The sequence below is a fragment of the Lissotriton helveticus genome, chromosome 10 (assembly GCF_964261635.1).
Source record: "Lissotriton helveticus chromosome 10, aLisHel1.1, whole genome shotgun sequence".
NCBI classification, from domain to species: domain Eukaryota; kingdom Metazoa; phylum Chordata; class Amphibia; order Caudata; family Salamandridae; genus Lissotriton; species Lissotriton helveticus.
This window is the reverse complement of record NC_136071.1, coordinates 329163150-329235238: the sequence shown is the minus strand read 5'-3', so window position 1 is coordinate 329235238 and position 72089 is coordinate 329163150.

Below are 72089 nucleotides of genomic sequence, written 5' to 3'. Positions count from 1 at the left end.
CCAAAACCAAGCTTACCTTCATTTCTTGCCCCAAAACCTCTGAGATGGTCCTACCAATGTCATGCCAGAAGCCCTGGGTCCGGGCACACTGCCGAAACATATGCAGGTCATCCGCATTCACAGAGGCGCACTTCAAGCAGACCTTCATGCCTTCACCTCCCAGCTTTGCAAGCCTTTTAGCAGTCCAGTATGCTCTGTGGAGTGTAAACAGATGGTTCCTCCTAAGAGGGGCAGCTTTAACAACACTGCATAAGGTGTGCATTGATAATTATCATAAAGATGTTATGTTGGTCGAGGGCAGGTTTCTTCTCCAGGGCTCCTCCATTGGCGTTGGTGGGGGCTCCCCTCTTACTAGCAGCCAGTACCATTAAGATACTTCTTTACATTGATAGAGCGGGTCTAGGGGAGTATTCTCACATCCTTCGTTTCCATCCCCATCTTTACCCAGGTTAGCGGACCAGTTGGACAGTTGATAACATTTGAATCTAGACAACCTCTGGTTCGTAATGTTATTTAGAAACTCCCATGTGAATAGCTTGTTGTTTTGCAAAAGTTTACAGCATTTCTCCATGCCTTCTTCCAATAACGGGGCGACAGACTATCCTTAAGGCACGCAGGCATACCTGGGGAGTTCCAAATCGGCACACCAATGCTTTAGTAGATCTCAAGACCTTTAGTTTGACTTTTCTAAAAATAATTAAGATGCCCAAACTTGAAAAGAAAGCTGTTGCCACCCTGGGGGACACTTTTTGACATGGCTTGGAGGAAGGGAGGGAAACAAGCAGATCCAAATAAGAGAGATCTTACATTCTTTAGTTGAAAGGCCCAGCAGTAAAAGCGAAAGTTTGAGCTTGATATACCATTTTCTAACTTTCAGCTTCGTAGCTTTTTCCAGGAAATCCTCACCCAGTTATTAGACCAGATAAAGCTGGATATATCACCTTGCAGAGCTTTTAATGTTTCTGGATTAAATGATGGAGGAATCGCATCAAAGATAAATGTGAATTTTGGCAACATTGACATTTTGACCAGGTTGGAGCGGCCCATAATGGAGAGTGGAAGGCTAACCTAGGATATTAGTAATGTTCCTACCTCTTTCCTTTTTAGTTCAAGGTTTACCTGGGCTAACTTAGTGATGTCATGTGTGATCTGTACTCCTAAGTATCTGATTTGTTCTTTGGTCAGTGAGATAATAGATTGCGTATTCCAGGACATAATTTCATTTTTTTGTGATTATTAGATAGCCAGAAACCCTCCCAAAATCCATTAAAAGTTGTTCCAGCATAGGTAAGATGTTGGTGCTCTCCCTTGTGAAGATCATCAAGTCGTCCGCATAGAGGGCTACTTTTTTTGCCCAACCAGGCCATTCAAACGGTGCAAAGATTTGGCTAGCCCTAATACTACATACCAGAGGCTCAATGTATAAGTCGAAAAGTAATGGGAAGAGGGGACAACCCTGTCTAGTTGTTCGCTCCAACTTGATTGAGTTAGTTAGATTCCCATTAACAACTAAGCTCACTGTAGGGGTCTTGTAGATGCTACTAATAGCCCTGACAAATGTATCCCCTAACCCAAATATGTGAATCATCTATCGTAAAAAGGGCCCACTCACACTATCAAAGGCTTTGGCCTCATCAAACGCAAAGATAGTAAGCAGTAATTTTTTATCTGAGGCAATATAATTTGCGCTAATCAACTCATGGGTTAAATCATGAAGTTGATGACCCCTGATAAATCCCTTATGGTTGGCCTGAACCAGAGAGCCCATCACAAGATTCGACCTCCCCCGCTAAAATTTGCGCGTAGATTTTATAGTCACAATTCAGCAAGGAGATAGGCCTGTAGGACTCATACATTTTAGGGTCTTTATTAGGCTTCAAACTTTAAATCACAGTGGCCTCGTCCCATGACTTAAGAATTGGGAGATCATCGGAGAAGATGCTGTTAAACAATTTCACCAAAACCAGTGAGATTTCCTCTTTGGGAATATCGTCTATTCCCATGGTGCTACCTCTTTTTAGTTTCTTCATTGTGCCTTAAGGTCTTCTACCGAAATGTTTTGGTGCAACCATAGAGCTTGATCATCAGCGAGTGAGGGCAGTGTTATTCTATCAACATAATCTTTAATCTGAGTATTGGACACTTCCGGATCCTCAGTATATAAATCTTGAAAGAAGGACTCAAATGCTTGTTCTATTTTAGTACTCGCTGACCAGACCCCCCTGATTCCCCAACTGGCAATCTCCTTAAATCCTTGTTAAATCGCCTTAAAATCCTTGTTTGGTTGATCCTAGACTTCCAAGCAAGAAGCTTCCCACATCCTTCTCCATATTCATAATTAGCTAATTTACTAGCCTCCCATTTTCTTCTAGTAATGTTGTCCAGATAATCAGATAACACCTGTCTTTTAGTTATAACTTCGTTGTTATCCTCCCTCTGCTCCTGACTGCCTTGTTGTGTGATTCATTCACTCAGAGCTCTGGAGATGTCTTCTTCCAGTTTTTGCATCCTAGCTCTGGTTTCCTTATGCTTTTTTGCGAGAAGACTGATAACTCTGTCTATTATAAATGCCTTATAGGCATCCCATATTACATATAATAGGGCAGAGTAGTAATTAATTTCAAAGAAATACAAGGCATCATTCTTCAGCTGTGTTATTGCTGATGCATCGGAAAGTAGAGATCTATCAAAGGTCCATCTTCCAATCGAGGAACCGTTCTCTATTTGTAACTCCATAAGCACAGCATAGTGATCTGAAAGATGCCCCGGGATATGTGCCAATGCTTTAACATTATTACTCAAACTAGCATCTACCAAGAAAAATTGTATTCTGGAAAAGTGCCCATGTTTTTTATTGTGGAAAGTAAAACTTGGGGGCTACTTAATGCATTGTTTTTTTCTCTACAGATGTCTATAAGGCCTAGATCTTTCATCAAGACTCCAATGAAAGATCCCCTTAGAGTAGGAACTACTCCCACCCCTTTAGATCTATCAATAGTGGGATTCAAAACAATATTAAAATCACCTTCCATGATAACAGGAAAGTTAGATTGTAATAGATGATTGTAAATAGAATTTAAAGGGGCTTCATCGTCTATATTTGGCCCATAGTACCCAATAAAACAAACCATTAATTCTGAATCTTAACATCAGCAATAATCCAACGCCCCTTAACATCCATGTTAAAGGACCCTAGGGTCCCCTATGCATATTTTTTAATGATAAGAGCTACACCTTTTGTGCAACATGTTTGGGTTGCATGAGGAGAGCTTGCAATCCATTTTTGCTTGGCTCGAACTGCCTCCCATTCATCAAGGGTTAAGTGTGTTTCTTGTAAAATGCTGATATCATAATTGGATTGGCTCAAATATTAGAGGATACTCCTTCGTCTACCCGCTACTCTAAGGCCATTAACATTCCATGTTACATTTTTTACTGGGGTGTAAACAAGCATTTATCTTTTACAAATTCCAATCTCTTAACACCAGTTTGGGCAACTTGGTCGTGGCCTGCCCCTCTCTTATTTACAATCTTGTTTACTATACCCAAATGAAGTGGACTTTTTTTCTCTAATATGCTCCCCACCCAGTGAAATACAAAACTAAATTGCTCCTCTTGTGATCTACCCCACCCAAGGGAACCCTCCCTAAAGAAAATCAGGATATGATGAAAAAATTACCCATTATAGCTCACATCACACCACCCTCCTGATTGAGTCAATTGCACCAGAGAACATTTAACCCTGAGCCTTTATTTGGACAATGAAAAACCCTACCTCCTTGGGAGCATTTTATCTTTCCACATGACTTTGAGTAGGGCCTGAAATCTCAGTTAGACTCTTGCACCTAGACATCTTGAAATTGGTATAAATTTCCTCAGCTCCCACTGCCTGTCCTGTGTGATTCTAGAGAGATCCGACCGAATCGGAAACAACCACTCCCCTTTTGTGAATCTACCAGCTTTTAGAGCCTCAGACAACACTCGCTCTTTTAATGTGTATATTTTAAAATTAATCAGAATACTCCTGGGGGTTTTCCTGTTCAGATTTTTTGAGAAGGAACCTCTATGAATTCTCTGAATATCTGCCTCTAAGTCTTGGGGTTCAATGGAGGTGAGAAACTCCTTTAATAAGTTTATAAAGAAACTTTTAATGTTATCTCCCTCCAGGCCTTCCGGGATATTAAGCGCCTTGATATTGTTCTGCCTAGCATTGTTTTCTAGGGACTCTATTTTATCCAGCATGGCTTTCTCACCACTTTTTAGTGTTTGTATCTTTCTTCGGTTAATCTCCACTTCCTTATTGAGAGCCTCTACTGAGGCTTCCATCACACAGTTTCTTTCTGTAATTGATGACATTTTGGCTTCCAGAGTCTCGCAGGAGTCTTGAATTTTAGACTGATTCCTTTCTGAGACAGCAAACTTGTTTCTGATCTCTGAGGAGAGGGCCTCAAACATAACTGCCAATTCCAGGTTTTTCAGACTATTTGAGGTCAGGGGTTCTCCAGGGGCCGACAGGGCAGGCACTCGGTTCGTCTCGGCAGTCGGGTTGACTGGGTCACCATCGCAATCCCCTAGGACTTGAAACCTATTGGAGGTGGCAATTTTTAAATGAACCATTCATTCAGCTGACATTTTAGCATTATTGGGTTCCATGCTTACCACAAAAGCCTTGGCCGCAACTCCCTTATTCTGATAGGATTCCACTGCCTCCGGGGAGGTTGGACCTTCCAGTTGGACTTTAGAGAGTACCTTGAAAAAAGATCTGAGGGACCGGGTTATCCTGACTTGGGGTGCTTCTTTTTTTCGTTGACATGCAATGGTTTTGAAGGACTAAAGACAGATTACGCCCTGTTTTCCTGCCAGGCTTTTTTGGTCAAAGTCTTTTCCATAAATGGAGGCAGGTGGAGTCGTAGTAGGGTTTGCAAGAGACCCCGAAATAAACATTTTTTTCTTCGTAGTGCGTATCTATTAGGGACTTCTACCCCCTTTTCACCAGGTAAAACATCAGTCTGTGGAGGTGAGATAGTAAATTTAGTAATCTCAGAAAAGGCATACACATCAGACACTTCTCTCCGTCTTACTTGCTCCTCCTGCACGGTGTCTAGTTTGGCTGGCTTCGCTTTTCCTTTTCTCCTTGGTGTCTGTTTAGGAGAGCAAGTAGTTCCCTCATATCAAGGCGCTTAGCCCGTCTAATGCTCATGGACATAGAGAAAACCGTGGAGGTGGGTGGAAGCTGAAAGGAACCATGAAGTTGTTGGTGTGACCAAAGCAGCAATCTGCCAGTCGACTCAATCCCCTCAAAACCACTCGTGGTGACGCTTGCAGCACTAAAAGCAAAGACGTATAGGAGCGGAGCCTTCCGGATCGGGAAAAAGCTGTCGCACCACCACTATGGCCACCAACTAGCCGGCCGGAGACAAAGATTCACATAACGCTGGTGAGGAGCAGACCAGCGGGGCAGCGTGGGAGCGGGAATGCAATGGACCACAAGACTTGAAGTGATTTAGGAACGGCTCAGGGTATTTAGCAGAGTCATATCTGGAAGAGATAGGACGGAGCTAGCTGCCGGGCTAACCTGCCGCCATGTTCCCTCGACCTTTATTTTGTCATGTTGAAATGGCAACTTAAAACTGCACACACAGGCTGCAATAACAGCCCTAAGACATTTTTAAAGACCTACTTAAAAAGGTGGCACAATCAGTACTGCAGTAGGCACAGGTAGTGCCCCATTACGGGTAAATTACAAGTACAGTAAATATGGCAATTGGTTATAAACCAATTGTACCAAGTTGAGAGGTGTGAGTATCAGCACTTTAGGACTGATGGTTAACAGTGCACTGATTCCTGAGGCCGACAAAAATGAATTCAGCAAACAAATAGGAGTGAAGGCAAAAAGTTTGGGGATGAATGGGCCAAGTCCAACACAGTCCCTTCACCAATTGAACATGCTGCATAAACAGGTTCTGTCTAAGTACCCGGCGGAGAAAGAATGGGGTGGATGCAATTCTGTTCCTTTCCCTGTGGGGAACTCTACAAGCTTTCCTTGCATTTCCTTTTGTACACAGCTGTCTGTCATAGATGCTCCATAAGAGGGGTTATCTGACCTAAGAGTTGTGTATACCCACACCTGCTAACAGTGGTACTATAGATGTTGCGATGTTCATGCCCTACTGTCTCCAGAGTCCTTTTTTGTTAACTTTTTATGCCGAGGCTGTGACAGTCAGCACAGAGGATAATCACAAAGAGATCAATTTCAAAATGTAACCCATTGAATAGCATAATCTATTGTGGCAGCCCACGGAGCCTTCACTATACTTCTGAAAGACTATAACTGAGTTTCCTTCTCACTCTTACTACAGTGTCAAAGAGTATAGTAGCCTCCTATCTGGACCTTTTTGGACATTTGGGAGGTGGTGGCTACCTCACTATGGGGAGCCAGCTCTTTCTGTTTTTTTCAGTAATGTTTTCAGTGAACCATCCTCTGGCTTTATCTAGGGTCACTCCATAGGGTTAGACATTCCTGCAGCTTCTCCTTATGAGGTACCAAGGAAGTGGACACGTTTGTTTATTATGTCTTTTATTGTTGTAAGCAAAGCAAAACATCCATCATCAATATTAACAGTACAGGGGTGCAGATACACCTACTAATATATTTTCAGATATATGGAGAACATAAGCTAAAGTAGATAGAAATGTTTCACTTTCCATACACATGTTATCATTTATTTTTTCTACTAGTATAGAAATGATCGATAAGACTATGACTTTCATGAATATACTGATAAAATGGCTGTTCAGACAGGAACACCCAGTCAGCAATGATAAACTTGGACATTTTGAAAAAAGGAAAGCAAGGGATTAATAGGAGATAAAGAACCAGCTGCATTCCCAGCTATGCACAATGCACAATTTATTATAACATGGCAATGATAAAGGAAAACCAAGACTGGCCATCTCTGTACCTACATTTGTCTTCGGCCACTTATACATTAGTTGTGACAGATGAATGCAGCATTGTAATGTTTAACACTGGGTAGGCTCATATAGTCAAAGATTCAAAATAAGCTTTATTCGATATTCACGAAGTAATATCATATAAGCATACATAATTATAGCTATTAAAAAAAGAGATAAACTATCAGTTTAAAATCATCAATTACATATTTAAAAATAAATTTAAAATTCAGAAGTAAAAGAGGACAAAGGTTAATATGGAAAAAACTACATGACTTTCACACAGGCCATTCTAAGGATCTCCTAAACTTAATCAATAGTTTTAAAAACTGTTCCATTGTGGATATCACCTCTCTGTCTTCAAGTTCTTGTAACCGCTCAAAAGCACTTTTGCAGGATCTGAGACCCCAACTTTTGAGTAGGGGTTTCAGTAGGGCTTTCCTCAGTGACATGTAATATCTACAAAATAGAATAGTATGGATATTAGATTGTATTGACATGTCGTCACATGGGCATTGACAAAGAATCTGAGTCCAATCATTGCATGTAGGAAATGTTACAAGTCTAAAAAAGGAACCCAGTCTGAATCTGGTAAGTAGCATCCTCGAATAACATGAGAAATCTGTAGTGAGATATAATTGTAGACCCTTATGGGATGTCACCCTTTGGTATGCCTGGATGTTTTTATTTTGTTTTTGCTTATTCCATCTGATTGTTTCCAGGTGGGCCATTAGGGTCTTTCTTAAGAATTTCCTTGGGACATTTTCCAGTGAGACTGGGTCCGAAAACCACTCCGGACGGCCAATTTCCTCAAAAAAGTTCTCAACATAAGCCAACCATTTAGAATGGTTTGCATGGTTGACCCCCTCCAATTTTAAAATATCTAGTATCACTTCTCTATTCAGAGATGTCTCGGGGGTGGACCAGATTTTGTGCCAGAGAAGAAGAGGCTCAGTTTTTATTATGTCCGATATGTACGGGAGGTCCAGTTCAATGTGCATCATATACACAGAGGTTGCTTTTGTGGAGGCCAAAAGGTACCTTAGAAATTGATTTTCCACTGTTTGTATCAATGAAATGTTTTTGTCAATGCCCCAAAGGGCAGCGCCATAAATGGCAGTTGAAACACATTTCGCTTTGTATATAGTTATTAGTTGTTTTACCGGCCTGCCCCCTATTTTTCCCGCAAAGTCTCGAACCCCGCCAATGGCTCGGATAAACGCGAGTTTCCTCTTGTCAACAGCCGATTGCCACGAAACTTTTCTATGTAGGCAAATGCCCAAGTATGTAAAAGCCTCCACAGTCTCCAGTTTTTGGCCCTCGATGAAAACAGGGCATGGGATTTTTTTGTGCTTTTTGTTGCATAACATTGTGTGAGTCTTTCCTATGTTTACTTTCAGGCCCCTGTCATTCATGAAGGCAGAAAATGCGGTAATAGCTTTTTGTAAACCCACTCTTGTCTGGGAGAGAATTGCCGCATCATCTGCATATAGCAGAATTGGGATAGATTGACCGGCTATTTTTGGGAAGTCACATTCGATGTTTTTAAGATGTTCGCCTATGGCATTTATATAGAGCGAGAAAAGCAGGGGAGCTAAGATGCACCCCTGCCTAACCCCTCTGCCAATGCCAAAGCGCGGCGAGCACTCTCCCTTCGGGCCAAATCTAACTCTGGCTCCTGCGTCTCTATACAGGGCCTTGATAAAAAGGAGGATTGATGGATCTATCCCCAATTGTTTTAAAGTATCCCATAGTTGGTCATGCAGGACGCAATCGAATGCTGAGGTTAAATCTATGTACGTTATGTACAGGCTTCGCTTCTTGATGTTGACATATTTGGACATGATCAGGTGTAAATTGAGGGTCTGTTCTGTTGTTCCTCTACCTGACCGGAAACCATATTGTAAGGTCGATAGAATATTCTCGGCTTCCGTCCATTCAGTTATTCGTTTCAAGATGATGCGCCCAACAATCTTCATTAACGTGTCGAGCAGGGATATGGGTCTATAGCATGATGGAGAATGCCTATCTCCTTTTTTGAAAATAGGTATTACTATCGCCTCGGTCCATGTTGGAAGAAGATCCAGAGTATTTAGAGAGTTCAAAACAGAGGTCAGAAGAGGAGCCCAAAATTCTATTTCTGCCTCATACACATCTGCTGGGATGGCATCCGGCCCTGGTGCCTTCCCAGAAGGACTTTCCCTGATTGCCAGTTCTACCTCCTCATACGAAAATACAATTTTGCTATGGCTCTCCCAGGATGTATTTATATATGTTTGAGAAATGAGTTCTGGTGTAAGATTATTTAGGGATGTGGGATTACTGTATAGTTCTTTAAAATGGGTAGCCCACACCTCACCATTAATTGCCATATCCAAACTCCTCGTGGGCATTTTTACCCACGGCAAAGGGGTGTTAATAAGTTTCCAAAAAGCTGACATGTCCCTGTTTTCAGATGTTGTCACCAGATTATGCCATGCTTCCGCTTTGAGAGCCTTTTTTCTATTTTTAATGGCTAAGCGGTACTGGATTCTAGCCTGGCCTATTTCTGTGAGTGATTTGGGTATAGCGTGCAGCAAGTTCTTTAAAGACTTTAATGCCATGGAGCATTTTCTATCAAACCAGCCTTTAGAGGCAATAGGGCCTGATTTAAACTGTCGCGTCAATAATTCTTTTAAAGTAGCCTGTATCTTAATAAAGGCATTGCGAATAGCCTTGGGGTTATCATTATTAGAGAGACAAGTATATATCTCCTCTCTCCTTTTATTGATTAGATTTTTCAAGAGGTTGTTTGGGTTGATTTTATCCCACTTGACAGAGTATCCATTTATAGCCCCCATTTTAATTGGTTGTTCGTAAATTACCTTTCGGCTACTTTGAGTGGTAGATGGAGAAGGTATTTCGATAGTTACAGACAGAGGATAATGATCACTATAAGGGTGGTCGAGGGTGTCCCAGCAAACTATTAACGGGGCATGGTTTTTTGAGCATAGTATAAAGTCTATGAGAGAGTTCATTCCTCTACCATGAAACGTTGATTTGAAAGATCTTGGGATGTAAAGTAACTCATTTGCAAAATATAAATTAAACGAGGACAAAAAACTATTTAGCCGATCCCCTGTTTTTGAGTGTTGGAAATGACTGAAGGTAGGGTCTTCAGAGTACATCTCATTTCTTTCATAAGGATCACAGGCATCTTTCATCGTGTTTTGGCAGATGTGACAGTTGAAATCGCCCATAAACACTATTGCACACTCTCCCCCAGAGATTTCTTTAAAAGTTAGCAGGGCTTGTTGTAAATCGTCCACGGCTTTCTCCATCTGTTCTGAGGTCATATTATTATAAAAATTTACTATTAGCAATAGGAAGGATGGAGCTATGACCATTTCAATTATTTGGAAAGATTCCTTAAGTAACGTTTTTCTGATCCTATTTCCAACTGCAACGCTAATATATGTGCAGAGTCCCCCTTTATGTCTGCCCTGATTGCTCACGGTCGCCGGTGAGTGGAATGTCTGAAAGCCCTGAAGGTGAATAGGGGAAATCACCCAGGTTTCCTGGAAACACAGGATAGAATAATGATTAACCACGTCTAACCAGTCTGGTAATGTAATTTTCGAGGCAAGCCCGGCCAGGTTCCATGAAAGGATCTGCAATTTGGTTGTTTTATCCCTATCTCCCTTTTGGATAACTTGTGTATTTTCAATAGGTTTTGATGCTAATCTTGGTGCCCTTTTAGTTTTACTCCGCTCGTTGATTTTTCCTTTTTTTCTTGACCTGTTCAATAAAGGGTTTGTATCAGGGCCGTCCACCGGATAGTCTTGGCTGGGTGAGATATCGATATTTATACTCACAAGTTTCCTGTTAAGTTGATTTTTTTCTTTGGTTGCAGAGAGTCATTCCACTTCATCAAGACCATAGAGTGGTTCATAATAATTGTGGCAGGCAAGGTTCCAGGACGGGGTTATAGAAGAAGGAGCTTCAGCATATCCCACCAAATTATGTTGTGATGTTGGGAATCGCATATAACCATTATAAGGATGGAATGCCTGATCCCTTACTCCATACGTTGGAGGATATTTGGCGAGGGTTGGTCTTCTTGGGTGTTTTAATAAGAATTTGTCAAAATAAGTTTTGGTTTGGTGTGGCTTTGGGGGCATTAAGGCTTCAGAATAAAAGTACGCCAGGGGTTTTGATGATATTGGTCCCCTGCTGAAACCAGAGAACCAATCTGTTATATGTGTAATAACTCTTGGATCTTTGAAGGTGACAATTACTACGTCACCCTCTATATCTTTAGGGCGAATTCCAACCCATTTTGTTCTTCTTACCATTTTTATATCACCATTTATGTGCGGAGGTAAAGGTCTGTTTTCACTAAGCCAAAAAATCACCTTGTTTTTTAGGCTTTGGTGGTTTTCATAAGCGTCCGTAGCAGATAGTGGTTGGACCCCCGTTAGTACTATAACATTCTGTAATGCAGCAGGGGGTAAATCGACATACCTTTCACGTGGCTGTTTTTTATGTGGGGCGGCAGACTTGATGTTATCTGGGGTGGATGGTGTATTGCCCATTTTTGCAGAAGCTATAAGGGAGTTTATTTGTGCCGTTTGCGCCTGGGTGTTTTGAGGCGCTTTTGTGGGGGGAATTAGATTTTGATTTGCTGCCCTCATCTTTGTTGAATGTGTTTGTTGGATTGTATTTTGTGTTGAAGATCTCCTGTCATTCGTAGTTTTTTGGTCCGGGATCATTTTTTCTTTATTGGATATTTTCTCTCCACCAATAGAAGTTGTAGGATCTATTGTGGCCATAGTAGTTTTTGTTATGTTATTGATTGCATCTCCCTTCTTTAAATTTGACACAACGTCTTGATCCCTTTTACCTGGTTGGTTTTGCGCAAAGGTTCCCAAAAGGGTATCCACCTGACCACCTACTCTCGTCACCCTCTCGAGTATTGGAATTAATAGGGCCTTAATAAGATGTTCCATTGCATCCACAAAATCTTTAATTGAAGGAGGGACACATGAAGTGAATGTTTCCCGAGATGAGGTGCATGTGTCTTCTACTATTTGTAACAACTCCTTGGTAAGTAGGTCCTTGGCAGGTTTTTGAGTTTTACGAGCCGATTTTACTGGGGCTCTTTTCCGGCGTTTTTTGGGAGGTGATCGAATAATAACCTGTTTCTTTTTAGGTTGATTTATGGCATGTGAAGGTTTATCTAACCTTAGTACAAGGGGTGGAGGTTGAAACATCGTTAGCTTTTGGGTCTCCGAAGACGGGGGGACTTCTATTATGTCAGGTGCAACAAACTCCGCAATTTTTGGCAGATTTAGAGTGACAAGATCGATAAGATCCGTAGATGCAGTAATTGTGTTAATAGCTGAATTTAAAGGGGATAGGACAGGGACACAATTTTGGGGGGAAAAATAGGATTGAAACAGTAAAGGAACATTATCCGTATTTAATGGATCATCATCAGAATTTTCCACGGTTGAATTTAATGGATGAGGCTCTAGAGTAAGTGTGAGACCTGGATGGCGTGTGGAGTTTTTAAGTAGCTCTATGGATTGTTGCCGTGCAATACGGCGCTCTACCAGGGCTAGGTCTCTATCTATTTCGGCGGTTGCTTTGAAGAAGAATTTGTCCAGGGGTCCCAGAATAGCGGTGCCATCTGCATTTACTTGGGCATCAGTACCCGATTTCGCCATGATCGTACGTTGATGAGGTGTGTACATCTAGTGCCGAAGCAAATGGGGTGGCCCAGCCCGGCCTGGTATGGCCTTGGAGGGCCGTAGAGGGCCCGCCCTTTGCCCGGGCTTAGCCTGGCGCACTCCCGCGCGCGTCCCGCGTTGCGCGTGGGTAGAGTGACTAAAATACTTGTTAAGTGGAAAGGGGGCGGGCACTGGGAGGGGGCGCGGCTCTCACGGGAAGAGGACCAGCTGCTGATGTTGAATGCTGGTCCTCGCAGTCCCGGGGCCGCGCCTCTCACCTCCGCTGCGGCCTCGCTGTTCAGCTCCTCTGCTCCTCTGTGGGCTGGAAGTCGAGCTGGCAACTCCTGTTGCGTAGGAAAGGACAAGGGCAATATTTCTGCAACACCTCACTGCGAGCGGCCCCCGCGGAGCGGGGGCCGCGAGAGGTTAAGAGCGCTGAGATGGGGGCGGGCACTGGGAGGGGGCGCGGCTCTCACGGGAAGAGGACCAGCTGCTGATGTTGAATGCTGGTCCTCGCAGTCCCGGGGCCGCGCCTCTCACCTCCGCTGCGGCCTCGCTGTTCAGCTCCTCTGCTCCTCCGTGGGCTGGAAGTCGAGCTGGCAACTCCTGTTGCGTAGGAAAGGACAAGGGCAATATTTCTGCAACACCTCACTGCGAGCGGCACCCGCGGAGAGGGGGCCGCGAGAGGTTAAGAGCGCTGAGATGGGGGCGGGCACTGGGAGGGGGCGCGGCTCTCACGGGATGAGGACCAGCTGCTGATGTTGAATGCTGGTCCTCGCAGTCCCGGGGCCGCGCCTCTCACCTCCGCTGCGGCCTCGCTGTTCAGCTCCTCTGCTCCTCCGTGGGCTGGAAGTCGAGCTGGCAACTCCTGTTGCGTAGGAAAGGACAAGGGCAATATTTCTGCAACACCTCACTGCGAGCGGCACCCGCGGAGCAGGGGCCGCGAGAGGTTAAGAGTGCTGAGATGGGGGTGGGCACTGGGAGGGGGCGCGGCTCTCACGGGAAGAGGACCAGCTGCTGATGTTGAATGCTGGTCCTCGCAGTCCCGTGGCCGCGCCTCTCACCTCCGCTGCGGCCTCGCTGTTCAGCTCCTCTGCTCCTCCGTGGGCTGGAAGTCGAGCTGGCAACTCCTGTTGCGTAGGAAAGGACAAGGGCAATATTTCTGCAACACCTCACTGCGAGCGGCCCCCGCGGAGCGGGGGCCGCGAGAGGTTAAGAGCGCTGAGATGGGGGCGGGCACTGGGAGGGGGCGCGGCTCTCACGGGAAGAGGACCAGCTGCTGATGTTGAATGCTGGTCCTCGCAGTCCCGGGGCCGCGCCTCTCACCTCCGCTGCGGCCTCGCTGTTCAGCTCCTCTGCTCCTCCGTGGGCTGGAAGTCGAGCTGGCAACTCCTGTTGCGTAGGAAAGGACAAGGGCAATATTTCTGCAACACCTCACTGCGAGCGGCTCCCGCGGAGCGGGGGCCGCGAGAGGTTAAGAGCGCTGAGATGGGGGCGGGCACTGGGAGGGGGCGCGGCTCTCACGGGAAGAGGACCAGCTGCTGATGTTGAATGCTGGTCCTCGCAGTCCCGGGGCCGCGCCTCTCACCTCCGCTGCGGCCTCGCTGTTCAGCTCCTCTGCTCCTCCGTGGGCTGGAAGTCGAGCTGGCAACTCCTGTTGCGTAGGAAAGGACAAGGGCAATATTTCTGCAACACCTCACTGCGAGCGGCATATAGTCACATTTCCTACAGGCTTACAATGTGGAGACCCTCAGTGTGGGTTTCCTGGTGCTCCATATGAAAGGTATTATTGCACTGGAGGATAAGACTGTGGTCTTGATTGTTAGTGATGCATACCTAGCATTTATTTGAAGCAAAAGGCTAAAGCCATTTTGAAAACTTGAATAACTACCTCCCCATAGTAGTAGTATAATGTGACCATATAGCTTAATGTGAGTGGTTTTTAGCAAATAGTTAGTCTAAATTATTCAAAACTATTCCATCCAAGCCCTTGTTTATATAGATCTCCAGATATATGAGCCCTTCTGCAATCCACTGGAATGTATATTCTGCTGTGGAGTCTTTTGTTGTGACATGGGACTTAGGCCGTGCTTCACTCTTGTCCCAAATACATTTGGATTTTTAAGTTATAACAAGGGAAACCAATGGATACCAAAGGACCATGGGCAGACAATCTATTCTAGAGAACAAAGGTCCTAAGGTCAATATTTTTTACACATACAATGAAATTATAGTCTTGAATCAGTACTATATTTGATTTTCCAGTACCCAGCCGGGACAGGAAGTTTTATTCAATGTATTTAACAATTTTGGTGACCACGTAGAGGGTCAAATACAAACATTTGATAGGGTACAAGCCTGCACCTATCCAAGAGTAAATAGTCAAACAGTAAGGAGGAAAGATAGAGATCAAAGGAAACAAACAATATCAGGCAAGAAAAGACATGGGAGCCAACTGTCTCTTGCTACTTGAGTGAATGATAAAGCAAGTTTAGACGCACAAACTCTGTAAAAAATGGTCACAATGGATATATTACAGGTTTGCTTCGACGGTCGACGTTTCGGTCCCCTGGCTCCTAATGAACCGGGACCATCATCAGGACTTTAAAATTAGTTGCCTGTTTAAATATCAAAGCTCCTGGAGGATTCCAAGATCATGCGGGGAACAGTTCAGAGTAATATCGGGATTTTTACACGTATCACGCCCTTGGTCTGCGGTGGTGATACCTCTCGTTGTCGTGTTAAGACACAAGTGTGTTGCGAGGGCATGAGGTTCCTTATCAAATAGTCCTCGCGGGGTGGATTATTCACGTTGATGGAATTGTCAACGTTGGGCGGTATTGCTTCAGGTAATACTGGAATCGGTTTAAGCGTGACGGTAGTGCTCCACAATCGGGCTCTCTCCTGGGTGTCGATGGACTCAGTGGTCACAGATGACGACAGCGCGGGAGTCCTAACTTTACTACTCCTAAACTGAGAACAATTCTAACTTTAGGACTTTCAGTATTCACAGAAGGCATTTAGGAGTCCTAAAGTTAGGACTCCTAACTTCTCTGAATACGGAAATGAGTAAGTGCCTTCTGTGAATACCAAAATGGTAGTAAGTTTAGGATTTTGTATTAAGTTAGTTCTGTGAATCGGGCCCTGAGCCTTTATAGTATACATTCAAACTTCTCAGTATATAAGTTATTTAGCTCCATATTCAAAACTTCTAGTCTCCTATTCATTTCTGTAGGGACCGCAGTACACTTCTAGAATTGGATATGAACATTGACACACAACTGTCTGTTCTGATCTACACTTTTTGGCAATAGGGGACATTCGCATGACCTGAACTCTTATTGTAGCCTTGGCTGCCACCTATAGTATTTGTGAGGAAACCACCAAGCCCTTATTATTGTTCAAGTACGTTGCAACATGGTATTTCAATTAAGCTTCTCAGGAAGCATTTTGTAGAGAGATATATTAAGAGATAAGGCATTCCTGGTTGGTTTACTCAGACTCCAATCTATGTGCAGGTAGACAGGAACATGATCCATAAGGGGGCCTTCCAAAGTATTATATTTAATATGTAGTGGGGATAGCAGTTGAGAAATCAAATAGTAGTTTAACCCCAATTGTGTACCATGCATGTTAGAGAGGTAGGAATATTCCTTATCAGAAGTATATAAGAGACACCAAATATCTCAGATTCTGTAATCCCCATTAAATGTTTGCCACATCTACTGGGCTAATCATTAAAGAACTGTATCAAGAGTGAAGTTACAGTCCTCCACTCCCAAAGGATCACACAAGTTGTTCCTAATTCAGCAATCTTTCTGTGATTCTGTTGAGTCTGTAGGAAAATGGGATTCCTCCACCCCAAATTTGGAGAGTATATTGAGCAAACAAGGACCACTTGCATACCCAAACATAATTTAGCAAGGATGTACTACCCTCGCCATCCACACAGGTTTGTGGTTGTGAGGGATTTCTCCTCTAGAGATGTTACCCACTTCTCTTTCAGCTGGCCTGAAGTTTGTAAGTCTCATATTCAGTTTAAGGTTGTCTATAGCTAAAGAGTAACTCACTCACCCAATCCCTCTTAGATGGTATTGCTTCAGGCTGTGTCAAATGAGTCTCCTGCAGGGATGTAATGCCCTTCAGTATGAATGCCAGGTAGGAGAGTCTTTTCTTTTATTAGAGTTTGTTAGGCCATTAACATTTAGTAATGCTAGGTAATGGTCAAGGACCTGAATGTCATTTTAGTGTTGTTGAATACGTACAATCACCCTCAAATTAGGTACACATGGTCCTGCTTACTGATGTGTGTCTGGCAGAAGATGTATGGACCTTGTTTGTCTTCCCCTAGTAGCGTTAAAAGTATGTCTTAAAAAGTGCAATATACAAGTGCCTGCCATCATATTGCAACTGTGCCCTCATTGAGCTGGATCTCAACTATGTGGATACCTTCGGTTATTGAGTAATCATACACCTTTTAATGACGGATCTCCTTTCTATTCATGTCTCTGAGAGGAAAGTACCAGTCAATCAGGAGACGATTTTCCAACACCTATTTTGAAAACTGTTGTGTGGCAGGGAGTGCTTTATAGGGGCATGTGCCTTGCAGGCTCTATCCCTGGACTCCACAAAAAAGTTAAGAAAGTGTCTACCAGAGGAAGCAGGAGGCAGTAGTATTGCACAGGACACCTAGAGAGTGCAGAGGGATGTCATAGGAAGAGATGAGAAAAGGGGAGAATGTGATGAAGTGGCTGTGAGGTGGTGCAGTGGATTAGAAGGGATATCAAAGCAGTGGTGGAAAAGTGTGTAACATGGTCAATTAATGAAGACAAGATGTACAAGAGATCATAAGAAATCCTCCTGGGAGCAGAGGCTGACATGGTGTAGGTAGTCAGACACTAGGCCTCAGTGCTTGGCAGCTTAGCGCCTTGGCCAGTCATTTCTCTCCCATTATGTGGGATGTCAAACATACAAGTGTACATGTATGTAACACTTTTAATCAGAAACTTCATTGTAAAAGCTGGCCCATTACATAATAACATAACAAACATCAACTAATTACGTTTTTGCATAGCAACTCAAGCAACACTATGTCCAGGGTATACTCCTTAGGATTGGGAGTATTTTTAATCATTCTGGAGTGATCAGACTTTTTTCAGTAATTCTGCATTACTCTTGCAAGTGGATTTACCCATAATTATGTGATTACATCTGCTACATTAATTAAGAGTAGTTTACGTGGAAAATAAGCGCAGAAAGAATGACTTTAGAGATCTTGCACTGTTGTTCTTGCTGTTTAGCAGTTAGCATTAATTTCTTAGCACAAAATACATGCTAGCATCCATTTTGATTGCAAATGCGCATTTTGGAGTATGTAAATAGCGCTAAATGCTGGGAGTATAGAAAAGGTAAAATTATGCTGCTACTAGTGTTCCGTTGCATTTAGCACTATTTCCCAGCACAAAATGCATCCTTACATTCATTTTGGATGCAAGTGTTCATTTTTTCTCCGAGGAAATAGTGCTTAATGAGGAATACTCTTCTTGCATAATTACATGGAATCTTGCATAATTTGGCAGTAATTCTTCATAACTATGCTACAGAAAATTACACAAGTTACACCCATCCTAATACTCATCAGAGTCTGTCAGTAGAGGACATGCATTGTCTTCTCGCTCTTGCTTCTCCATTGCTTTCCAAGGCAATCTGGATTCATCTTGAGCCTTGTTATGTGTGATCTCCACCACAGCCTTAAACACTTTTTCTCTTAGAGTGTTTTCAGAAAAGGCACTTAGATAGCCTACTGGGTCGGCACAGTTTCATCGCTCCCCATGATGAACTTCTGTCCTCTTTAGGGGTGGGAGTGCTGTCTGCTTTTGAAGATCTTTCAGACCGGCCAAAAGTGTTCCAAACCTCAGGTTCCATACAGTCTCTGGATTTCCATCCACAGTCACTCACATAATAGCCAGTTCCAGTAGAATGTATTTATTGTCCTGTTTCTGGACCTTGGGATACCGAGACAGAAAAGCTTTTCTCTTGTGTTAGTTTCCACAGAGATGTCTGTGGTAATCTAAGCATCATGGCCCTCTAGGTCCGTGATACTCGAAGTGGTCGCTTGCAGCCCTCTTGACCTTTACATGTGGCCCCCTGGTGAACAGCAGCATGAGCTGCTGTTTAGTTGCGGAGCACTAATGTTCAGAAAACAATGTTAAATAAACGGTGAAGCATGTTTTAACCTGCCAATAAATGCTTGCCCGTTTATTTAACATATTTTTAGTGCTCCTTACACAATCTCTGACCCACCCAGATCCCCTACTGCCACTCTGCTGGCATCAGTACGGTCCTCGGTCACACCACAGACCGTACTTTGTGGGCCCTGAGGAAATGTTTGTGAGTACCTATGCTCTAGGTCATAGAGGCCATTCGTGCATACTGGTAACCCAGACCAACCGGGCCTGCTCATGTCTTAGAAAGCAGGCTATGATCAGTCAAGGCCTGCCCATGTCTCTATTAGTGGATGCTTAGGGCCAAATTATATTGGCCCTCTGCAGTACCAGTGGAGTAAAAACCATACCAAGCAAGTGTGGGAGAAGTCCGATCTTGTATCACAATTTTCTAATTTCTCTGAAATCCTACAAAATCTGACAGTCTCACCATGGTCGTTCTTGGACATCAATTCCAACTGCCAAATGTCCAGACCCTATGTGTGAGCCCTGTCTAGTATGCTCCCAGTCTCAATCTCTTTTTTTCTCTACTCACTCCAACTTGTATGAAAGGGTGCAATTTCTGTTCCCATATTCTTTAACTCTGAGCCCACTGCAGAAATCTCTTTAAGAAAAGTTTTTAAGGATACTTCCTGCATCATGATGGCGCCGATACACCAGTCGCCTAGGCACCCCCACCATCACTAATAATAGAAGTTATTGGGAGGGTCGTCCAATGGCCATGAAGAAGAGTCCAATATACAGCAGGCAATGGTCAAATGTGTGGGGTATATCCAGAAAACATACAACTGGAGTGAGCTTTACATTTGTACACCTCAGAAAGACTCACCAAACTGGGAAAGGGGGGATGTGCTGTAGGCAGTGTGATTCCCCTTCAGGATAAAAGACTGTACTGACAGTATGCTAGTTCATCATTGTTCAGAAGAATTGGCGGCTAGGAGAGTATCCAAAGGAGTAAGATATTAGTTCGGAGAGCAACCTAGCAATCCTTGCACACAGAGTGTGCTGTTTCTACAGGAGACTGGTGGGCTATTTCCCCACTCAAGCACCCAGTCAGGACAAACACCAGGGCAGGGTCATCACTCTCTCCTTTGCCAGGATCACAGGAATTTAATTATCTTTTTATCCCCTTAGAGCCTCTGGATCACTCCTCCAGTTACTAATATTAGCAACAATCAGTCATAGCAATACTGCTCATTTCAAGCTACACTAGTCATGGCACATCAGCGATGTCTGCTCCTAAGTAATCAGTGAAGGAAGGTTGAGCACTATTAAAAATGTATATGGTGCTTGTGCAAGATGCTAAAAACCACGGTTTTCTATCAGATAATCAATGACCCTTCTAAGTGAGAGGTGGGGAGGCCTTGCAGCCCTCCCCGGTAGCCTCCTCCCATAGCTCTCTGTGTACTGGCACCAATGGGTCTGGGCTCCCAGCCATCTATAATGCTGAAACAAAAAGAGGTCTAATCCCACAGCAGTATCAGGTGGTGGCTTGGGTTTCTGCATTACGTAATGGCATCTCCTCCATAAGTATTGCTTTCCCAATGCACTCACTGTCCGGACGCCTCCATACACCCCCCAGCTATTGCAGTTGATCAACTGACCTCCTCCATCCTCTGCTGTTAGTCCTTCACTTCAAGTGAAGTCCATCCCCGGAGATCACGTGGGGATGTCACCATCTCCTACATCACCATTTCATGCCAAGGGCCAAAGCATTGCATTCAGCAGCTCAATCTCTGTAGGTTGGGTATCCTCAGCACAAGTTGCAGACTAAGCCCTCCGAAGGCACGTCCGCAACCAGATCACACCACCTGATGTATAATCAGTGACCAGTCACACACATCATCCCTCACTCAACATGGGTACTCCTCTGTGAGTCTACAGAAAGCATTAATATCTTTCTCTCCCATGAGAAGGCGGAGTCAGCTAGAAGTGGTCATTTGCCTCTGTGGCCCGAGGGAGATCACAATCATTTTTGCACTTAAAGTGGAGGCATGGATGGAAACTATCCCTGTGTTTCCAGATTAGCTGATGCTCTGACTGGATCCTGGCTGTTCACCTGAGGTAGGTTTGGCCTTCCACAGGGAACAGTCAATTATTGTACCTATTTTTTCTAGGTCAACAAAAGCAGTTCCAAGACAGGCATTTTGATTTCTTATCACTTTGGCTATTTCTCTACATTTATGTTCCATTACCAACGGGGCATGGACCATAAGGCTGATTTGTTGATTTAGATTAGGATGCTCTTCTCTTTACTTCAGGGTTAAGCTGTGCCTTTATTTTAGTATTCTATAAATTTAGTTTTGTGTGTGTGTGTGAGTGATCTTCCTGTGGTGAATGCTACTGAGACGTGAAACATTTAGAGACAATCCCCTTTTATAAAGGCACAGGGGATAGGGTTCAGCTAACCAATTTTCCCTTCCTCATCTTATTCCTTACCACATTGGGGATGTATCTCAGCAGAATGCCAATTCAAACGTTTTTCCCCTGGATTTGAAAAAACAATATTTCGCTGTGTGTATGCTTAGTTATATCAAGAATCAAAAGAGGGAGGGAGAAGTTAAAGTTCCACTCAACTCCCCATAAATAAACATATAAAATCAAAAGGTGTGGAAGAGTTTTGTTGAGACAGGGGAGGACAAAATCAAAATGGTTGTGAAGCCCTCAACAGTGTTGTTCTGCCAAAGGCATGTCTCCCGTTGGTGTATTTAGCCACTGATGGTTACATCATTGGGTTTTTTCCTTCAACAGGAGGGATTGTCTCTAGAATCTGAGACCATATGGGATCAACCATGTGAGGAAAAAAAGTTTCAAAATACCTCCTACCTTTAGAAAGGATACATTTTATTAAGTAGGTCAAAGGTAGTGATATGATAAAAAAAATTCAGATTTGAAAAGAGAGGTATTAGGTGTCTCTCACATCTATCTCTGGAAGAACCAGGTCAACAGGCTTCAGCCAACTTTGAACCCTTTGGGTCGATGGCTTTTGTCAGGACCAATAGGTTGTTTTATAGGATCCCTTCATGAAGTGAAATTACATCAAATCAAATGGGGCACTTTCCCTCCAACTTTTGAAATTGTATTGTTCTTTTTGGTCACATGGGACTCTTTGTCCAGTCCTAGGAAGAGGCAAACTGACATGAAGAACAAAGTCTTATGTATTAGAGTCTAGTACTTATGTTGTCCCATAGTTCTAATAATGCATTCACCTAATGATTTCTATAAATGTGTATTTTTGCTCCATGAATTGCGAACATCTTCAACTCTTTTGAGGTTGTTCATCTATGTGACAAATGTAATAATTGCTAATGTATTATATACTAGGATGGATCATAATTTGCCAGGCTATATTATCAGAGCCTCCTCTATGCGTATTTTGGACAACTTATGCTGTGTAGGTTTCACTGTATTTCCAGAAATGCACAAGAACAGAGATCCTCCATCAGGAGATCCGATCGTCTAAGGTATTGGCACTAATTTGGAGCCACATTCAGAGTTCATGGACCATTTTCTCAGGTCAATAGTCCAAAAGACACCCACATATCTAAAAGGTACTTCAGATGTCCTGAGGATACTACACGATCTTCCTTTTGACCCAGAGATGAATTTATTCATCGGACTTGACTACAAAAGCTTATATATCAGCCTGTCACAGAGTACCACAGTAGGGCTGTGAGCAAACACTCTTTAAAACAGAATGGCAATACAGAACTCCAAGAAATTTTGTATTGGATTGCTGTAGATTGGCATTAACTGAAAACTACTTTGAGTACGAAAACACACTGTACCATCAGGTCCCCAGGACTTCGATGAGCAGTACCTTTTCCCGAGCCTGATGGAACTCTACATCAATGAATTTGTGACAAACAATGCCCTAACAAACACCAATCCATACCAGCATAGGATAAAACTATGGAAACGTTATATTGATGATGTTTAAATTATCTGAGAAGGAGATGCAACATCTGCACATGATTTTGTCGCCTGGCTGAATACATACAACAGGTTTTTAAAGTTCATTAGCCAGAAAAGCAACACCACTCTTCCGAGAATCACCAGATCGGCACCAGGACATATTGCAATACAACAGTTTCCACCATCAGTTTCTAAAAGAACCCTGGCTTACAGCCAATACCTCCGCCTGAGAAGTAACTGTACTAAGAAGACAGATTTTCAAAGCCAAGCGGAAGCCCTAACTAAAAACTAGAATCTAGAAACCATCCTAAACCAATCTTAACAAAAAGTTATTAAAAGGCCAACATAGAGAGTTACTCCAGTAAAATAAAGAAAACCACAAGAACAGGAAACACTGACACGAGTAACAGCCTTTAATGCAGAATGTAATCTCTTAAAAAACCTAGTATGTAAGAACTGGAGAATAGTATACTCGGGCAGTTTGAATGGTCCTATACCACACTTTGCCCATAAAAGACATAAAAACGTTAGGGATCCTCTAATTCACACCCAACCAAAGAAGAACTTTATAAGGCAGGAAACAATTTCAACAATGCCAGGACTTCCTCCCATTACAGGACACTATCCATGTCACACCTGCTCAGTTTGCCCTCTAACAACAACCACTAAAGTACTACACCTCACACCAAATTTCATATGGACTTTGAAGAGACACTCAAATTGTAATACATCCCACGCTATCCACATGATCACCTGCCCTTGCGTCTTAAGATATATAGACATGGCATATAGAAAAGTGAAGATACGCATTTCTGAGCACAGAAGCAACATAAGATGCAACAGAGCAACAACCAAAAATGAGCAACCATTTCATCACTGCAAAACACTTAACTGACGATTTGAGGTGGGTGATTTTGGAAACCCTAGATTATATAGACACAAATGCCAAAAGGCACTTACTACAAAAAGAAGAGCATTGGGTCTACCATCTAGGCACAACTCTCAAAGGACTCAATGACAATATTCCTTGGGCATTAGTAATTTGAAATGGGTGTTCATCTAGATTACATACTTCACTGGAAAGTTATAAGTGAATAGACAACAAGAGACTTGAAAAATGTATCTCTCTCCCAAGAAAACACTGTTTTACAACCTTAAGAACACATTGCATATATTATGATTAGTGACACCTACATTCAACCACCATTTAATTTGTGATCACTCTTTAAGATGAAAAGATTCCATGACACCTTTAGAACTGAATGGTTACACGGAAGTACAATCTTATGAACTTTAAAATAGTACATGAGTTAGTCGCTATTACTGATACTCCAGAGGTACCAGTGAACATCAACATAAGTTATTAGATTGGTTGCCATCATTCTAAGTCCCTGGGGGCATGACAAAACTGCTCTATGCCCCCCAGGGTCATGAATAAAAAGAACTCTTATTTTTCAGATTTTTTGTTTTTGTACGATACATGCATTCAACCCCAATTGAATTCATCACTATTCTAAAAGATAAAAAGGTTAAATTACACCTGTAGAACCGAATGTTTAGACAAAAGTACAATATTAATGACTTTTGAATAGTACATGAGGTGGTCTCTATTGTAGGTACCCCAGGGGCACCAGAAAACATCAACCTCTGTTTAAGGTCAGATAACGTCATTTAAAGTCCCCCGGGGGCATGACAAAACCACTCTAAGTCCCCCGGGGTCATGATTAAAATACCACTCCCATCTTCCTGTTTTACCGATTGGGAACACCTGGAAAGAAACACTGTTATAAAAGCTGGCATCTTCCTTCACTTGCTTTAAAATGCAGCCTGGTGGGGACGTGTTGTGGAGTGCTCACTGAAGGATTTAGGTAAAGGGGAAACTACAACTGTAGGGTGACTCTCTAAACGTCTCCACAATAGGTGGAGTAATTGTGAAACCCCTTTCACTACTTCATTTATTTCAAACCCTCCAATCTCCAATTTTTATAGCTTCTCCTCTCTAATGAAAGGGCTGGTAATACCTCTCCTTTGCCCAGACCTATGAAGACCTTCTAAAACACAAACTAAAGTATGCTGCAGAAGCCTTACAAGACAGTTTCCTATAAAGTTTCTAAAGCTGCACTAATTGGAAATTTGTTAGTACTTCACTCCATCAAAAAAACAACGTACGTAACATTGCGGTCACTGATTTCTTTACCCCTATAGTTCATTTTCATACCAATGTCTGTATTTACATCTACCTAGACTCAAACTCCTTATCATTTATGGGAAGTTGAGTGGAATTTCAGCTTCTACCTCCCTCTTTTGCTTCTTGAGATACAACAGCAGCAGATAGCTACGGGAGATAAGGATGAACAGTGCAAATGACACTACTACAGATCCTGAGATACAAGCTAAAACACCAGACAGAGTTACAAGAAACCCTCTGAATGAATAATGCGGAACCTACAAGGACGAAGTGTCTCTTCTACAAATTTATACTGATCTCTTTCCTCTATAAACCCCCTTCTTTCTCCTTTTTCTACATCCTTCCCTGCAAGAGAAACTCCACATTTACAGTGTCTCTCTCAAATTACACAATGGCAGATAACCAAGGATTATCATACACTGATGAGGAAATTAATTCCAACTTTACAGGCCCTTCATTAATTTCAGATTTCAATGTCACACAAGTTCTATTGCAAACAGAGGACTGGGAATTCCTCACAGAACTTATAAAGGAATGGGTCAAAACTGCGCTCCATGGGGTCATTATGACTATGTATTTGAGGGCCAATGTGGCACCAAAAGGATTATGGGTGAGAAATTCCCCACATATCTTCCTAACTGACAAGGATTTTAGAAAATACTGGGCCTCCATATCATGGAGGTACACCAGGGACTGACTGGCCTTGATAATAAAAATAGTCACAAGACTATCCGAGGCATTAACTATCAAGATTCAAATCAGAGAAACAAAACTAAAAAGCATAGTGCATATTACAGTCTACAAGAAGAGTCTTAGAGAGATCAATAAAGATATGTCAGAAATTAAGGATTTCCTAACACAAAGTAAAATCTAAAACTAGGAAAGGATTTAAAATATGTCTTCCAAGAAAAAGTCTACCCTTACTCAAATGATGATTTTAAAGCGCAAGAGAAAGGAGAAAGAGACACCACAGACTAGGACTCCTTAGGAAGCAGCTCCACAGATTCCAGCATTTTGGGCACCAGTGAGGAAAGTAGGGGTAGACGCAGGTTTAGAGGCAGGAACCAGATAAGGGGACCGGGATGGCAACAGCAATGGCAAACACCTTTCCAACCCAACCCTTTTGTCCAACCTTCTGCCTCTCAATTCAGAGGTTGGATGAATCCCTACTTAGGAAACCCACAACCGAACTTCCCTTACAATTTCTCTCCCTTACAAAGACCACCTTTTTTAGGGAGGGGCCAACAACAGCAGCGAGGAAGAAGAAAGGAAGTCAGGTTGGAGGAGACAAACACAGGAATTTCAACAAGGAGCAAGACCAAAAAACAGAATCCAGGAACAAGCAACATCACTCGTTAATATTTGATCTACCTGAGAAGATACTGACAGATACCCACATTTCTGTCCAAAACAAAGGACTGGGGTTTTTCTCTACACTGAAAGTCAAGAAATTTCACCTGCAAGGAGAAATGGTAGAATTTATATGCAAAATAAAACTAAAAGCCTTCTTTTCTAATACGAAAGGACCTTCAGACGAACAATGGAAACACTAATCTGAGAGTGAAGACCACTTTTAACACCCCAAATTCCAAAATACCAGTAGAAATTCAGACTTTGAGCAAGCCATCTTTAAGGAAATCAAAAACTTAGACACTTCCTCATTGAGACCATTTAACAACATGACTACAGCAGAAAGACAGGCCCTAACAGTTCTGACCCAGGATGAGAGTATTATAATACAACCAGCAGACAAAGGCAGTGCAGTAGACTTATTGAAAAAACAGATTACAACAAACAATGCAGAGACCTTCTCAGTGGCACAAGACACTATATAATCATCACAGAAGACCCGACAGACCAACTTAGGACAACCATCAACATCAGGGTAGAAGAAGCTGAACTGATGAGCTGAATATCTAAAAAAGAGACCGAGTTCTTGTACATAAAAGAACCACTCACACAATACTATTACTCCTTCCCAAAAATGCACAAGAACACATATCCCCCACCAGGTCGCCCGGTCGTCTCAGGAATTAGCTCATTTTGGAGCGACTTTCAAGGTTCACAGACCATTTTTCCGGCCAGTAGTCCAAAACACACGCATATATCTAAAAGATAATTCAGATGATTAAATTGATGAATAATTGGACTTGACATTAAAGGCTTTAAAACCAGCTTGCCACAGAGTACCACAGTAGAGACCATATATCAAATACTCTTCAGAACAGAATGGCAATACAGAACTCCAAAACATTGTGTTTTGGAATGCTTCAGACTACCATTAACTGAAAAATACTTTGAGCACTAAAACACACTGTACCTTCAGGTCCACAGGACTTCGATGGGCTGTACCTTTACCCCAAGCCTGGCGGGACTCTACGTCAGTGATTCCAGAATCTAGAAATTATCCTGAACCGATCTTAACAACCTTTAATGCAGCATCTATTCTCTTGGAAAACGCAGTACATAAGAACTGGAGGATAGAAAACTTGAGCAGTTTGAATTGGCCTATACCAAGCTTTGCCAATAAAGACAAAAGAACCTTATGGATCATCTAATTGACACCCAACTAAAGAAGAAAGTTGTAAGGCAGGAAACAATTTCAACAATGCTAGGACTTTCTCCCATTACAGGACATTATCCATGTTGTTGGGATCGAAATTCGATAATATGCATCATTGGCCTAATATATTCAATATAACCTTGTAAATTAAATAATCATGTAGTTAGTATTTACTATGATCACCCATTGACCAACGATTCACTTTTGATTTGTTTACTCCTATTGGTATAACCAGACCCATTTTGTTTCGTTTCTAATGTACAACGATGTTTCCCAGTAATCACGTGACTATGCGCCCTGCTCGAAACCACGTCAGCAGCTAACACTGCCTTCGATAGATGTTAACTGGTAGCTCAAGGAAATTCAAGGTCACACCTGCCCTTCTTGTGGGATGCGCACATTCTAGTAGAGCCTGTTATTGTACTCCCCGGGCTCCAGATAGACAGGGAGGCACCTTACTGACCTGCCCTCCGAATAGCTTAGGCCTAGGCTACAAGCAATCAATTGTGCCTTATTTGGGTATTCCTCTTGGCTTACTGACAAGTTGTATCTTTCCTTGTAGGGTGTCATCTTGAACACATGAAACGTATATATGCTTTGTATTTTGAACATGTAATCAGTCTCCTCTGCGCACCTCCGAGGGTCGTGTAGACTGAGGCTCCCCTGTCAGGGCTTGTATTTTGAAGAATAAACGATTGAACCTTCTCCATTGCCGACTGAATTATTGTAACGACTATTGGTATTTGGGCTATTGGTAAGTATAGCCCGATAGAATTAATTTTGAATCCTTCAGTTGGCGACTACGCCGGGACTCCGCGATAGGGTCCTCCCCTCCTGTAAACAGGGGTAGCAGGACAGGGAGGAGTTCTGGCCGAGTGGGTGGACAGAAAGAGGATCCTGATTTGAGACACCCGTTTGTGGTATGAAAACAAGCCGTTCCACTCTCGAGCCCAGTATCCCTCCCAGCTGCTGAAGACCCTACGCCGGAGTCCTACGGGCCTAACCCGAGAGAAGAACAGACTGTGCCTGTCTGTTTAGGTGTCGGCAGTGGAGAACTCGCTATCGACCTGAGTGCACCATTTGAGTGATATTTGTGATTGAATTGGATAAGGATCGCTCCGAGGGAGTGTTTCCTCTTTTGAATAACAGTTAACTGTCTTTGTTGGAAGGTGGCCGGAGAAGCCGGACCACGAGGGAATCTGGGGATCTACCGTTGCGGCGAAGGGGCTGCGCGGGTAGAGACCCCACGGACTTGTTTGGTGAATAATTGAGACTACATCTGATGCCCTAGCAGAGTACGGCGTTGCTCGCTCGGCCGAATTCTCTCCGGGAAAGTCCTGGGAGCAACTGGGTAAGCTAGGGTTCTGGAGCTACGCACCCAGACGCCCGGCCCAACCAGAACAGAACCATGGGATGGCATGTGAGAGAGTTCGTGGTTCGCCTATCAGATGTTCTCAGAACAGTCTAACAACTGTTCCCTTTTGGTGAGATTTTGTTGGTCTGGAATTTTGTTGAATCGATTCCCCGAACAGGAGTCGACGGGCTCTGTTCGTATTTGAAGACGTCATTTGCATTTGAATAGGTTCTGAGAAGTATTTGCCTTGCACTGTTTTACAGCACTTTACTGTGACAACTGAATGACGAAGGTATGAGTGACTAGTGAGAAAGGACGCGGCCCAATGGGTGTGTGTGTTTTGTGATTTTGTATCGATAGATCAAGTAAAACAAAGAAGCATAATGTCTTGTTTTAGTAAAATATGTTTTGGGTGCTGCTGTCGGCGAGGTACACGGCTTGAAGAAAGACAGCCGGCCCCTCCTGAGGGCAGCCCCAGTTACGATATGTATGTCAAACATGGTCTACAACCGATTTTGTTTAATACCCTTTGGAACAAATATACAAAGGATAATGCGAGTTTACAAAGGCGTCTTACGGGGTCTTTTGATGAGCAGAAGATCAAATATATACAGAATAAATTATTTATGAAGAAAAGCCGTCAGTCAATGTTTGATTCCTTGAACCTATGGTTGAAGGAGGCAAAAAGACGACGGATCAGAGAAGAGAAGTTGGGAAGGCTGAAGAGTGGGCAGACGATTACTCAGAAAGCAGTGGCATACGATAAGGGAAAGGTGGAAGAGAATATTGAAAGAATGGATAGGCAGTTTCGATTAGAGACGAATAAAAGCTATGTGGCTAGACCAGATACAGGAGATGAATTAGAGGAACTACTGGACACCCGTCCACCTCCCCCTTACGTCCCACAAGGCTTGTATCCAGCCGTGCCTGTGTTACGAGCTGACCAGACGAGGGCCGTTCCGGCCGCCAAACCACAGACTGGGGTGGTTGCCACAGCCCCCGCTGGCGGAACGGGACTTGATGTCCAGGTCTCCCCTCCTTCTCTTCGATTAACTACCTCACCCCTAATATCCCTTCGGCCGGACGCGGCTGTCCCTTCTCCCTTGCACCCTGTGTTCCTCTCCCCTCCGACTCAGACCACCTCAGATCTCAGGAATACAATTAGTCCGGGTGCTACGCCCAAACGACCAATGACAGACTTGAGTGATCAGCGAGCTTTCACTCGGTCGTTGTTGGGACAGGAGGAGAGGAGAGCTATTATAGTTCAGGCATCCCAGTGGATGCGGAATCCTATTTATACTTTAGAAGATATTTGGAGTACTATGAAGGATTTTGAACCTGTTGCACAACAGCTGGCTTTAGAAAGCATGGCAATTCGATTGATTTCCTTATGGGAACAGCATTTTGAGGAAGGACTTCCGCCGCAAATATTGCGTGATATAAGGGACCATGCTCATAAATTCCATCTTGCGATTGAAGCAGTCTATCAGAATGTGACAACGCTGTTGAATTATCGGGAACGGGTGCACCGAAAGAGTGCTGAATGGGGAGCTCAACACCCCATGAGAGAGGTGCATCCTCTCTTTTTCCCGGAAGTTCCAGAGATAAGAGACAATGGGGGTACTGTCACTAGAGCACGTGTGGACGCTAGGCTTCAGGAACAATGGGTTTACACCCCTTGGAAACGAAGCAAGGTCCTCACGCTAAAAGCCCACCTCCCTGACCCCCTGTAAAAATCCTACAGCTTATTACAAAGAATTGACCGAAGCCGCCAATTCCGCCATCATGACTATAGGTGATATCGAGCTATTTTTTGGTCTCCTGATTCCAGTGGATATCTGGAGACAGATACATGATACGGACCATCTCCCCGAATTAGGGGGAACGTGGGATCAATTAAAGAATTGGGATAAGTAACGGAAGCCCGGTGAAAAACCCAGGGACGAAATATTAGCAGTACCGGATAAAATTATCACGTACATGAAGACTCTTCTCCCTCCAAGGAAAGTAGATTGGTATAAATTGACAGCGTGTAAACAGAAAAAGGATGAAAGCGTGTCCGATTTCTTTACTCGGTTTGAGAAAGTTTTCATAGATTTTAGTGGCCAAGACCTCTCTACAGAGGAAGGAATTCGACTATTTGTAAATAGGTTTGTCACAAATTTGCTCCCAGAGGTTATGTCCCGCCTCCAATCGGCTGAGAGCACGTGGACCACGGCTGCGCCGTCTGTTATTCTTAGTATGGCACAATATTATGAACACCGTGAGAATGAGAGTAAGGAAAGATCAGAGAAAAAGACTAAGGATCTAAAGACCAGAGTATTATTGCAGCAAGTCAGTAGAGGGCAAAATTCAGGACGAGAAATGCGAGGCTCTTTTCAAAGAGGCCAGATGGCGGGAAGAGGTAGAGGAGGCCCTCCGAATATTGGGATAAACCAATGTTCCTATTGTAAGGAAGAAGGACATTGGAGAGTGGATTGCCCTCTGTTACAAGGAAGGAACGGACCTAGTAGAGGACGAGGAAGGGGTCGAGGAAACATAGATCGAAATAGTATGAGAAGGGAGGAATCACAACATGAGGGTTCTCGTAAGAATCATTTTGATGACCCTCAGAATAGACAATACTTCAATGAGACTTATCAGGATGACAGGTATGATGAACGAGATTACGCATGAGACAGCCATGGACAGAGCGGGGGCCATATTACAGTACCAGTTGACCAAGAGGGACCTTATGTAAAAGGAGAACTGTTGGGTACATCGGGGAAGTTTTTAGTGGATACTGGGGCGATGAGTAGTTCAGTCGCCCATACACTGGTCCCAGGGGCAGCTCTGTCTGGCCAAATTAATGTATCAGTAGGATTCTCTGGAATACCGGTAGTGATCCCCGTTTCAAAACCTCTGCCTTTTACGATCGGTCCCATCTCCATGCATACACCCTTCCTCCTCACTTCTAATTGTGGTGAAAACTTGTTAGGGTTGGATATCTTGAAAAGATTACATGCACGAATGTATTGTTCCCCTGATGGTGTTTTTCTAACAATGCAGAAGCCACCTGTAGAAATGACCCAATATTTCGCTAAAAATTAGACCTTGCCTCCCGAATTCTCTACTCTTCGTCAGACGTTATGGGCGACAGGGGACACCGATGTTGGTCTGTTAAGAATAGCCCCTGTGTCAATAACCGTGAAACCGAATGCACAGATGCCCCGCATTCCACAGTATAAAATTTCACCAGAAGGTGAACAAGCCTTGTTGCATATCATTCGTGACCTCATCGACAAGGGGGTAGTGGAAGAAACAGCTGCTAATGTCTGTAAGAGCCCAATTTTGCCGATTCGGAAGAAGACACCAATTGATGGTGCCCCTGATTATAAGTCTGCATATCGTTTTGTGATTGACCTTCGAGCGGTCAATAAAATAGTAGTCCCTCAATACCCAGTGGTACCAGATATTACAGCAATTCTCACAATGATTCCCCCTACTGCACGATATTTTTCTGTAATAGATTTGAAGAACGCTTTCTTTAGCATCCCAATTCACCCTGATAGCAGACATATCTTCGGATTCTCGTTAGGAGGCCGAAGCTTTAGATTTACGCGTACACCCCAAGGCTATACAGAAAGTCCTAGCATATATAGCCAGGCTTTGAAGGCAGTCCTGGATGAATTAATTTTGCCTGCAGGTAATGCGATCATCCAGTATGTGGATGATATTTTGGTGGCCTCCGATACAGAGGAAGGCTGCAAGGAAGCAACTGTGAAATTGTTGCATCATTTGGCTGATAAAGGAAATAAAGTCTCCCTCTCCAAATTTCAATATTGTCGACAGGAAGTGACCTACCTTGGTCACTTACTGTAGAAAGCGGGGAGACGACTAACACCAGAAAGAATATCTGTAATTACTAACATGTCTGTACCTCGTACTCAACGTGATGTCCGTGCTTTTCTTGGCATAACCTCTTTCTGTCGCCAATGGATTCCTAACTATTCACTCCTCTCTAAACCCTTGTTGTATTTGACTACCAAAGATGTGCATGAACCCCTACCCTGGACGGATGAATGTCAAGAAGCCTTTGACTCTTTGAAATCTGTTTTGTGCTCTGCACCTGTCTTAGGTACCCCGGATTACCGGAAGCCTTTTTCACTTTATGTGCACGAGGTGGACGGTTGTTCCCTTTCAGTGTTAACACAGGGTTTTGGCAAAAAACAGAGACCCTGTGCTTTCTTTTCATCAGTATTAGACATGGTCGCACAAGCCCTTCCCAGTTGTCTGAGGGCCACGGAGGCGGTAGCGGTGGCCATCCGACAATCAGAAGGTATAGTTTTGAATACAGATCTCACAGTAATGGTACCGCATGCTGTGGATATTCTGTTAAATAGAACTAAGACCCAGCACCTTACGAGTGCTCGATTAACAGGATACGAACTGACATTGTTTGCACCCCACATTACGATTAAAAGATGTGCTACATTGAATCCAGCAACACTTTTGCCTCTCCCTGCCAATGATAAAAAGGACGATATCCATGAATGCATATTTAGAACTGAAGAGGAAACAAAAGGGCGTGTAGATCTTACAGACACCCCTTTACCAGAACCCCAAGGAGAGTTGTATGTTGATGGTTCCTGCTTTAAATTACCAGATGGAACTGCACCAGCTGCGTATGCTATTACGACCCTGAAAACGGTGGTGGAAACTGCTAGGATTTCACATCACTCAGCCCAGGCAGCTGAACTAATAGCTTTGTTACGAGCATGTGAAATCAATAAAGGCTTGAGAGTAAATATTTATACAGACAGCCAGTACGCCTTCGGCGTTGCCCATAGCTTTGGGAGGCTGTGGAGGGAAAGGGGTTTCTTTACCACACATGGCCAGAAAATTCAACATGGTCCTCTAATTGACCGGTTGTTACTTGCCTTGACACTACCAGATAAAGTTGCCATTATCAAATGCAGTGCTCATAAGAAAGTCATTGATTCCACAGGAAAGGGAAATGCTTATGCTGATTCAGTAGCCAAGGAAACAGCGCAAACTAAGATGACTCCGATGTTTCCTAGTGCTTCAGCCCGGTGGGTGACGGAAACATCTGTGTTCGACAATACCATTGAAAGTGTAAAAGAATTACAGAAAGAAGCTACCATAGATGAAGCAAAAAGATGGGAACAGGAAGTGGGACAATTGGACAAGAATGAATGTTGGATAGATCGAACTGAGAAACAGCGTTGGTTACTACCTAATGCATTGGTATATGCTGTAGTGACTATGGCTCATGGTCCAGAACACATAGGAGCAAAAGGTATTTGTGCAGTATTAGACCCAGTCTGGAATAATCCAAATATTCCCAAAACTGCAGTACATGTGGTCAAGTACTGTCCCGTGTGTTTACGTTATAACTCAGGGGATAGAGAGTCAGTCCTGAGTGGAAACTTTGCGCCTCCATCGTTGCCATTTGAAGTTATACAAATAGATTACATACAAATGGAAAGAGTGAACAGCTTGAAATACGTCTTGGTGGTGGTTTGTGCTTTCAGTAAATGGGTTGAAGCCTACCACACCAAGGAAGCCACTGCAGTTGCAACTGCCAAAGCTCTGGTGAAAGAATATTTCCCCAGATATTGCGTGCCCCGGATTATCTGGTCTGCTAACGGGACGCACTTTAATTCCCAATTGGTTCAGAGTGTTTGCGATGGCCTACAAATTAGACAAAAATTTCATGCAGCTAGGCATCCCCAGTCAGCTGGTCTAGTTGAAAAATATAATGGTATATTAAAACTGAAGATGGCCAAGATTTGTGCTAGTACTGGATTAAAATGGCCCGATGCCCTCCCTTTAGCATTGTTGTCTCTGAGAACGACACCTCACACAAGAACGGGGTTATCGCCATATGAGGTAATTTGTGGCCGTCCTGCAAATGTATGGGGAGTCCCTAGGCCCAGGTCATTTAGAGATATTGATTATCCTTTGATGACAGACTACTTGTATGCCTTGACTAAAGATCTGCGTTCTATTCATCAACAGGTATCTGAAACATTGCGGCCACTACCAGAGGGTCCGGGACACCGGTTGGAACCAGGCCAGTGGGTTCTGGTGAAGAACTATCAACGGAAATCGAGTTTGGAACCGAAGTGGTCGGAACCCTACCAGATCATACTAGCCACAAGGTCGGCCGTGAAGGTGCATGGACGCAAACATTGTATCCATGCGAGCCACCTGAAGCGCCTCCCGCTCCCTTTGCCCTTTCATTTGCAAAACCGTGAAGGAATTCCAAGCCAAGAAGGAGAGCAGCTTCAGAGCTTTCTACCTTTTTCAGAAGCCCGAGAGGAGGGGCAGACAAGTGAAGCGGTGCCCTCAGTTGACAGGGTAGCAGCTCAATCAGCGGAAACCAGTGTTTCTGGTGCATTACAAGGCTCGAATGCATCTGATGCCCGTGCAAACGAGTTATTTTCTGATCAAGAGCAACCTGGTCGCTGTAATTATGACCTGCGGCCCCGAAAACAGCGCGGTACCCCAAATTCTCATGGTAGGAGCTAGGGAAAGACTTGAGCTGAGAAACATCGGATAGATACTGGGGTACTGAGGAGACACTGGACTGAACCCGTTGAGAGCTTGGAACACTGTGTTTAGTAGCTCTATTCAGAAAGAAAGACTGAGTTAAGGGCCGGGATTGTTCTGCAAGACGACGGAAAGTAAAGTTGTTGCCATCTGTTCCATTGGATAAAGGATAAGAGTCTGCCTGTGAGGCTCTAAAACGGACACAGGGAGAAGATACCCTCTGTTGGCTCGCGTGCTTTGTGGATACAAAGATAGTTTTTGGACTTATAGAGAGGGACCGAGTTAGATCTGGACTTATAGAGAGCATGTTTCCTTTTGCTCGATTTGCAATGGAAGATGAAAGGCCACTAGCCCCCCGGAGATATGTGGATAATATGCATTTGTTTTCCGGATGGTCCACCAGAGTGAAGGTGGCATTTGTTGCTTTTATCGTTATCATTACAGTGATTATGATGTGTGTATTTGCATATATAGAGTTTCAGCATCCTGTACAGAAGCTGTTAGGGACTACTGTTGCCCCAGACGAGCATATCTTCTATTCTTTACCCCCTCATAAGGCAAGACATAGAGAAACGTATATGAAAAATGTTTTTATTGAAATGTTGCATCAGACTCATAGCACCACGAACAAAACAAATTGCTGTGTATGTGAGTTACTTCCCTCAGTCATGCATCAGCATGAACTGTTCATTTCCTTGCCAATGTCCTACTTAGCTAGCTGTGAAGCCTGGTTCCAATTATTGTATTTAATGTACTCACATTATGTAGCCGAACCAAAAACTTATACTGAAAAAGATTATGAGGCCATTTTAAAGTATATAGAACAACATCAAGGATTTGACGCTGCAGGAAATGGTGGAGAGGGCTCTTTGGACCCCTATGCTTGCATGAATGTATATACGAATTATAAAAATATTACGTGGTTAATGGAGGAAATGCAGGATTTTGAACTTTTTAATGACACTATGTATTCCCAGCATTTTAAAGACCAAAATGTTACAAATGACAAAGCGTTGCCAATCCCCATTATCAATACTACCTCTCCTTTCTGCATACAGGGATGAGGCCATGTTAAGGTAGGAAAGAGCAGATGTAATTATACGAACACTCTGCAGGTATATAGTACCCCACCTATGATTACTCCACCAGATGTATATTTGGTCTGTGGTGAGAATGCATACACGTGGCTCCCACGGGGATGGGCAGGGAGTTGCTATCTCTCGTTCCTCTATCCTCTATCCTCCTGTGTACATTGCTCCACCTGATTATCACCGAACTCATCAGTTAGTTCAGAAAGAGGTAGTGGTTAGCCAAAATATTAGGAGCTTTGACACCGACAGTACTGATCAGACAGACACTTCCTTGCAGCAATTTGAGGATTTTGCCAAAGGTCTCACCCCTTTTTGGGGACCTATATTCAATAGTCGCAGTATACGATGCTTGTCCCGAATAGTTGAGAATGTGGTCCAGACCACCACTGGGATTTTAACTAACATTACCATGGAGCTTCTGGCGACAAGGCTTGTTTCGCTTCAGAACCAGATGGTTCTTGACGTCATCCTCGCAGATAGGGGTGGAGCTTGTTGTGTGATCGGCAGCTCTTGCTGCGTGTTTATTCCTGATTTAGCCCCTACCATTCACCTTGCTATAAAGAAACTGCATCGACTAGCCAGCGAAGTACATGTAGATAACGGCACCTGGTCCCTTAGCAGTTGGTTTTGGGGCCTTTTAGCTACTTGGGGTTGGAAGATATTTTTGGCACTTGCTGGAGCTTTTGGAGTAATATTTACGTGTTGCCTGTGGCTCCAGTGTGGTCCGGCCTGCTGCTCATTCTGTGCAGCAAGGATAACATCTGCTTTGCAATTTTCTCGTCAAGCCCAGGCCGAAAAGCAGATGATCCAGAAGAAGGTGTCAGACCTCATGCAGATCGATGAGGGAGTTTTTGTAGAGTGAATGTAGTTATATTGGCTATATTAGGCCAAAAGGGCAGTCTGTTGGGATCGAAATTTGATAATATGCATCATTGGCCTAATATATTCAATATAACCCCGTAAATTAAATAATCATGTAGTTAGTATTTACTATGATCACCCATTGAGCAACGATTCACTTTTGATTCGTTTACTCCTATTGGTATAACCAGACCCATTTTGTTTCGTTTCTAATGTACAACGATGTTTCCCAGAAATCACGTGACTATGCGCCCTGCTCGAAACCACGTCAGCAGATAACACTGCCTTCGATAGATGTTAACTGGTAGCTCAAGGAAACTCAAGGTCACACCTGCCCTTCTTGTGGGATGTGCACATTCTAGTAAAGCCCGTTCTTGTACTCCCAAGGCTCCAGATAGACAGGGAGGCACCTTACTGACCTGCCCCCGGAATAGCTTAGGCCTAGGCTACAAGCAATCAATTGTGCCTTATATGGGTATTCCTCTTGGCTTACTGACAAGTTGTATCTTTCCTTGTAGGGTGTCATCTTGAACACATTAAACGTATATATGCTTTGTATTTTGAACATGTAATCAGTCTCCTCTGCGCACCTCCGAGGGTCGTGTAGACTGAGGCTCCCCTGTCAGGGCTTGTATTTTGAAGAATAAACGATTGAACCTTCTCCATTGCCGACTGAATTATTGTAACGACTATTGGTATTTGGGCTATTGGTAAGTATAGCCCGATAGAATTAATTTTGAATCCTTCAATGTGGCACCTGCTCAGTTTGTCCTCTAACAACAACCACAAAAGTACTACACCTCACACCAAATTTCATATGAACTTTGAAGATACACACATATTTTTAATACATCCCACGCTGTCTACATTATCACCTGCCCTTGTAACTTAAGATACATAGGTATGACATTTAGAAATGTCAAGATATGCATTTGTGAGCACAGAAGCAACATAAGGTGCAACAGAGCGACAACAAAAATGAGCAACCATTTATTCACCCCAAAACCCTTCACTGAGGGTGTAAGGTGAGTGATTTTGAAAACCCTAGATTATATAGACATAAATGCTGAAAGAAACTTACTACAAAAAATACAGCATTGGGTCCACCGTCTAGGCACACCCCACAAAGGACTCAATGACAATATTCCTTGGGAATTAGTCATTTAGATTAAATTACATACTTCCACAGGAATTTATGAGTGAATAGACAACAAGAGACTCGAAAAATATATCTCTTTCCCAAGAAAACACTGTTTTACAACATTAAGAGCATATTGCATATTTTACGATTAGTGACACCTACATTCAACCACTATTTAATTTGTGATGACACTTTAAGATAAAAGGTTCCATTACACCTTTAGAACCAAACAATTACAAAGAAGTACGATCTTAATGACTTTAAAACAATACATGAGTTAGTCGCTATAACAGAAAATCCAGGGGTACTAGTGAATATCAACCTCAGTTATTAGATCAGAAAACATCATTCTAAGCCCCCCGGGGGGCATGCCAAAACTGCTCTAAGTCCCTCAGGGTCAAGCGCTATTATCTTTTGCTTTTTTGTTTTTGATCTCGATAAATGATACCTGCATTCAACAGCCATTGAATTCATGATTTTTCTATACGATAAAAATGTTCCATTACACCTGTAGAACCAAATGTTTAGACAAAAGTGCAATCTCAATGACTTTCCAATAGTACATGATGTGGCAGCTATTGTAGATACCCCTAGGGAACAGGAATCATCAACCTCTGTTTCAAGATCAGATAACATCATTCTAAGTTCCCCAGAGGCATGACCGAACCACTCTAAGTCTCCCGGGATCATGATTAAAATGCCACTCATGTCTTCCTATTTTACCAATTGAGAACACCTGGCAAGGAACACTGCTATAAACGCTGGTAGCTTTCCCCACTTGCTTTAAGATGCAGGCTGGAGAGGACATGTCGAGGAGTGCACACTGAAGGACGAAGGAAAAGGGGAAACTACAACTGTAGGGTGACTCTCTAAACGTCTCCACAATAGGCAGAGTAATTTTGAAACCGTTCACACTCCTTTATCTATTTATAACCCTCCATTCTCCAATTTTTATATCCTCTCCTCTCTAATGAAATGAATAGTAATACGGCACCTCTGCCCAGACCTATGAAGACCTTCTAAAACAGAAACTAAGGTACGTCACAGAAACCTTACAAGACAGTTTTCTACAAGTTTGTAAAGTGCCACTAATTATTAATTTGCTTCACTCTCTCAAAAAACAATATAAGTAGCATTGCGGTCACAGATTCCTTTACCATTACTGTTAATTTTCAAAGCAATGTATGTCTATGTTTACATCTACAGAGACTCAAACTACTTATCATTTCGAAATACAGTGAGATCTGCAAAGCATACATTGTCCAAAATTGCATAGAGAAGGCTTTGATAAAGGAGCCCCCCCACAAATTAAGATCTATCCTAGTATGGAATACATGACCAAATATTACAATTGCTCACATAGATGAACAACAAAAAAAAAGGGTTGATGATGTTTGCATTTAATGGAGTAAAAATACACATTTATAGAAATCATTGGGTGCATGCATTATTTGAAATTAGTACTAGATTCTAATTCATAAGACATTGTTCTCCATGTCTTTTTGGCTCCTTCTAGGACTGGAAAAAGAATCCCATAAGACCAAAAAAGAAGAAAATAAAACTTCAAAGTTGGAGGGCAAGTGTCCCATTTGATTTGGTTTAATTTGACTTCATGAAGGGATCCTATAAAACAACCTTTCGGTCCTGACGAAAGCCATCAACCCATAGGGCGCAAAATTGGCTGAAACATGTTGACCTGCTTCTTCCATAGATACATGTGAGAGACACCTAATACCTCTCTTTTCACATCTCGTGTTTTTGATCACACCACTACCTTTGATATTCGTATTCAAATGTGTCCATTTAGGTAGGAGGTATTTTTAAACTTTTTTTCCTCAAATGATGGATCCCATATGGTCTCAGATTCAAGAGCCAATCTCTTCTGGTAGAGGAAAAGACCCAATAATGTAACGATCAGTGGCTAAGTACGCCAACTGGAAACATGCCTCTGGCGGACCAACACTGTTGAGGGTCTCACAAAAATGTTGTTGTTGCCCTTCCCACCCCATGAACTTAACACAACTCTTCCACTCCTTTTGATTTTATATTCTTAATTATCAGCCCAAGAACAATATATATTACTTTGATGTAAAAAAAAATCACCAATAAAGCTCCAGCCAGAGTATAGAGAATCACAAAGGTATTTAATAATAATACACATAAAACAATATTAACATTTGTTGATATATTTTACCATCCCTTGGACCAGATACATCATCAGAAACATTTGGTTCAACAATAACACAAGAAAACAACTGTATACAAAGTACTAGAAAAGGCTGTGTGGGCGCAGTGTTCCAGTGGCTTCCTGACCTTTATCTCACCTTCTTTATGACCAATAACTGAATTAAAACAATTGATACTCTCCAGGGTTTTATTGTGCCCTGCTTTTATTGTCCATAATTGTATGCACAGTTCTTTTCTTTCCCAGTGAGATAAAAAACTAATAATTAAGACTTTGTTATTTTAAAACACGCAGTTCAAATTTCACATGGTTAAACATACTTTAGCAAGTCTACTTTACATTTTCTGCGACGGGCAAGATTGCAACTGTGATAATGAAAATCTCAGCAGTCAAAAAATTGTTCCTTAGAGTGGTCTCTTCAATTACCTGTCTGTTCGACAGATTTCAAATAGCTAATTGTTTCTGCTCAGTTACGAACCAACAAGGACTTGCAGGCTGCCAATATGGTGCCCCACATTTCTCCTTAAAATCAGGGTCCATCAGGAGCACAAAGCGTCATTCCATTTTTAAACAAGCATTGGCTAATCCAATATGTCTTGTCTATGCAGGAGCTATTGGCTTTGCCAATGTGTTTTAGCAATGTTGTACACCAGAGTGGCTGCTGTTCAACATGGCTAAAAGTTTGTAAGGTAAAGGAGAGTGACGTGGAGTAGAATGTCATACAGTGGTGTTGAGTGGAGTTTTATGGAGTGGCTTAGAGTGGACTGGAGTGGCACACAGTAGAGTTGAGTGGCATACAGAGGAGTGAAGTGGAGTGTCATGGAGTAGCGTACAGTCTTGTGGAGTGTCATAGAGTGTTGTAGAGTGGAAGGGCATATAGTTGAGTGGTGTAGAGTTGAGCACAGTGTCAGATTTGAGTGGAGTGGAGTGGCATAAAGTGGAGTGGCATAGAGTGTTGAGAAGTGTTGCAAGGTGGATTGGCTTTGAGGGTGTTCCGTAGTATGGAGTGGAGTATGGTAGAATAGCGTGGTGTACAGCTGAGTAATTTGTCATAGAGTGGAGTGCTATAGAGTGGAGTGTCATAGAGTGGAGTCTAGTAAAATGGCATGGAGTGGCATAGAGGGAGTTGCGTAGAGTGCCATAGAGTGAAGTAGTGTCGTAGAAAGGTATAGAGTGGAGTACAGATCTGTAGAGTGAAGTGGCATAGAGTGGAGTTGAATGTCAGTGGAGCAGAGTTTAATGGAGTAGAGCATCATAGAGTGGAGTATCATGGAGTATCGTAAAGTGGAGTAGAGTAGAGTAGAGTAGAGTGAGGTGTAAAGTGCAGTGGTTCAGAGTAGATTGGTGTAGAGTGCAGTGGCTGAGAGTGCATTTGTTGTGAGTAATGTGGTGTAGTGCACATTAGCGTAGAGTGCAGTGACGTCGAGTAGAGTAGATTGCAGTGGCTTAGAATAAAGCGGTGTAGAGTGGATTGCATTGGCACAGAGTGCAATGGCGTAGAGTGGAGTGGCACAAAGTAGAGTAAAGTGGCATAGGGTGGAGTGGTTCTGGGTAGAATGCAGAGGAGTAGTGGCGTAGAATGCAGTGGCATAGAGTGCAGTGGTGTAGAGTGCCGTAGAATGGCATAGAGTTGAGTGGTGCAGAGTAGAGTGCAGTGGCATCGAGTGCAATCATGCAGGGTAGAGTGTCAATTTGCAGGGTCGTAGACCACAGGGTCATAGAGTGGTGCAGAGAGCAATGAAGTAGTGTAAAGTGGTCCAGAGTATAATAGAGTGGCATAGAGTGTAGTGATGTAGAGTGCAGTTGTGTACAGTGGCATAGCATGAATTGGTGTAGAGTGCAGTGACAGAAAATAATGTTTGATCAGTATACTGGCATAAAGCACAGTGGTGCAACCTAGTTTGAGTAGGTGCAGTGGTGTAGCATGCATTGGTTTTGAGTAAAGTGGAGTAGGGTGCATTAGTTTAGACTACAGTGACAAAGAGTGGAGTATAGGGCAGTGGCGTAGAGTAGATTGTTTCACCGTAGAGTGGAGTGATGCAGAGTAGAGTGGAGTGGTGCAGGGTAGAGTATAGTGGTGCAGGGGGAGGACATTGGCATAGAGTAGAGTGTTGTAGAGTGGCACAGCATTCATTGCAGTGGCGTTGAGTGGAGTGGTACAGAGTGGCGTGTAGTGGTATAGAGTGGAATGTTTCAGAATAGAGTGAAGTGATGTAAAGTGGAGTGGTTCACGGCACAGTGGAGTAGTGCACGGAAGAGTGGAGTAGTATAGTGTAGTGGCATAGAGTAGAATGTTGTAGAGTGTAGTGGCATAAAGTGCAGTGGTGCAGAGTAGTTGGCATGGGTACAGCTGAGTAGGTTGCACTGTTTTTTTGTAAAGTGCAGTGGTTTAAAGTAGAGTGGCACAGCGTAGAGTGCAGTGGCATGGAGTGGCACAGCTCAGAGTGCACTGGCATAGATTAGATTATTTCAGGTGCAGGGTAGAGAATAGTGGTGCAGGGAAGAGTGCAGTTGCATAGAGCAGTAGCTTAGGGCACAGTGGTATAGAGTTGGGTTGCATTGAGTAGAGTGGTACACCATTGTTTGTAGTGGTGTAGAGTGGAGTGGGGCAGAGTGGCATAAAGTTCAGTCACATAGGGCGCAGTGGTGTAGAGTAGATTGTTTCAGAGTAAAGTGTAGTGGCATAGAGTGAAGTGGTACAGGGTATAGAGTAGTGGTGTAGAGTGCATTGGCCTAAAATACAGCGTTGTGGAGTGGCATGAAGTTGTGTGGATGTCAGTGGTGAAGTGTGCAGTGGTGCATAGTAGAGTGTGGTAGAGTGCACTGGCATAGGGTAGAGTGGTGCAGAGTAGAGAGGCATACAGTGAGTGGTGCAGAGTGCAGTAGGGCATGGTAGATTAGAGTGGCATAATGTGCCTTGGAATAGGGGGCAGAAAAGTGGTATAGAAAGTAGCATAGAGTGGTGCAGAGTGGAATGGTGCACAGTAGAGGGGCAGAGAGTTTTGTGGCAGATAGTGTCAGTGCGGAGTAGAGTGTTGTAGAGTGCAGTGGTGTAGAATAGAGTGGCAAAGAGTGCAGTGGTGTACAATGGTTAAGAGTAAGGTGACGTAGAGAGGAATGGTGTAGAGTAGAGTGGTGTAGATTGCAGTTGCTCAGTTTAATGGTGAACAGTGCAGTGGTGCAGAATAGATTGGCATGGAGTGCAATGCCGTCAAATGTATTTGTTTGGAGAAAAGTGGTATAGAGTGTATTGGCATGGAGTGAAGTGACATGGTGTGTGGTGGTGCATAGTGCAATAGTGTGGCATAGAGTGCAGGCTCAGAGTAGATTATTTCAGACTATAGTAGAGTTTCATAGAGTGCAGTGGGGCAGAATAGATTAGAGTGGCTTAGAGTGGATTGGAGTAGAGTTCTGTGGCATAAAGTAGAGTGGCAGAGAGAGCAGTGTTGCAGAGTATACTGTCTTAGAGTGTCCTGACATATAGTACAGTGGAGTGGAGTGGAGTGCATTGACAGAGTGCAGTGGTGCAGAGTAGATTGGCGTAGAGTGCAGTGGCTTAGAGAGCATTGGCATAGATTACAGTGATGCAGAGTATGATCGAGTGATGCACAGTGAAGTGATGCAGAGTAGAATAGAGTATAAAGAGGCATGGGTCTGACCTAAACCACCTGGACCGGACCACTGTATAATTGAAAACAAAAAGAGTGTCCAGGAGGACTAATTCATGTGCAGTTAAAAGGAACCTTAGATCAAAAATTCTAAAGTTCACCAGCTTTATTAAGCTGAATTTAAATTATTTAAGTACACAAAACAAGTAAACTTATTTGTACATGTCTCGAGATGGAAAGCATATATTTGAAGAACACAGTGTTATGAAAAACAAATTTTGCACGATGTCATACACAACTCATTTTGACATAAAACATGACAAATTTGTGAGAAAACATACTCCAAAACATTTATGTGAAAAAAACATATACAAACATGAAACAACTCAACCAGTCCTAGATTTCACATTAAACACTAGGCGGACGCTATCTCATCACAAGGCTCTGCCTGCTTGCCTGAAAAGGTGTTGCCTAGGAGAAGGAAACAACATTGGACCAATTCCCCAAAACACACCCCATTAGGAATACCCCCGTAATTGTCAAGACGGAGGGAAGCAAGATAGCGGATTGAAGATGCCACTGAGAGGCTGCTTCGCGAGACCTCCCTGAACTTCATGGATACTGACTTCAGTTCTTCCTAAACGGATTGCTATTTTTAATGGTGCTTTGAGAAAGGAATTAAACGTTTAAAATACCGACTCGAACGACAAGAGGCAAGAAAGAGCGACTAAAACCCCTCCACGCGTTTCCTCACGTTTTTCTGCTGAGCTGCCTTGGCTGTCTCCCCTGCGGATACATGCCCTGATACACCGATGTCGGCACTACTGCTGCTCCGCCCTGCTCCGTGTTGCTGACGCTATCTCATCACAAGGCTATGCCTTCTGGCCTGAAAAGGTGTTGCCTAGGAGAAGGAAACAACATTGGACCAATTCCCCACAACACACCCCATTAGGAATACCCCGTACTTGTCAAGACGGAGGGAAGCAAGATAGCGGATTGAAGATGCCACTGAGAGGCTGCTTCGCGAGACCTCCCTGAACTTCATGGATACTGACTTCAGTTCTTCCTAAACGGATTGCTATTTTCAATGGTGCTTTGAGAAAGGAATTAAACGTTTAAAATACCGACTCGAACGACAAGAGGCAAGAAAGAGCGACTAAAACCCCTCCACGCATTTTCTCACGTTTTTCTGCTGAGCTGCCTTGGCTGTCTCCCCTGCGGATACATGCCCTGATACACCGATGTCGGCACTACTGCTGCTCCGCCTTGCTCCGTGTTGCTGACGCGGCTGCGGGCTGTTGAAGGTACGCGATTTTGGCGCCTTCACTTTCGGAGCTTAATTGTTCGGTCTGCTCTGCTGAACGCTGAGGGGTGCCTGGAATTACGGAGCCCTGCACAGAAACCTCCACGGAAACCTGCACGGACCCCTGCAGCAGGAGATTGAAGGTGACTCAAATTTAAATTAAAAATGAATTGAAGAGATGCCGCCTAAGAACGCGCCTCGCTCTAACAGAGTGGCGAGAAGTACTCCTGCTGAAGAAGGGGGAGAGGAAGGGGCAGCACGGCTGGTGAAACCGATAGCAGCAGTAACAGTGGGAGCAGCTGCTGGGAACACGATACGCCCCTCTGCAACTACACCGGAGAGAGCTGTGAGACTCGGTAAGCAACAGGTCATAAGATCAATCAATCAATCAATCAATCAGAGCATTTATATAGCGCACTACTCACCCGGGGGTCTCAAGGCGCTGGGGGGAGGGGGTCCGCTACTGCTCGAACAGCCAGGTCTTGAGCTGCTTCCTGAAGGCGAGGTGGTCCTGGGTCAGGCGGAGGTGGGTCGGAAGGGAGTTCCAAGTCTTGGCGGCCAGGTAGGAGAAGGACCTTTCTCCTGTGGTGGCTCTTCGGATGCGGGGGACGGCAGCGAGGGCGTGGCTGGTCGATCGAAGCTGGCGTTTGGGAGCGTAGAAGTTGAGGTGGCTGTTGAGGTATCCTGGTCCTTGGTTGTGTAGGGCTTTGTGTGCGTGGGTGAGGAGCCGGAAGGTGATTCTCTTGTTGACCGGGAGCCAGTGCAGGTCTCTCAGGTGTCCGGAGATGTGGCTGCGGCGGGGGATGTCCAGGATGAGTCGTGCTGAGGTGTTCTGGATCCGCTGGAGTCTCTTCTGGAGTTTGGCGGTGGTTCCGGCGTAGAGGGAGTTGCCGTAGTCCAGATGGCTGGTGACGAGGGCCTGGGTGACCGTCTTCCTGGTCTCGGTGGGGATCCATCGGAAGATCTTACGTAGCATGCGCAGGATGTTGAAGCACGACGAGGAGACGGCGTTGACTTGTCTGGTCATGGAGAGGGAGGAGTCCAGGATGAAGCCCAGGTTGCGTGCGTGGTCTGTTGGTTTGGGTGCGCTGCCCAGGGCGGGGGGCCACCAGGAGTCGTCCCAGGCGGAGGGTGAGGATCCCAGGATGAGGACTTCCGTCTTGTCCGAGTTCAGTTTCAGGCGGCTGTTCGACATCCATTTGGCTACGTCTGTCATCCCTTCGTGCAGGTTGGCTCTGGCGGTGGCGGGGTCGTTAGTGAGGGAGAGGATCAGCTGGGTGTCGTCGGCATAGGAGATGATGTTCAGGTTGTGCTGGCGTGCGATGGCTGCGAGGGGGCTCATGTAGACATTGAAGAGTGTTGGGCTGAGCGAGGAGCCTTGAGGAACGCCGCAGATGACTTTGGTGGCCTCCGATCTGAACGGGGCGAGGCGGACTCTCTGTGTCCTTCCGGCGAGGAAGGAGGTGATCCACTCCAGTGTCTTCTCCTGGATTCCGACGTTGCTGAGGCGCTGTACTAGGGTACGGTGGCAGACAGTGTCGAAGGCCGCGGAGAGGTCCAGGAGGATGAGGGCCGCTGTTTCTCCGTTGTCGAGCAGGGCTCGGTGCTGTGGTTGGCCCGGAAGCCAGACTGCGAGAGGTCGAGGGAACCGTTCGTCTCGAGGAAGGCGGCCAGTTGCTTGTTGACGGTCTTCTCGATGACTTTGGCCGGAAACGGGAGCAGCGAGATGGGGCGGTAGTTCTTGAGGTCGGTTGGGTCTGCTGATGGTTTCTTGAGTAGAGCGCTGAGGTCGGCGTGCTTCCAGCTCTCCAGGAAGGTGGCGATGTCGAAGGAGGCGTTGATGATGTCCCGCAGGTGGGGTGCGATGACAGCGTCGGCCTTGTTGAAGACGTGGTGAGGGCAGGGGTCTGTCGGAGATCCGGAGTGGATGGAGTTCATCGTGCGGATGGTGTCTTCGGTGCTGATCGGGGTCCAGGCGCGGAGGGTGGTGGTGGGGGGCGGTGGTTCGGTCGTGGCGTGCGTCGGTTGAGTGCTGAAGCTGTTGTGTATGTCCGCGATCTTGTTGTGGAAGTAGGAGGCGAGGGAGTTGCAGAGGTCTTGCGAAGGGGTGATGTCGTTGTTTCCGGCGTTGGGGTTGGAGAGCTCTTTCACGATGTTGAAGAGTTCCTTGCTGTTGTGTGCGTTGTTGTCCAGTCGTTCCTTGAATGCGGTTTTCTTGGTGGCGTGGATCAGCTAGTGGTGTTTTCGGGTGGCGAGCTTGAGGGCAGTCATGTTGTCCGGTGTTGGGTCTCTGCGCCAGGTTTTCTCGAGTGCTCTGCCGTTCTTCTTGGAGCTCTTGAGTTCGTCGCTAAACCATGGGGCTTTCTTGCTGCCGGGTCTGCTCGGCGGGGTCTTCAGCGGGGCGAGGTCGTCTGCGCAGTCGCTCATCCATTTGGTGGCTGCTTGGCTGGGGTTTGTTGTGCTGGTGGGAGGGTTCTTGCTCAGGGAAGTAGCGAGCTGGTCTGCAGTGATCTTGTTCCAGCTTCTGCGGGGAGCCTGTTGCTGGTGATGGTGGAGCGTGGTCCTTCTGAAGCTGAAGTGGACGCAGCTGTGGTCCGTCCAGTGGAGTCCCGTGGCGTGGCTGAAGGCGATGTCCTTGCTGGAAGAGAAGATCGGGTCGAGTGTGTGTCCGGCGTAGTGGGTGGGGGTGGTCACCAGTTGCTTGAGTCCGAGGTTGGCGAGGTTGTCCAGCGGGGTGGTGGTGTTGCGGTCGTTGTTGTTCTCCCGGTGGAAGTTGAGGTCCCCGAGGAGGATGTAGTCGGCGGAGGGGAGGGCGTGTGGGCTGATGAAGTCGGCGATGTCCTCGCTGAATTGTGTGCGTGGTCCCGGGGGTCTGTAGATGAGGGTGCCTCTGAGGGTGGTCTTGGGGTTGACGTGGATCTGGAAGTGCAGGTGTTCGGCGGGTGCGAGGGTGTCGTCGGTGTTGGTCGTGATGCGGATGGTGTTCCTGTGGATGATGGCGATGCCTCCTCCTGTCTGGTTGGCGCGGTCTCTCCGGGTGATCTTGTAGCCCTCTGGGATGGCGATGGCGATGTCGGGCGCTGAGGAGGCGTTCATCCAGGTTTCCGTGAGGAAGGCGACGTCTGGGTCTGTGGTGTCGAGCAGGTTCCAGAGCTCGACGGCGTGTCTGTGGACGGAGCGGGTGTTGAGCAGGATGCACTTCAGGTGGGTGCTGCTGGAGTTCGGCTTGGTGGGTGCTGGTGTGGCGTGGGTCCGGTTGCAGGTGAACTTGCAGGAGTGGCAGCTGAAGGGTCCGTGGGTGCGTCTCGGTGTGGCTCGGTAGCAGCACGGGGTTCGGCCGGTGTTGAGTGCGTTGAGTTCGGTGGCGTCGTAGGTCCGTCGGGTCGGCTTCCGGCGGTGGGGGCCAGGGGTCCTGGCACTGGGCGCGGTCCAGGCGCGGACGGGCGTAGACGGGCTTACCTTTAGCGCACCTTCGGCGCTCAATTGGTGCTCCCGCTGCGCGCGTCCGCTGCGCGGTCGCTATGGGGGCGTCATAAGAAGGGAGCCGGGAGGGAGGGTCCGCTGGGAGGCGGGGAGTGCGTGGGCCAATCGGCAAGCGGGGGGGCGGGGTCGCGGCAGGAATGGCGGGAAAAAACGGCAGGCTTGGTGGCCGGCCCTGCGGCGGCTGGGGCGCCGGATCGGCGTCTGGCAGGCAGCAGGTAGAGGTAGGCAGGCAGAGCAGGCGGGGAGCGTGGGGGCGACCAGGCCGAGGAGGGCGCAGTGGTCGCTCCTGAATCGTGGTCTGGGTCCCCTTAAGAAGGGAGCCGGGAGGGAGGGTCCGCTGGGAGGCGGGGAGCGCGTGGGCCAATCGGCAAGCTGGGGGGCGGGGTCGCGGCAGGAACGGCGGGAAAAAACGGCGGGCTTGGTGGGCGGCCCTGCGGCGGCTGGGGCGCCGGATCGGCGTCTGGCAGGCAGCAGGTAGAGGTAGGCAGGCAGAGCAGGCGGGGAGCGTTGGGGCGACCAGGCCGTGGAGACCCCCTCTCTTTGTTGCATCAGGCGGCAATAACACTCCAGTGAAGAGTAGTAGCCGGATTTTGCCAGCGAACAATGCTTCTCTAACAATGTTAGAAGATAATAATGTTTCGATGGCTGCCTTGAATAAAATTACAGATGCTGTTATAGAGGAAAGAGAGAGTTTAGCACATGCTTACTCCACAACCACTCCCTTAGAGACTGATGTAGCTGCTGACAGGCAACTGAATGCAGAGATACAGACATAGGCAGATATGATCTGATCTGGAGACCACCGCTCTAAATGGCATTACCAATTTGAGTATTACTGCTCTCCCCTCACAAGCGCTTAAATCACTGGAATTAAGGGTGGCAGCAGAAAGTGTTGATGCGGATACTCCTGAGACACTAGAAGATAATTCAAATGATGAATCCGAGGAACTTTTGGAGGGAGGGGGATTGAAGAAGAAGTCAAACGCAATCCTACCCCGGCAGGGGTTACTAACATTTCTGGTTGGAAAAAGGGAAAGGTGAAGGCTAAGAGCAGAGCTAAGAAAGGGAAAAATCCAATCTCCTCCTCCTTTTCAGCCACAGTGACTGCATCAAATGCTTGTGGGAAATCTATTAGAGATGAAAGCCCTATACGCAAATGGATTGAAGCTAAAGGGGGGGTTAAGAGTATGGCGCTGCACTTATCCGGTGCTAGCCCTACAGAGGTAGACAGTTTAAAGAACCATCTTGATTCCTATCCTGGCAATGGTACTTCTCCCATCCTGCTGGAGACTCCCGCAGCAGTACCTGTACCTGTACCTGTACCTGACTTGGCTCAGACTGCGGTTGGTTTTGGGATGCAAGAAAAAGACAGATCTGCATCAATCTGTGAAAATGCAGCAGAATTAGATCAACTAAGCACGGCTGCTACCCCGCCCTCAGTGCACTTATCTTCGATTGAGGATGCTATTACGGTTACCTCACATTTATCTCCCGCGGCCTATTCAAAAGTCTCCTCATTGGATTTAATCCTTAAAACATTATTGGAACACCGGCAGGAGACTCAACAGAACTTTTTGCAATTAAGGGAGGATAACTGTAAAATGCAGAGCTGTTTATTAGAGGTCACTAATAAATTGAGTGGGGTCACTAAGGAGATCGAATAGCTTCAGCAGAGGGTGGTGGACGTGGAGGAGTGCCTAACCAACACAGTGGCTTTTACCGACCAGCATGATAAACATTTTGGGGCCTTGCAGAATAAAGTGGAAGACTTAGAAAATAGACAAAGGCGGCAGAACCTCAGACTTTTTGGAATACCGGTAGGATCGGAGGGTTCAGACCTGCATGCTTATATGGTCAATTTCTTTCAAAGGGCTTTCCCAGATTTGGCCGACTGGGATTGGGACTCCCAACTTCAGCGGGTACATAGATTGCCAATGACTAACAGAAACAAGGAGAGTAAATTTCCGCGACCTTTCATGATATATTTTGGCAACTACTTACTTAGACAAGCGGTCTCGATCAAGGGTAGGCCTAATACTCCTGTTTTTAACATTTTTTGTGAGGTCCGATCTTAGTAAGGCTACTATGGACAAAAGATAGAGATTGCGGCAACTTATTGACCCTTTTAAATCAGTGGGTGCACAGGTTTTTCTTCAAGAGCCTGCGCGTCTTAAAGTAATTAAGTCTGGACACACTTAATTTTTCAATGATGTTCACGAAGCAGAGCTGATTCTTTCTAAAATGGGATAATCCATCCCGATCTTATTGTGCTAATCTTGCTGCTCATTTTGGCACCATCTTTTTTATTTTGTTTCCTAACTATATGAGTTTAATATGGAGGGATGGGGGGGTTAAGTGAAGACCTCTTAGCAGGGCTGCCACTCCAGCAGCAGCAGTAGATAGAGGGAGGCTTCCTGGTAGGTACTTTGGCTGGGGGGGTTGGGGTTGGGGGGTAGGGGTGTTGGAGGGGGTTTTGTTTTAAAAAGATGACACAAGCATAGAATGTTTAGGGTATCTAAAGAGAAGGTTTTTTTCTAGACTAAAACAAGAACCTGGGACATATTTAGAGTATAGAAATGTATCAAATTAGTTGTTTAGCCTGGAACGTTGCAGGCCTTAATAATAAAAGTAAAAGGCAATTGGTTTTCGAAGAGCTTAAAATGTACAATCCTCACTTAGCACTGTTAACCGAAACTCACTTATGTTATAAGGATAGGAAATTGCTTGCGCAGGGAGGGTATGAGTTATTGACGTGTACAACTCTAAATGCTTCTATTCGAGGGGTAGCCATACCTAAGAAAAAACAATTTAAAGTAGAAATTCTTAAAGCGACTGCCAACAAAGCGGGACGATGGGCCATCGTGCAAATCAATTTATCAAACGCTAAATATGTTTTTTGTGCTATATATGGTTCAAATACTGATGATGCTTATGTTTTTGATAAATTAAATATGGAGCTGTTAGATTGGGAAGGGGAGCTAATACTTATGGGCGATTTTAACTGAGTTATGAACTATGCACAGGACACTACGAGGCAAGGTATATCTACACGTATGCGTAAGACACGAGCCGCTATCCTTGAACTTTCATGCATACATAATATTAAGGATGTCTGGAGGAATCTTTATCCTAAGCTATCAGGCTTTACTTATTATTCAGCGCCTCATAAGATGTGCTCACGTATTGATATGGCATGGGACTCTGACAACATATTAGAAACATGTAAAATGGAGATTTGCCCTAGAGTAACTTCCGATCATAACCCTATCCTACTACGATTTAATATTATATCTAAAATAATTGAACCAAGGATGTTCTCATTTCCTAGATATTTATTGTCAGATCTAATATTTATTTCCCAGTTGAAAGACCATATTAAAGAATTTTTGGAGTTTAATATGGATTGCGCCGCACTGGTTTATGTTTGGGACGCTTGTAAGGCGAGCATAAGAGGGTTTGCCCAGCAGTTTACCCTTAGACAAAATGCTAAACGCAAGGAGGAGATGAAGGAAATCACAGGAGCTGAAGCAAGATCACCGCCGACCAGCTCACCACCTCCCTCAGCCAGAACCCACCCGCCAGCACAACGGACCCCAACGAAGCAGCCCGCAACTTCACGCAGTTGTTGACCGCCTGCGCCGACGACCTCGCACCACTGAAGAACCCTCCCAGCAGACCCAGAAGCAAGAAGGCCTCCTGGTTCACCGACGAACTCAAGGACTCCAAGAAGACCTGCCGCACCCTCGAGAAAGCCTGGCTCCTCGACCAGACCACTGACAACATGACCACCCTCAAACATGCCACCCGCAAGCACCACCAGCTTATCCGCACCACCAAGAAGAAATCACTGAAGGAACAACTGGACAACAACGCCCACGACAGCAAGGAACTCTTCAGCATCGTCAAGGAGTTCTCCAACCCCAGCACCGGCAACAACGACATCTCTCCTTCACAAGATCTCTACAACTCTCTCGCCTTGTTCTTCCACCATAAGATCACCGACATCCACAACAGCTTCGGCGCACCATCCACGCACCCAACCATAGAACCAACGCCCCCCACCGCCACCCTCCGCACCTGGACCACGGTGACCACCGAAGACACAGCCCGCACGATGAACACCATCCACTCCGGATCTCCAACCGACCCCTGCCCCCACCACGTCTTCAACAAGGCCGACTCGACCATCGCACCCCAACTCCGGAACATCATCAACACCTCCTTCAACACCGCCACCTTCCCGGAGAGCTGGAAGCATGCCGAGCTCAGCGCCCTACTGAAGAAACCAACAGCAGACCCCACCGACCTCAAGAACTTCCGCCCCATCTCGCTCCTCCCTTTTCCTGCCAAAGTCATCGAGAAGATCGTCAACAGACAGCTTGCCGCCTTCCTCGAGACGAACGGATCCCTCGACCCCTCACAGTCCGGTTTCAGAGCCAACCACAGCACCGAGACCGCCCTCATCGCAGCCATCGACGACATCGGAGCCCTGCTCGTCAACTGGGAAACAGGGGCACTCATCCTCCTGGACCTCTCTGCAGCGTTCGACACTGTCTGCCACCGCACCCTAGTTCAACGCCTCAACAACATCGGCATCCAAGAGAAGGCACTGGAGTGGATCATCTCATTCCTCGCCGGAAGAACACAGAGAGTCCGCCTCCCCCCGTTTCGATCCGAGGCCACTGAAGTCATCTGCGGCGTTCCGCAAGGATCATAACTCAGCCCCACCCTCTTCAACGTCTACATAAGACCTCTTGCAACCATCGCACGCCAACACAACCTCAACATCATCACTTACGCCGACGACACCCAGCTGATCCTCTCCCTCACCAGAGACCCCAACACCGCCAGAACCAGCCTACACGAAGGGATGAAAGACGTCGCCGAGTGGATGAAGAACAGCCGCCTGAAACTGAACTCGGACAAAACGGAAGTCCTCATCCTGGGACCATCGCCCTCCGCCTGGGACGACTCCTGGTGGCCCCCTGCCCTGGGCAGCACACCCAAGCCAACAGACCACGCACGCAACCTGGGCTTCATCCTGGATTCCTCCCTCTCGATGACCAGACAAGTCAACACCGTCTCCTCATCATGCTTTCACACCCTTCGCATGCTCCGCAAGATCTTCCGATGGATCCCGACCGAAACCAGGAAGACGGTCACCCAGGCACTCGTCACCAGCCGACTGGACTACGGAAACACCCTCTATGCCGGAACCACAGCCAAGCTACAGAAAAGACTCCAACGCATCCAGAACGCCTCCGCCCGACTCATCCTGGACATCCCCCGACACAGCCACATCTCCGTTCACCTGAGGGACCTGCACTGGCTCCCCGTCAACAAGAGGATCACGTTCAGGCTCCTCACCCACGCACACAAGTCTCTCCACGACCTGGGCCCCAAGTACCTCAACGACCGCCTGACATTCTACACGCCCACCCGCCAGCTACGATCCACTAGCCTCGCCCTCGCCGCCGTGCCACGCATCCGAAGAGCCACCGCCGAAGGCAGATCCTTCTCCTACCTGGCGGCCAAGACATGGAACTCCCTCCCCATCCACCTTCGGCTGACCCAGGACCATCTCGCCTTCAGCAGACAACTCAAGACCTGGCTGTTCGAGCAGTAACGGACCCCCTCCCCCGAGCGCCTTGAGACCCTTCCGGGTGAGTAGTGCGCTATACAAATGGTATGATTGATTGATTGATTGACTTCTAATATTTTGACACTTGAGAAACATCTTGCAGAAACTCAGACAGGGGGTTGTAGGAGTGCCTACTCTTATTAACTTTAAATCAGCTGGATCTTAAATTAATTACTTTAAGATCTAACACTAAAAAACTTTTTGGAGAGCGTATTAGCTCCAAATTACATAAATATAAGCTGACGCAATATGAAAGCGGTGATAGAATTGGAAAAATTCCAGCTTATAAAATAGCTGATGACAGAGCTAGCTCTTTAATTAAAGGTATAAAAGGAGAGGATGGTATTATTTATAATCAACCTGGACAGATCTTGCAACAATTTGTTTCATACTATAGCAAATTTTATACGCCGGAACAATACCCCAGGGAGGAAGATTTACTGAGATATATTCAGAAGAATAGGGTACTAGAGAAGGAGGCAGACATGATCGAACAGCTGGAAAAAGAGATTTCACTCTTGGAGCTCAAACTTGCCATCTCTTCCCTCCCCTCTGGGAAAGCAGCTGGAGATGACATGCTCCCAATCGAATTATATAAACTATGCGGTGATGAATTGCTCCCCCTTTCGTGCTTTGTCATCAATCAAATAGGTGATACTGGTAAGGCCCTCAATTCTTGGAGAACGGCAAAAATAATATTCTTTTTAAAGAAAAACAAAGTACCTACAGAATGTGGCTCTTATAGGCCTATTTCTCTTATTAATGCGGACGCCAAGGCCTATGCCGCACTTATGCCTAAATTAGTCAATGTACAGCAGCACGGTTTTGTGGTTGGCAGGGACACAACTACGCATGTTAACATGACGATTACTGCATTTGATGTAGGAGCTACTAATCCCTCCCCACTCGGCATGGTGCTATTAGATGCGGAAAAGCATTTGACCGGGTGGGGTGGGATTATCTCTGGGCAGTTTTATCTGAGATTGGCTTTAAGACACAATTTCTAAGGAAAATACAGGCTTTGTATGATTGTCCAAATGCCAAAATAGGCTATGCTAATATGTTGTCTTCCAGTTTTCCTATTTCGAGAGGCACTCGTCAAGGGTGCCCCTTATCTCAGCTTTATTTTGCTCTTTCTATGGAGCCATTCATAAATGCTTTACAGTCTCAAATGCATATTAAGCCTTTTTGCCATGGAAATAATACGCTCAAAATTACTGCCTATGCCGATGATTTGGCAATCTTTACAACAGATGTTGTTGAAGCAATGGGTGGAATTACGGAAGAAGCCAACGACTTCGGTGCCGTTTCTGGGTACAAATTAAATCTGAATAAAACGCAAGTTATCATAAATTACCAGCCCTCTACTCCTGTTTTAGGTATTTGTCAGACAGCTACCTATCTAGGTATTAAAATTTCATCTACTATTAGGGATATTAACGCACTTAATTATGATACTTTATTGAAAGATACTGCGGTTCTTCTTAAAAAATGGCACAAGGTCCCCCTTAACCTAGTTGGACGGATAAATCTTATTAAAATGAATATTCTTCCCAAATTTCTTTATTTATTTAGGTCTATTCCCCTGCTGGTGAATAATTCTTTTTTCAGAAAGCTAGACGGACTTTTGAGCAGTTATATCTGGGGGTATAAAAAAAGTTGCAGAGCCTTATCCTTTTTGAAGCTATCCTTTATCAGAGGTGGGGTCAATTTTCCTGAGTTTAGAATTTATTTCTATGCCACCTTTTTGGGCCGACTGCGTAGCCTTTTTAACTCTAGTAATCCATTTTTTTTTCATCAATTCATTCTAGGATTAGATTCTAAACGATTTCTTGCTAGAACTAACGATCCAAATTATTTTAAGAGAGTAAGGTTCAAGACCGCCAGGGATGCCGTTCGCATTTGGAACACAATTTTGGCTTTCGATGCGGCCTCCCTCTTTCATTCTAATTTGGCGCTTTGGGATAACCCGGGATTGCCGGGCATTTTTAGTGATAAAGCAGGGAGATCATGGGCTAACTTTGAGGTGACTAGGCTGGGGGATTTATATGGTATAACAGGCTTACTTCAGTTTGAGACACTTTACTTACTCTATAAATTACCGGAACACATGCGATTTAAATATATACAAATCCGAGACTTTCTTCTAGGTAAAATGAAACTAAAACAACTATTAGACTGTGAGGTTTGGTCCTGTATTTCTAGAGAGAAAAATAAAGCCCTAATTAGCGTAGGTTATAAATGCTTCAGCCAGTTCAAGACTGATGATTGCCCGAATCTCGCGGAGAAATGGGCTTCTAGAATGGGGAGGTGTATATTTTCTAACAACATCTCAACATTCTTTCAACGCATCAAAAGCCTGGTTCATTCTTCTAGCCTTCAATTACAAGCTTATAAAACGGTTTGTCAGTTATACTACACCCCTTTAAGAATTTCTAAGTGGTCTGGAAATACTACTTTCAGTGACCGCACTAAATGCCCCAAATGCGATCTTGCAGCTGCAGATCTGGAGCATATGCTCTATTCAAGTCCATTGCTCGGTATATTCTGGGATGGGATAGAAAGTATTTTGAGGCAGAAACTATTACTCTCTACCTTTATCACAGCTGAGACGGTATTACTTGGAATCTTGTTTTCCACTGGTTTACTTACGGATCTGCTATTCGTTTTGATTTCATGTGCAAGTTTGGTTATTGCAAGGGCATGGATTTTAGTTAAACCACCTCATGTTACCGAATGGTGGTTCTTGGTGAATGAAATCTATGAGATGGAACTTTCTATAGCAAAAACAAGAGGGGCACAATCGCTCAAAAATTAGATAAAATCTGGGGAACTTTTCTTCTGCTGTGAACCTAATGGCCTTTTTTACTCTATGCAGTTTTGTTTCTTTCCTTATTTTAGTTCGCGGGTGTAAGTTTTAGTCTCTTACGCAAAAACGATATGTCTATATCAAATTATGTTTGCTGGTTTATTTATGTGTTTGTAACTGATTCTCTGTTTTTCTTTACTGCTTGTGTAATCAATAAAAATTTAGGAATACCCCGTACTTGAAAGTCAACATGTTTTCCACCCTGGCCGTTTAGGGGTTCTCCTCAGGACTCGGACATGGTCGTGAGCTCTACAAAAAACAAATAGAAATTATGTATTCTAATGTCTGACCCAACTTTGTTTAAAACGACAACGGACAGCTTCATGTATTTATATGCCTTGCAAGTGGCGTAGAGAACGTCTGCTGGTTATGAAGAATAATGATTCCCAATCATCCATGTATGAAGGGCTACAGAAAATCAAAAACACCTCATCAGACTCTAGCTTGTGTCAAGGCCGCCACTGAAAACTACTATCTAAAAAGGGAATTGTGTTCCTATCTGCCGGATTCTTATGCAAGCAGGATCTATTTGAATTGCTGCAGATCCTCCGTTGTTGCAGATTCTACAAGTTTTGGATGTACAAACTCTAAAGTGTATATTAGTTAATTCCAAGTACGATACCACAGTGCACCCAAGGCATGATATGAAATTCAGGATGTATAAACAACTTTTTACCTTTAGGCAGTATCAAAAGCCACTGAAATCCGTTGATTCGGCTATGCCAACCTCAATGAGGCAGGTTAAATTATTCCGCCCTGCAGACAATAAGGGAACGCTGTTACATACATCATATCGCCCAGCCTGAAAGTTAGACGGCAAAGGTTGTAATGTAATGTGACAAATAGTGCAGTTCCAATCATAAACAATTCATTACCTTGGAACTGCTTAAACTCCACTGAATTGCATCATTACGGCTACGCCACCACGCTCAAACAAACTAATTGGTTCTCCCTGCAAATATTAAGAAGAGGGCTGTAACATCCATCATACCGCTCGGCTTTGGTGTTAAGACGGAACAGGTACTAATACGGTGCAACTTGCCTGGATTTTAATTACGGGACCCCATTCTTTGGGTGAAGCTGCTTGAACTTGGGGCCCCGGAAGGCATTATCTTCTTTCTAGCTCGGCTGTATGATAATCTCCAAACTAGTGTCCGTTACGGCGTAATGGGGGAATGCCCTTCTAAATTTAAGGTTAGGCGTGGTATAAGACAGGTTGTGTCCTTGCACCCCTGCTTTTTACACTTTTTATCAACGAGGTAGATTTAATTTTAAAAAAAGTTAGTGCCGATGCCCCACAGGTTAATGGCCTTGACGTGCCGGTGTTGTTATATGCGGACGACGCCGTGCTACTGTCTAGGACTCCCATTGGCCTTCTCCATTTTTATCAGGGATAGGAAACTGCTTATAAATAAAACCAAAACTTACACTATCATCTGTGGGGGCGACCGAAGGAGTTCCCATAGTTTCTTTATTGAGGGTCAGAGAGTGCACCAAGTTGATAACTTCTGTTACCTGGGAATCTCCTTGCAGTTGCAGCGCGTTGTGGAGAGCGCGGAGTGTAGGCGCAGTTTACATACAGAATTTCATACAACCATGGTAAGTTGTCAAGTCTCAAGGATATCAGGATACGAACACTTCGTTGCTTCCAATCACAACTTACCATGGTTGTATGAAATTCTGTATGTAAACTGCGCCTACACTCCGCGCTCTCCACAACGCGCTGCAACTGCAAGGATTTACCCTACATTTCTCGTGATAAAGTTGTTTATAATTGGGGTTATTTTGGCCACCTCGTTATTTATCTTCATATGGTGCTGTCCTCTATCTTGCTCACCCATTACCACCTGTGGACACATTTGGATCCACACCGCTCCACTTATTACGGTGTTTCATCCTTGGATTTTTTAGCAGTGCACCCCGCAACGTCCATATCTGAACCCACGAGCTCCACACATGATTCATGCCTTGATAAAGTCTCAGCAAGAGACGAAACACGTGTTGGCGAACAATATGCTGGATTAATCTTTATGAAACTCTGAATAAAGAAAATTTGAAGAATACAGACTTGGACTTCAAACTATATTGGCATGATAACTGTTGATCCCATTCTATATAGCAAAGAAATTGTTCTTTCAAAACTGCAACTGAGTGTGCTTGTCTGAACACTCCTGTGTATAAAAGCTTGAGTGCTGAGGGCTATACACTAGAGCTCTGATGAATTATAACAATTTGGAGTGCTGTAATTAGAATTTCCCTACATATACTCTTTTTAACTTTAACTGGGTAAACCAGTAACTACATGTCTTCTCCCTCTAGAAGGGTGGAATGCTACCCCAGCCACCAGGACTGGCGGGGGAGGGGGGTAGTATTCCAATGTGTTTAACACCTTACACTACATGTTTTGATAAAGCCAAACCAAAGTTAGCATTAACCGCGAGGATTATAATGCACTTAAGAGTATCATAGAATATAAAACCAAGCACTCTGCCTCCAGGATTGTTAAGGCCTGCCATAGGAGTGACTTATAGGTGTATATGTGTCTATTTGTATATATAGGTATAGGTATACTATATCTAAGTAAGGGGTGATTACACCACCTAACCCAGGCTGTGTGAACAGACCTGTGGTGTCAGTTTGGAAGGCAAACCAGGGGTGGCACAATACATGCTGTAGCCCCTGGTAGGCCTAAGGTGCACCTCTGCCCTGGGTAACTATGGTACACTATATAGGGGCTCTCAAGGGTGACCCAGTAACCAATCTGGTATGTACCTAAAGTACATGTTAGCATAGTCGAGTAGTGTGGGGTAGAGTGCATTGACAGAGTAGAGTGGAGTGATGTAGAGTATAGAGTTGTAGAGTGGAGTGGTGCACAGAAGATTGCAGTGACGCAGTGTGGAGTTGCAAAGTGTGGAGTGGTGCAGGGTAGAGTGCAGTGGTGTGGTGTGGAGTGGAGTGTGGCAGAGTAGAGTGGAGTGGAATAACATTGAGTACGCATGGTATGGTAGTGTGCCTTTACACTGGATTCAAGCAAGCCGGGCTGAAGACGGCTGGAATGCCGGAAACCAGTCCTCTGAAGCTGGTTTCCGGTCCAGGGAAGGCATGGCTTGGCAGTTCGGGCTGGACTGTTCCCATGAAGCACAGGGTCAGACTGATTTGCATATAGCCATGTCTGAACTGGGGTGGCATAGTGGGCTAAAGAACGGTGATGGATCAAACCCAGATCTTTTGACTGGGTGTGAGTGTTTGATGGTTCATATGCTCCGTCCATCACCACCCCCTTTTGTACAGCTTTTAGCCACCATAAGTGTGGCAGGGTATGCTCAGACGTGAGTCCCTTGCTCACTTTTACACTGGATTCAAGCAAGCCGGGCTGAAGACGGCTGGATGCCGGAAACCAGTCCTCTGAAGCTGGTTTCCGGTCCAGGGAAGGCATGGCTTGGCAGTTCGGGCTGGACTGTTCCCATGAGGCACAGGGTCAGACTGATTTGCATACAGCCATGTCTGAACTGGGGTGGCAGAGTGGGCTAAAGAACGGTGGTGGATCAAACCGAGATCCTTTGACTGGGTGTGAGTGTTTGATTGGTTCAGATGCTCCGTCCATCACCACCCCCTTTTGTACCCCTTTATAGACAACACATTTTCAATTGAAGTTACCATTCCTTTCACACCTACATACAGTTTTACTGATAAAAGTATACAGCTCACAAATGTGTGTGAAAATGTTATCACCCAATGTATTGATTTGATCATCAGCACATTTCATTTACAGACTTTAAAATGTTGTTGTGTGCTAGAAAAAATATATAACATCTGTAGAGCCTTCGTCAAGAAGACCCTCACTAGCCAGCATGATTGTCACATAATTCCTTTCACTCTTAAGTCGGAGAAAACAAAATAAACACCAAGCTTCCCGGAAGACACAGCCTGACATTTGGCCTCTGTATTTGAATGCACAGCAAATGGGACAAGATAAGAACAAGATTTAAAGGCTTATTTACAGACAACGAGTACATGGAAGAATACAGTAAACAAGGTTTGGGCATTAGGAGGGACGATCTGGAGCTGGGCAGCCTAAAGCAAAACAAGCCAGTAAACAGAAAGGCAGAAAATGTAAGTTACAAACCTCAATGGTAAGCAATGGGCAATGGGCAATGGGCGGAATGCATTCCTGGGTCAACCTTCTGAATTTCCCTAAGTTTTCTTTAGCATGTCTGGTGGGCTGTGACCTAAAAATGAAGAAACAGTGGGAAAGAAAAAGACTGTGCATACTATTATGGGTGAAGAATAATAAAAGCACAGAAACTTCAATATATCTATACTAATATAATAAAGAGAGAGCCCAAACCTTTGAGGCGGGTAATCTCAGGAACCACAGCACCAATCACAACACCCAATACAGCGTTGGAAAGGGCAGTTGCAGCAAAAGGACATAGGCTATGCAGACGCCCACCAAATACATTTAAAAGGAAAAAGAACCGTGCCAGCAAAGTAGTCCCTTGTGGGCGTGTCTGCGTTGTGCTGTGGGCGTGTGCTGGGGGCGTGACAAACGCTGGGAGTGTGTGGTACGTTCCACCCTTCATGCCATGTCTCATATCGTGTGCTAATCCCACCCTGCTCCCTTTAAATACCCCTGCACCCCATAATCATAAACCACCCTTACTCCTTAAAATACCCCAACACCCTTAAACACTAACCCATCTTAACACTATAAATATACCCTGTACCCCAAAACCCAAACCTATCCCTAAAACCCTAAAAATACCCCTGTACCCCAAAACCCAAACCTAGCCCTGAACCCTAAACATACCCCTGTACCCAAAACCCCAACCTAGCCCTGAACCCTAAAAATACCACTGTACCCCAAAACCACTCCTGAACCCTAAAATACACCTGTACCCCAAAACCCAAACCTTGCCCTGAACCCCTAAAATACCCCTGTACCCCAAAACCCAAACCTTCCCCTGAACCCTAACCCAAACCTACCCCTGAACCCTAAAATACCCATGTACCCCAAAACCCAAACCTAGCCCTGAACCTTAAAAATACCCCTGTACCCCAAAACCCAAACCTAGCCCTGAACCCTTAAAATACCCCTGTACCCCAAAACCCAAACCTACCCCTGAACCGTAAAAATACCCCTATCCCCAAAACCCAAGCCTAGCCCTGAACCCTAAAAATACCCCTGTACCCCAAAACCCATACCTAGCTCTAAACCCTAAAACTACCCCTGTACCCCATAACCCAAAACTATATCTGAACCCTTTAAATACCCAAACACCCCAAAACATATACCTCAGTACCCCAAAACATATACCGCTATACCCATACTTACCTTATCCAAACATTTAAAAAAAACATGCTTTTACCATTCATGCATTTACAACGAATTTCGTTGTAAATGTATGCGTGGTAAAAGCATATCAAATGTAATGCCATTCTTTATAATGGCATTGCGGAGTCATGGTACTTTCGTAATGAAAGTATGCGGAGTGATGGTATGCGGAAAGAAAGTTGCGGAATAATGGGTGTTTACCCTCCCCCGGTAAGTACATTGGTGGCACGGCGGCCCACATCTCCAGCAACATACTCATATTTTTTCACCACCCATTTGAAAAATGCACAGGTCTCTCTTATTGATGACCAGCACCGACATACACATTTAGACACACCTCCCTCCACAAGTTCTAGAATTGCGAACTTTAGAGCTGGGGAGCTACGATCGAATATCGGCATCAGCTCAACATCCTGTGATTTCAGGCAAATCGCTTTGTCTCCCTGTGCCTACCACAAATGAATGTGTTCTTCTGTAATGTAAATTGTGCTCATGCCATGTTGTCGAGTTTGCGCTATATAATATTGCAAGGAAAAATAAAGTAGGGAAACTCGAGTTCACACACTACTGAACGCGCACTCTTAAGTGCATCAGCAGTGCACTGTGAATCGGAGCGTTTCACAGGCCTGTCAGAGATAAGAAATGCTATCAAAACGAAATCCTACAAAACAGTATACTACTGGCCGGCAGCAATTCATACCCGGACAGCGTCGGGACGGGCTGCTAGTATGATAAAAAACACTGATGAGTATGAATGGTTTTAATTCAGTTACTGGTCCTGAAGAAGTCGGGATAAAGGACAAGAAGCTTTTATTAAATATCTATGAGATTCTCTCAATACGATTGTTTGTTATATTTTGACATCAAAGTTATATCTGTTGTTCTTGGGTTGATAATTAAGCATCCACCTAGTGAAAGATTAAGTTTTAACAACAAGTCCAAGGTAAAAACTTTTGTATTGGCATACTGCTGAGATATATCCCCAGTGTGGTAAGGAAGGAGATGAAGAAGGGAAGTCCAGGACGGTAATGCTCTTATTACGTAATTAATCTTTATAGGCAAATTTTCTGTTTCTCAACAGCGAAATTACAATTCTCACTCCCTAACCCCACATTTCTGTGTTGGCTTGAGGAGTTTACCATTAATGGCCTCTCCTTGCTTAATTTGTGCTGGTGTTTGCCAACCACGGTCCCTATTTCACCTGCACTTGTTAATTAGAATTTCCCACATGATGGCTCGGTCTACTCCATTTTATGAACAGAACACCTTTGTACCACATTAAACATATTAATATACTTCTATAAATGTGATTGGACTAGTGCATCCAAGCCATTTCTGCAAAATATATTCGGCCCCAGCACCTACATTTTTATAAATTAGGCCCTAGCCCTCACCCATAGTAGATGCATGGTCTAAAATAGATCCATCTTAACTTAGTACATGCTGAAGCGAGGAAGGTGGAACTGAAATAATGAAGGTTAATTGAACACAATCTGAGGTTTTCCAATTTAAAATTACCCGATCACATTTTCTACATTGGTAGTAGTGTTTATGATTGGGGGATGATCTGTTTTGCATGTATTTATTTGTTGCTTATCCTTATTACACTGGTCAATTGTATTCTTCATTGGCGTTTCACTCATGTCCTTCTTACGTATATCACAATATTCTAATTAACATGCTGGTAACTAGCTTCAAACAAGCTTGTGTTTATTCATGGATGTCAAGGGACCTTATAGCACGTACGTAATTGGATGTTCAAATCACCATGGGCCTTATTTATGAAGGCCTTGCGCCGCCGGTGCGTCACTTTTTCACATGTTAAAAGTGACGCACCGGCAGCGCAAGGCCTTCATAAATAAGGCCCCATGTACTTTTGAATTTCTGCTCTTAAGCATTCTAACCTTAGAAAGTGTGCTCAAACTAGAATTGTACTTTGGAGCTCCTTAATCTTCTGTTCATGTTATGGGTGAGTGATTGTATAGAGAATAATAACGTATTTGCTGTGGGCACTTTAACCTTTTTAAATGCATTATTAAGTGTATCCAATTAGAAGTTATACAAGTGCATCTGTGAATTTCAGGTTCTCTGAGTCACGAGGATTGGATACATTGCATTCACAAAAATAATGTATGGGCTACTGCTTTGTTTTTACAACCTGAGTTAGATCCGTTTTGGAACGTTTCCTTGAAAGCAGGTGAGAAAACATAGTATTTCAGCCTGATCCACATATGCTGTTTAGTCAGGGGGAGGATGTCATGGAAACAGCTATTACTTTGTCAGCCATCTGCTACAAGCTAAAAGGGAAATACTATTATGATCATAAGCTCTGGGGACATGTAAATATATTCTTTTGATCTACAATATCCCATTACAAATGTGATCATTTAAAATGCCCTATTAGAGTGTATAATTAAACCTGAGATATCAAGCAATTTGGCCAATCTTCCTGAAAGCTAGGGCTTAATGGTATACTTTATGTGTTCGGAAATTGCTGGTACATTGAGTTTTTTCCTTCTAAGATTATATACCCAGTGGCGGTGCTACGTGTGGCTCAGCAGGTGCAGTGGCATCAGGGCACATAGTTGCGAGGGGCCCAGTAACCCCTGGAGAACCCTAGGAGATTTGTACAAAGGGCCTATATAAGGGCCAAGAACAATAATAGAGATTCCCTACTGGCAACAAATCCGCGAACTAACACAGATAGAATGGCATGTGTAACCACAGATATCCCATCTCTAACAAAGTACAAAACATGTAGGATATTGAACAGTGGTTCCAAACAATGGCCATCCCCGCTTTTTGCTTACAAACGCAATACCAACATACATGACATTCATGTACACACCAAGGCCCAGAAGACCCTGGTACCTCAATAAAATACACTCTGGAGCAATCAAGCCTCAGTGGTGCATTTCCCATGCAAGAACTGTGTCGTGTGTGCATTCACCACACAGATATAAAAACTGAGAGACCCTGAAAATTAAAATCATTAAAGTAACTGCAACAGCAAAATGTTATGACTTGTCCTTTGAATGTATACTACATGAGAATGACCACCAGGAAGATAAAGGATGGAATCAATGAACACCACAGCACCATACGCTGCAGAAGGAACACCACAAATGGACCCCATTATTTGTAGGCAAATCAAACTTGTAGTGTTGTGTGAGTAAGAAATGATGCGGCCCTTTTGTCTCCTGAGGGACTCTGTAGAACTGCGATTTAACAGTTAGAGCAGTAAAGTGAATGCAGGTTTAGAATGTGGAGTTTGATGTTACACGCAGATGAATAAAGATGTGTTATACTAAGCTCCATGTTTGGCGTAGTCATTAGTGGGTACCCATACTGGGGAAGACACTAAACTGGTGACGAGAGAGGGGAAAAGTAACCTGAAGGATGACAGTGCTCTCCCAGAGGGTTTGCTGTGGTCCAGCAAACTGCTTGTGTGCGCCATGACGACATGCAGAATCGATGCTTGATGCAGGTGGAGTGAAAGAGCAACTCGAGTCTGTGTAAAGTATTTAAAGATAATGAAAGACTCACTGGGAAGACTACATATCGTTGGCCAAGAACCTGCTGGAAGGCCGTAGAGAGAGGTACCGTGCTACTACACAACCAAAAGCAATGCATCATATGGAGTGATAATGCTAAAGGCGCATACAACCAGGTTTTGGAAGAGCAGCAAATAGCAACAGTCAATTGCAAGATAACTCTGTGATCAGAAGCTCTGCGAGGCAGATATCAACCAGGTGTCAGAAAGTAAATAGAGACAGCTAAAAGCAAAGCAATGCAGATAAAAGTAACGACCATCTGCTTAGCAGAAATGAGTAAAGAGAGTCATCATACCACAGAGGTGGGGAAATGGCCCCTGAAGAAGTATCCGGGGTTGTGTTCACTGAGCTGTCCATACCTGAAGTGGGAAACCAGCACAGCTGACAGATGGGGCTCAGAAGATCAGAAAGCCGAGAGTGAAGAGTGGAAGAGTGAAGGGTTGTTTCAATCAATCAATCCCAATTTTCCCAAAGGAAACCAAGAAAGAGGCCATATTTCCTATGATCATGAAAGACAACCTCCAGACCGGCAAGTGGAAAGGGCTCAGAGATGGTTTTCATAAACAAGATCACTAAGCAGCATCAGAAAAAACACTACTTTCTACACCAGTAAGTTCTATCAATGGGTATAATGCTGCCACCTTCCTGAAACCGCCACCACCATTCGATACTGCCAAAAGGCTGAATATTAGCAACAGATGGACTGCTTGTATTAGTGACATTTGATGATTTCATTGTTGCACTAGAAGAAACAGATAACATGAAGATTATCAATTACCTTAAGTATCCAGTTGGTGAAGGTGTAAACGAAGTCATTAAAAAAATGCCACAATCGATGAAATTACCTGCCATCAAATCATAGAAGCCTTGAATCTCACGTTCAATTCAATGCCGAATGTAGCTCACATAACGTACATTTTCAGTTAGGAATGACAGAAAGATGGTGAAACCATTGAAGAATTTGTTGAGAGACTGGATACGCTCATCAAACACAGTAAGGTGAATTAATTTAATGATGAGGAAGCTGTACACTTCAGAGTTATTGAAAGATCTGTCAGATTCATTTAGTTGGTGAATAATGAGGAAAACTCTTAGTCTGGAACGAGTTCTCATGGCTGCCAGAGCTGAGGACCATGCCAATCGACAAGCTGCTGTCATGGAGGCCGGAGGTGCCCAGAGTGAGTCAATGATGAATGTGAAAAGTAAGCCAAAGCACAAGGCAGAGGGACACAGACTGATGTTGTCACAGAAGAAGTTGTGCTTCAGGTGTGGATTTTCATTTCGACTTAAAGGTATATGTCCCACCATTTGACAGGTTTGCAAAGACTGTAGGAAGGAGTACCATTTTGTAACGGTCTACAGGGCGAAGGAAAAAGAAAGTGCATCAAACTTAAATACAAAATGGCTGCCAGAACACTTAAAAAGTGTTGCTCGATGCACGGCCATCAGGCCAAGCGGCCACACCAATTGAAAATCGACTCCAAATGAAGTCGATCATCATCTAAATCATCGTCAAAAAGTTCTTCAGTATCTATCTGAAGTTAAAGTGAAGATGGTGGTTGTGCAATGTCGATGTTTACCTCAGAAAAATGTGCACATGTTGGACTGGCCACTTGTGAAGAAAAATACAGGTCAAAGAAAAGTTGACATGAAAAAGCACAAAGGTGATTTAAACATTGTTTGAAGATTACACTAAAGGTAAATGGGTGCTCAATACCTTTTATTATCTAGTTGTGGAGGTGCATCGATAAACATAATACCGGTAGAGAAATACAATGAACTATCTCTATTGCCACGATTTACACAAAAATAAAGTGTACACATGGGCTGCATCAATGCCCTTAAAAAGTCATGGTATATTTGAAGCAATGGTAAAACACAAGAAAACGAAAGTACAGGCGCCCATTCAGTACTTCAAGGCCCGGCGTCAAGTGCCTCATTACTCAGTTTCAGCACAGCTGCTGATATATGTGAATTATGACATGAATGCTCATCACGAAATAGTAAGTCAGTTCCTTTCATTGTTTAATGGGTTAGGAAAACTCAAGACTATGAAAGCACAAAAAAATTAATGACAATGTTTGTCAATTGCTCAAAGACGTAGCAGAAATACTTCCATTTCTAGGAAGATGTTGAAAGAGGTCTTGAATCATTGCCCAAAGATGACATCATTGAACATTCCACTGGTCCAATGCCCTGCGTTTCTCCCATAGTAATAGTGCCCAAAAAGGACAGTGAAGGAGCTATACACATCTGTGCTGACTTGCGTCAAGTGAACAAGGCAATTGAAAAGAACAACATCCAGGTCTATACATCACCAACATGATAACCCAATTAAGTGGTGAGAAGGTCTTCTCTCATCTTGATTTGAATAATGGATATCATCCGCTTGAACTCAAGGAGGTTTGCATGTACATTACAAACGTTTGTACACATATTGGTCTGTTCTGATACAAAAGACTGTGCTTTGCTGTGTCATCAGCTGCATAGCTGTTTCAAGATGTCATTCAAAGTATCATACAGCCTGTAATGAAAGTGTTTAATTTAATTATAGTGATGACATATTGTTTTTCAAAGCTACACAGAAGAAGCATGATAAAGCTCTCACACAAGTGTGTCATTTACTTGTGGATGGCGATTTGACTTTGAACGCAGATAAATGTGATTTCCTTAAGACAAAGCTACATTTCTTTGGCATATCTTTTCTGATGGGGGCTTGACACCCGATCCAGCTAAAGTGCAATCATTGTCAACTGCCAGTCCCCCACAAAATGTTTCCATGTTACGTTCATTCCTTGGCATGGCCAGCTACTGTTCTAGCTATATACCAGACTTTGCCACCTTAAGTACCCCTTAGAGAGACTTGAGAAAGAATATGTAATTTCATTGGTCACATGAATGCGAACCAAGATTCAAGAAGATCAATTAAACTAAGCTTCATCCAGTGATTGCTGTTGACACTAGCCACCTCAAGTTACGTGCAATCCATGCACAGCACAGAAAACACCCACATACTTGAAGACATATTGTGACATTTTCCAGCAGGTTTTTTGTCCCAAACCTTGCATGCTTTTTCACAACCTGTGAAAGAACATTTTGCAGTTGTGTGGTCTTGTGAACATTTCAAGTATTCTTATATGGAAAGCATTTTATGCTTGTGATGGATTATCAAGCCTTGTTGACCGTCTTTGGCAATCCAAAGGCCAAGATGCGTCCTTGCAATGAAGTTTGAGGTCTACGATTACAAGTATACAACTACACAATTGTGCATCGTCCAGGAAAAGATAAAAACCCTGCCAACTACTTCTCATGAGTGCCTCTACAGTGCCAAGTTACCCCTTTCAAGACAGCTGAAGCCTACATAAATTTCATTGTGAAATCAAGCACACCAGTTGCCATTTCGTTGGAACAAATTGTCACTGCCAAGAGTCAAGATAGTGGCCTGCTAAAACTGAAAGACATTATTACAAATCAGTCATGAAACCAGCACACTCAGCATCTTTGCAACATGGAATGTTCCTCTGATCGTAAAACATGACAGAGGCTCACATTTCAACAATTGAGAATTCAGGGACTTTCTCAGTCTTCTTAATGTGAAGCATCAGAAGAGCACACCTCTTTAGCCACAGACCAATGGCCATGTTGAACGTTTCATGAATACTCTCAAGAAAACTATTCAGCGTGCTGTATGGGAAAAGCTCAACTTAAAAAATGTATTGAATTCTACTCTTTGAGCTTACTGTTCGACTCCTTACTCAACCACAGGTGAATGTTCAAGAGAGCCACGACAACCAAGTTACCTCAATGGACCAACAAATGATCAAGTACTGAGGAAGAAACTCGTATGAGAGACTTGGATTGTAAAACGAAAATGAAGGCCTATGCATACGAGCGTCAACATGCAAAAGACATTACCTTTACTTGGGGGGATTGAGTACTTGCTCAGCAGTCTAGAAAATTAAAATCTGATGCTCCCTTGAATGCTGAGCCAGTTCATGTTGTAACCAGCAAAGGACACTTAGTGACTGCCCGATGCCCTGGGAAGTCCATTATAAGAGTTTCTTTGCATTTCCACTATGTGTCTCATCGCTCATCAGGCATTGATTTCAATGTAGAGACTATGTTCGAAAGGACAACTGAAGACCCCTTGACTGCTGTTGTTTCTACATCGCAAACTCAGATCATGAACTCTTTACCTGACTATCTCCGGTTTCCGAAGACACTGCTGGGATGTATGATCAGACCACCACCTAGGCTCATCGAAGAGCTATGATTGTATATATTCGTAAAAAACGTACTTTTTCATTTAACAGAGGGGTATGAGTTAGCAATGACGGAACCCTTTGGGCTCCTGATGGACTCCGTCGAACTGTGATGTAAGTTTTAGAGCGGAGTGAAGGGAATGCAGATTTAGAATGTTGAATTCACGGTTACACTCAGATGAATAAAAACATGTTACACTAAGTTCTGTGAATGGTGTAGTCATTAGACGGTAACCAGGCTGGGGAAGACGATACAACATTGAGAAAGAATTATTGTGCGCTATTTTAAAAAAAATTACTACAAGTGTCCCTGATGTTGCATGGAAGTTATTCATCTGAGAACAGAGGTGGGTACATCATCTAAGAATGTGGGAGGTAGGCCTTAATTAGGAAATACTGTTGCTCCAACTATAAGAACCCCTCTTACTGCAATGAACATTGAGACATGTTTATGTAAAAGAACTCATTAAGAAATATTCATTTAACACCCCTTTTTAGGTCTCGCGTCAGCGTTGCAGCGCGCAGCCCTGCTCGCGCAGGGAGAGACCTCTTGTAGGGGGTTTCAAAACGGACCTAGGAATCGCACACGCTTGTGCGTGTACTTTTCCTTTTGGACAATGCTATTGACCTTTGCGTGCTTCTTTTTATCAAAGACAGCACGCAATTGGCCAAAGGTGGGCGCATTGCTCCGTCCATGGCTTATTGGTGTCAGTTAACCGCACCGCTGCCATGTGGTTTCAATTATCGTGCCCAGACACCGGCGCGATAATTGAAACCACATGTCTCGCTGTGGGGCACGCACCACTCGCGGGATTGTTCTTTTTTGGATCCATTTCACAGGGAAGCAACTAAAGGGAAGAAGGAAAGAGAGGTTGGGAACCGTTTCTTCAAGTCACAGTTGCTTTTTTTTAATGGCGACCTGCACTAGCTACCTGGGTGTAGAAACCCCGACCACAGGTGAAGCCCTGGGGTGCAAGGCGTCAGCAGCAGTACACAAACCCACTATGAATGTGTTTACATAAGGAAGTAAAAGAGAAGAGGCTGGCGTAGTAAAGACGGAGACTAGGAAGGATGCGAAGATGCAACACGTCGAGCCTGGCCTGCTGATGGCTTGTCTTCTAGCCTCTATGTACGTACATTCTGAACGTCACACGACTTCAACACCCCTCCCCACCTTGCACACACGAGTACTCATGTCTTGGGCTTGAAGGTGGGGCTGTACTTGCCCATGGTCCGCTTCTTGAAGAGGGAGGTCATGGTGACTGCGCAGGTGCTGGGGGCGGGGGACTCGC